This window comes from Camellia sinensis, chromosome 8 (genome assembly GCF_055761805.1).
Source record: "Camellia sinensis isolate YWXY chromosome 8, ASM5576180v1, whole genome shotgun sequence".
NCBI classification, from domain to species: Eukaryota; Viridiplantae; Streptophyta; class Magnoliopsida; order Ericales; family Theaceae; genus Camellia; species Camellia sinensis.
This window is the reverse complement of record NC_138968.1, coordinates 158,819,569-158,891,657: the sequence shown is the minus strand read 5'-3', so window position 1 is coordinate 158,891,657 and position 72,089 is coordinate 158,819,569. Positions and strand designations below refer to the sequence as shown.

Below are 72,089 nucleotides of genomic sequence, written 5' to 3'. Positions count from 1 at the left end.
GTAAAAATTCTCAAAAACTATTTTTGCAAACGACCACTGCTCAACGAGCACGGAACCTACTCTTGAGATGCGCAACCTCGGATCCATGGCAATGAAAAATTGCCCCTTGTCTGAAGGACACTGCATGGCAACGGAAAGTTGCCCCTTGTTTGGATAGCACCGCAGCGCATTGTAGTCAGTCCTTAGAGCGACGAACACAACCAGACTCTCAGATACAGAGAAGACAAAGATAACCAGAACCATCGCATGGACACAGTCGATTTGGAAGTGTTTATGGCTGGACTTCAGAATGAAGTTGCCTACGTATCCCAAACATGGGAATCAAGCCTTACGTAGTTCGGGGTTAAGGTACACTCGGGTATTAACCTCTCCTTTTTAGGCTCTAACTTTTGCCAAGGCGCCCGTTGCGGGTTTTCGACCTTGCGAGCTTTGTTCTTCTTTCTTTCTCTTTTCAATTCTTTTTTTCTTCTCTTTTTTTGATATTCTTTTCTTTTCTTTTCTTTTCTTTTCTTTTTTTTTTTTTTTGCATTTTTTCTTTCTTTTTATTTCTTTTCTTTTATTTTTCTTCTTTTTTGTTCTTTTTCTTGCTCTAACTTTTGCCTGGGTCGCCCTTCCGGGTTTTCGGCCCAGCGAGCCTCTCAAGGGTAAAAGTGTAGCTTGGTCCATGCCAAATGGTTATAGGGTTTCGAAGCCATCCGTATCCAGGAGAGTGGCTGTTGATTTGCAAGAGGACTCATCTTCAGTTCTTCGAGCATGTCTGATATCTTTGCCCCTAGTTCGAGGGGTACTTCTGTTCTAGCTTTGCAAGCTTCTTCTGATCTTCTGATCTTTTTGATCTGACTTTCCTGGCCTCTTGTTCGAGGGCTGCTTCAAATCCGGCCACACAGGCCTCACATCGTAGTTGACCGTTGAACCTTCTGAATCCAAGGTCAAGGTTTGGAAGCAAAGGGGTTGAGTCTCGAGGCTGAGAGCGATCCTAGGCTGCACAATCTCAAGAGCGATTCCACACAGGTCTTCGCAGGACCGCGCAAAACATTTTGTTTTTGAAAGTTTTTAAGAAAATGACAAATCGCTCGCACTAAAGATAGTGTGAAACCAGTCTGGATCAAGCCAAGGTCCTTCTCAGTACTCATGCTAACAAGCATGATTTCATTCATTAAGGGCTTAGCACGCCTCTCTTTCTCTTAAATGATCAAAGTTTTGCAAATCCTAAGGAATTCCTTCCTCTTCGTTTTCACTGCAGTGCTCAAAAAAGTTTTGAAAAACTTAGGTCGATACAATGATTTCAAGGCACAGAAAAGACAGAGTTCTTTAGTCAAATACTGCCGTCTCATTCAGAACTTCCGGCATAACTGGCACAAGGCAGAAGCAAATGCGAGAGCGTGAAGATCACCGCTGTTTTATTCAAAAAAACTGTTAGCACAACTGGCTCCCTGGTAGAAACAGACTCAAAACAAAACGAAAAGACAAACATAAAACAAAATGGTGACGCCCGAGGTAACACCCCCCAGAATCACCCGAATCCTATACAACAGGACTGACTCGATACAACAAGACAGATCCAAAACAAAAGAGACTGACTCAAAACAAAAAGACAGACTCAAAACAAAACAACAAAACTGACCCAATACCCAAGTCAGAAAGCACAAAAACTGGTATTTACACATTGCTCAGAACAGTGCGTGCCATTCCCACGTCTGGAGTTAATCGAGTGCCGCCCGCAGGTGGTTCATCCCCCGATCACATGGTCATATTATCCCCCAAGTTCACCGATCCAGTGCCGATAGACTTTGCAGATCTTGGCACGACAATGACCCCGTTGTCAATCAGATCTTGCACTTCGTGGTGAAGACGAGAGCAATTGTCAGTACCATGACCGGTTTGTTGATGGAAGGCACAGTATTGGGCAGCATCATGCGTAGCCGGAAGAGGATTCGGGAGAGGCCGAGGCTCAAGGGGTTTGAGATGGCCTTGTCTTATAAGGATTTGGAAAGCTTTGGACAAAGGCATGTGGAGGGCATGGAAGACCCTTTGACCTCGGGGTTGGTACTTCAAAGTTTGTGGATTTTTGCTGGACGCACCAGCAAAGTGCTTGGCAGGTGCTGGCCTGGTTTTCCGATCTCATCCGGGTGGAGGATTAGAGATAACAGGATCGTCTCTGGTATGACAGCCCTTCTCCCGATGTTCCCTTTGATTCGGACTGCCCCCAACCTGAGTAGCGAAAGTGTCATCCACAGCTTTTGCAACAACTACGAGGACTTGCTCTTTGTTCAGTCCCTCGGCTTTCAAAGCCTCAACAGCCAACAGAAGATGTTCATTGGGATCCATGTCCGCCCCTATCTTGTTCCTTCCACTCGCCTCCACTTTGCCAAGGGATTGGCCTTCCTCAAATGCAGCCCGTCCCAACATCGGGGAGCCTTTTGACATGAAGTTCCCGGTATATGGTATGGTCGATGATGGAGCCAATGTCCCGGAGGCCAGATCTGTTACAGTCCTTTGAAGATCTTTAATCATTCCCATCAACTCAGAAGTAGTGGGTTCACGGGTTTGAGATGGTTGAGGTTCAGGTGCACCCATCATGCATAAGTCCATGCTTTCTGGGATAAACACCTCAGGCTTGGGTAGATGGGCCGGGGTGATGTATATGCTGGGGTCATAGGTGGATAGCAGTATGTGGATGAGATTAAGGTAGGCAGGAGATGTTTGGTCATTGGGGTCTGAAGGTGGAGCTATCGTCTGATTGTCTATGAGATTTTGGATCTCATGACGAAGGCGGTAGCAACGGTCGGTGCCATGACCGTGCTGCTGATGGTACATACAGTACTTGGAGGGGTTATGTCTGGCTGGGAGTGGGTCAGGAAGAGGTTGAGGATCGAGGGGCTTGAGATGCCCTCTTTCCATCAAGGCTTTTAGTGCGCTAGTCAGGCTCATATAGAGGGGGGTGGAAGTTCTGCCCTGAGCTTGGGCTGGGCTAGCTGTTTGTAGGCTTGGTTTGGCAAAAGGGTCGGCTGTGGCGACTGTATTGATTTTGGTGGGTTTGGAAATAGCGCTACTACCAGCGTTGGTACTCCCTGAAATCACCCTCCTTGTTAGTTCCCTTGTCCTGGGAACGATCCCGCTGTTGAACGCATTCTCGACTTGAACCCCCAGTTCATGCAAACTTTTGAAAGTGAATAGTGGAGCGACTATCAACTTTTGCAACATATCATGCTCGAGGTTTCGCACCATCATCTGCACTTGATCCCTCTCAGAAGGGCGACGATCTGTCATTTGTGCTGCCTTTGCTCTCCACCTTGCAACAAATTCCACAAAAGGCTCTGTTGGGTTCTGGCGAGTTGCTTCAAGCTCTTGGATGGTCATTTCAACTTGGGTATTGTAGGAATACTGATCGACAAAGGCCTCAGCCAGTTCTTCCCAGTTTTGCTTCACTGTATCCTCCAATTTGGCATACCAAGTGGTTGCAACACCTGACAGGGTTTTTCCATACAGAGAGAGTTTCTGTGGCTTAGTCAGACCCATCGACTTCAGGACATCTAAGAAAAGTCGGATATGTACCATTGGATCTCCAGACCCGTCGAAACGGTCGATATATGGCATTTTGAATCTGTCTGGAAGCCGGATGGCAGCCTCGGTGTGCCCATCCTCAATGTCGGGAATGGAGTTAAGGCCCTGTGCCTTTTTGAATTGCTTCTCAAGGTTTGCAATTTTCACTGCAGTCAGATTGAACACATCAACATGAAAGGGTTGAGTTCTCTCATTAGGCTGCACCAGAGGTCTGAGCACCTGAGCTTGAGCCAACCCTTCTCGAGGATTCAGACACTGCAAATCTTCAACTGGCGGAATTGGGTCAAAGTTCGGCTGGGGTCCCAAAGCTGGATGTGAGGCAGATGCCCCAGATGGGCGCTGCCTTTCAATATTGGTCTCAGCCTGCATGGTAGTTCCTTGATTTAGTGCTGCTATTACGGCCGCAAATTCTTCCGAACCTTGTGCCATCACGGTCTGCTGAGTCTGAACAAAGGTGATGTGACTGGCGACTGACGGATTAGATGAACCGATGAGCCTTGACCGGATTTTCTTTACCTTGCCTCAACGAAAGAACACTGGTTACCCTTGAATTGAATTTCTGACCTAACAAAGTCTATCAGCACTAGTCCAATGTACCCGGGGGATATCGAAGCCTTCTGAAGCTATGGTTCCAAGACTACCTAGCAAAAGGGGAAACATGCAGCATCTCAGCCTGATTTCACCTGAACAGATATGAGCCTATTTGAATGAGTGTGCTCTCTACTGAATTCTGCCCCAAAATTTGGCCTGTAAACCGTTACCCTCGGGTAAACTGAATCCCAAAATACTGAACTGGTGCCCGCAGGCCAGATGCCCAAACTTGCAAACTGATACATGCATTCCTGTAGAGACACACTCTGACAGCATATTACAGATAATTGAGAGCCAAAACACCCCTATGTTGGGGTAGGGTTTCCCTATCCTATTTTGTCAGGAGCTAGGGTTTCACTACGCACGCAGCGGTTTCAAACAACCTATATTGGGTAAGGAACCTATCCTAGTTTGGAATGGTCACTATGGATCCGAATATACACTAGGTCGAATGGTCAAAAAGGGTGCCCCGGTAAAACCGGGGTTTGTGTTCCCATACTGGCAGAGCCCACAACCGGTCAGCCTTATGGTCATGCCTTGACAAGACAAGCCTCCGGCAAACCGTTCAGGAATAGCAGATGGCAAACACAGTGTCCTAGGCGCACCAATGCAAATGCAATGCAAAGAAACACACAAGTGTAGTCAAAACCAGATATCACGAGTTCGAGTCAAGTTCTCTAAATCCCCAGCAGAGTCGCCAGAAACTGTAGACGTCTCCGAACGCCCCGGGAAGGACGAGCTCGCATTCCGTTCATTTGGGGTCACTACAGCTCAGGACTCTCAAATTGTCACGGTTCTAAGTCTGAACTGAAGAGTCCAAATCCAGCAAATCGTTTTGAGAAAAACAGATTTTTGAAAGAAGTGCCAAACATGGACTGCTTTGCCAGATACAGGGTCGCCACCTAAATATTTTATTTTGGGGAAATTTAGGAAACCCTGACTCGTTTGCCTAAGGCCACGTGTCCGTCATCACCAAAGTTTCCTCGGCTCGGGAACTTGGGTACGATTGGGGAAGGTCACTTCGTGAGCACCCCCGCTCGCCCGATCAAAGATCGGCCTCTACTAACCATGATATCAAATTTTGAAAACATTGTGTATTCTTATTCCGGTTATTAGCCTAGATTACTATATGATGCGCACAGCATACAAGTATAGACTGGGTCGCCTGAATTGGAACGAAACATTTCATGTTTGTTTTTGAAAGATGGTTTGCTACTCGCAAGTAGGCTTGAAATGCAGATTTTGCCACCCTCAGGTGGGCTTAGGAAAAGATGGTTTTGCCACTATCTAGTGGGCTTAAAACACACATTTGATGAATTGTTCCAATCCAAATAACCCAACCTTCACCCACAGGCATTCAGGCAGTTATATCACATAAGCACATAGCCTCATGGTAAGCATGCTATTCATGGCAGTCACTCACACGCATGCAAGGATGCTAAAGCATAAAAACTCACCGAGTACTCCAAGCCAAAAAAGAAGCTAATTAGAAATCCATGCATGATCCTAATTATACAGAAGTGCCTAATGCAACACATGCAAAAGTGCAACTATAGCAGGCTCGGCTATTCTAAACATTGCATATGAAATGCTACAGCTAACATGTATTCAATTTGGAATTGAAAATACAATGCAGTTAGTATGATGCGCCGAGCCCGATGCATGCAAAACAGACACTACAACAAGTTGGGTTTTGAATGACGAAATTTTTTTGTCTCGAAAGAGCTAATTTCGTCACTATAGATATTTGTGACGAAATATTTTCGTCACAAGTTTCGTCATTGAATGTCTGTCACTAAAAACCATCGTGACGAAAAATAATTTTGTCACCAATGAAATTAGTTCAGTGACGAAATTTTTTGTCACCAATAAAACAAGATTTTGTCGCCAAAAATTCTCATTTTCGTCACCAAATAATTATTCAGTACCATATTTATAATTTTAGTTGACGAATAAATTTGTCACAAATGTTGATCATTGATGAGGAAATAATTTCGTCACGGTAAGATGTAAAGGTGACGAAATTTTTCGTCTCCAAAAGTTATACATGGGTGACGAAATATATTTCCTCTCAAATATATTTATATACATGACGAAATACATTTCGTCACCAAACAACAAAATCAATGAAAACTTTCATATATGCGCTGCAATAAATTTTGCCACAAAAAATGTTCATTAATGACGAATAATCACTTTGTCATAATAACAAATACAAATGACGAAACAAATTCGTCACTAAACCTGTTCCATATTTTATATTTTAATTTCAATTATTATTTCACAAATATCCCTGCTCATATTCCAATAGCCTTTTAATTGTACTAAGAAATCCATTAGCTATTATACATCACTCCACAAAAAAATTCAGTAAACAATTTAATTATAAATCAAAATATATCCATCAAACAACTTTAATAATATAAACCATTAAGTGTAACAAAAAAACCATCAAAGCAAATCCCAAAATGAACTAACGTGGAATCCACAAAAAAAATCAACACTCAATTTCGATTTGCAACTACAACTAAGTATTTGTTCAGGAAACAAAATTCAACAGTTGATCTTCATTTGCAAGTAAACTTCCGAACGTCATTAAAAACCAATCTGCAAAGAAAATAAACAAAGAAAACATTAATATATTATCAATTACATCTAAACTCATATATAAATAATTTTATTTTATAAACCAATTTAGTAGAAATGCATCTAACAAACCAAAACTTCAAAGAGTTGAGGTGATCCTTGATGATAAAGCTACACAGATAACATAAGATGCCAAAAGATTGCAGAAATACTATATATCACTATCACTAATGGCAGAATATATATATATATATATATATATATATATGTAATAGCTCCAAAATATAACGTAGCATTGAGGTACATTTGATTCACGACAATGGGCCGATGACTTCTTCAATAAGGTAAATTTGATCAGTGGAATTTAACACAAGAACCTTGTAAGACCTTTGGGTTGTACCATTGAAGCCCCTTAATGCCTTCTTGTTTATGAATTTGTACCCAACAAAAGCCTTGATCAAATCGTCTTTGGTAAGGAATCATTGTAATTTTTTATTTTTTATTTATAAACATGCTCATGATTTTTTTGACTCTTTAGTTTTAGAGTGCTATCCTAGCATTATCACATAATAAAGCCAATATATATATATATATATATATTTATGACCGATGTTCGGATTAGTTTACACGCACCTCAAATTAATAGCCAGAAGACAATTGTCATCTCCATTTAAAAATTGATAATTATTCCAAGACATGAACATGTAGAAAACAAATTGCTCCATTTCTTAAACCACATAAAACAATTTGTCCCTGTAACAAGAGATGAGTTTGTTACATTGAAATCATATAGTGATAGTCAATTTACCACAGACAAAGGTCATGTAATGATAATAGATAAACAATTATCAAATAAAAAATGTAATGATAATATATAAAAGTACAGTAATGCCATTTATAAATCTTGAGATGAGGTCAATATCTACCAAGGAAAAAGTTTTTTGACTTGATTATGCAAAGCCTGTTAACTGTTGATGTGCAAATTCTGAATTACATATTAGTGCCACATGGAACCTAATGGAATTAAGATTTTAGTCAAGTAAGTTTTATGTCAAGTTTTCTTTAAGTTAATGTGTTGCAAAGTTTGCTGACAGCCGACAGGGTTGTCATTCGTTAAGTTCATCAGGACCTGCCACAAGGAGGATAGTATAAGTGTTGACAATCATCACATGAATCACAACCACGTCAAACAGATTCTCAATAAAACACATTTTTAGCCACTCCATTGCAGATGCTCTCATCTTTTCTCCAACTTCTATATTTCAATATTCTATTTGACACAAGTAAAACCAATAATATAAAAAATATTAGGAACTGATGGGCAACTTAGCTGAGTCGGTCATTACAAATATAGTTATATTTCCACTGGCTGCCATTTTAAAATTTTACTCCTTTGGGCAATATATTAGAATCTTTTAATATCACCCCAAATCCAGATGGAAATTCCTCAAAGCAAACTTCTTGAATCATTCATGAGAAGCCAAATTACAGAGTAATTATCAACATAGTGGTTTGCAAGGGGGATAACACTTACTTCCAGATCAACTGATGTTCTGCTTTATCTGCTGATGCATACACAACCTCAGCATCACTAGGTCGCCGCCCAGCAAACATCAGGGGAATTATCTGGAACAAACACGAAAAGAAAATTATGGCTCTTGTCCACACAAACGAGAATATGTCAATGTTTAATAACAAAAATGCTAGTTTTCCTTTTTTTCAATGTCCATTTATGATGCCTAGAGTAACCTTTTGTTTATCTTGTTTTCCTTTCTCTTCCTGATGAAGACCCAATACTGGGTGGTACATTGACCTTGGACTCGGGGTGACCTTTGGGAGGAATCACTTGATGTACATTTAAAATGGCATTCACACATCATATACGATTCTGTTGTTATCCACTGAATTCGAAAATGTAACAGAGGAATAAATGGTCTATGAACCAAAGCCTTGTTTGGTTTAGATTTCACCAGACTTCACATCTGCTCTTAAAAGTCTGGGATATGAAAATAATAGCCCCAGAATCTAAGACTTTGCAAAGTTTAATTCAAGGAACTATTGAGAGGAACTCCAATTCAATCTCCCTTACTTCAATGAAGCCGCGCCTCGTCTTGCTTCTTGCGCCTAACACTGCTCTCATTAGATAGAGGTACACTGTGGAACAAGCAAAAGAGGGCAATGGCGTAAGATCATTTTTACTTCGAAAAAAAATTCTATTATTTTTACTAATAATAACACAACTGAACACATAAAAATACACAAATAACAAATAACAAATACAATTTCTATATTAAAAAATAAGTGCATCTAGAGTTGTTAGAAGCTAAGCTATTCGCTGACAATTACATAAACATAGAGAAAGGTATATGCCGGGCCTTCTTCTAGGTGCTCACAACAAAACATACGAATAATAAACATTTATTACATACATGCACAAACACAAGAACAATATATATATATAGGTAATATACATGAAAAAGAACAAACTAAAAAAGTAAATACATAAAAATCAACTGAATACATAAAAAATTCTAACACAAATAACAAATTACATAAGCATAAAAAATTCTAACACAACTGAATACATAAAAATACATAAAAAATTCTCACACAAATAACAAATTACATAAGCATACAAAATTCTAACACAACTGAATACATAAAAATACATAAAAAATTCTAACACAACTGAATACATAAAAATACACAAATAACAAATACAATTTCTATATTAAAAAATAAGTGCATCTAGAGTTGTTAGAAGCTAAGCTATTCGCTGACAATTACATAAGCATAGAGAAAAGTATATGCCCGGCCTTCTTCTAGGTGCTCACAACAAAACATACGAATAATAAACATTTGTTACATACATGCACAAATACAAGAACAATATATATATATAGGAAATATACATGAAAAAGAACAAACTAAAAAAGTAAATACATAAAAATCAATAAATGTAACTAAATTCATCACGATGCACGCTCATAAATTTTATTTTATTTTTTTTAAAAAAAACCCAAATAGTACACATTAATGTGTGTTTGGGAGGAAAAAGATTGGGTAAACGCCTAATCTTTGGCATAGTGCACAAAGTGGTTGTCCCGAGACTTGAACTCATAACCTAAAAGTTATTAAGTCAAGATTTTACCATTGAACCAAATTGTATAAAACTTTTCCACATAATCCTACTTCAATTCCTAAAAATTTGGCTCAACAAAATATACCCAACAGAAAAAAAAAGAAAAAAAAAAGTCCCAATTAGTACACGTTAATTTGTGTTTGGGAGGGAAAAGATTGGGTACACACCTAACTTTTGACATAATGCACAAAGTTGTTGCCCCGTGAACAAACTGTATAAAACTTTGCCCAATTACCGGATATGCAACTCTCATCCACCCCAAACTTTTGTAACTTATGATAACCTAAAAAAGCTACTTATAACAAAAATAACTAAATTAAGGCTTGCCAAAAAGAGTTCAACTACAAGCTAACAAATCATTCCTGTAAAACTTCACTATCTATCACTGTTTCAAGAGGAAATATGTGCAGATTCAGTGATACCGAGTACCAATTGTATATGCAAATAGCGAATTCAAAGAATTAAAAAGCAATTCATAAATGTAATTTCTACACAAACATATAATTGCACATATGAAAAGCTGGTTAAGCCATTGAATGAAGTATAGAGAGAATCAAAGGTCTTACCTTGATTAGAGACACCATTGCCCTCTTTTGCTTGTTCCACAGTGTACCTCTATCTAATGAGAGCAGTGTTAGGCGCAAGAAGCAAGACGAGGCGCGGCTTCATTGAAGTAAGGTGCGAAATAATAGAATTTAACAAAAAAAAAATGATCATTTTACTTAAGAAGTTGCAGTAAGATCATTTTTACTTAGAAAAAAAAAAAAAAAGAGGCTTTAGAGTGGTAGGTTTCAAGATCATCAGCCCTTTTTATTTCCTAATTGAATATGTTCAAGCCTTTACATTAAGCTAATATCTAATTCTAGCATCAAATGCTAAACAAATTGACAAACAGCCTCAATAATGCCGAAGCAGAGGACCATCAACCCAGCAACCTTTAATTCAAACCCTCATTCATATCAATTAATAAAGGTGAACCATCAATACCTCTGCCAGCTAACTATTATCGTGTATAACCAATAAGCGGATTGCTCTAGCACTAGTGATCATCACATTCAATTTAAGAGATTGAAAGTAAACCAAACAAATTAAGAGAACCCCAAATGTGAAAGTACCTCAGAAATCTAGAGAATGAAGCAGAAGGTGTTCGCGAAGAGGAGCGCCGGTTCAGAAACATGGGATCCAATGGATTTAGGACGGAGGGAGAGAGAGAGAGGGAAAGAGAAGGTCAGAGGCTAATTCATCAAACCTCGTCGCAGGCACCCAGATTTCACAGCTGCCTCCTCTCGTCGTCGCAGACCCCGTCAGTCCGCTGTCAACCTCCGTTCGCCATTGCCCTCTGATTTTGCTCAACCTTCACCGCTCTTTGTTTGACGGGTTAGGGTTCAAGACAATGAGAGAGTGGAAAAGAGGGGTAAACAGCGTTGATTGGTATTTCCTTTGTATGTATCGGAGAAATAATAAATAAATAAAATTAAACATAATATGTATCAGAGAAATTTTAATTTATTTAATATGTATCAGAGAAATAATAAATAAATTAAATTAAACATAAAATAAAATTAGGTGGTAAATATTCCCCTCATAATTTTTTGATCACAGTTATTTAGAAGTTGTGATTAAAAAAATTACATATAATCACACTTATTTAGAAGGTGAGATTAAAAAATATATATATATATATATAATCGCACTTAATTAAAAAGTATCATAAAAAATAAATATTATCACACTTAATCAAATTAAGTGTGATTAAAATATCAATCTAATTTTTTTTATCACACTTCTAATAAAAGTGAGATATTTTCATTTTCTTAAAGTGTAATCTTTAACTGTTTTTGTCGTAGTGATTCCTCATTAATAATTTTTTAATTGTCGAAAAAAAAAATTCTCACCAAAACTTTCAAAATTTTTGGTGAGGAAACTTATTTTTTTTCTCACCTAAAAGTAAGTATTTATTGACGGAAATAAATTTCGTCACCTATTGTTTTTCTTTTTTTATTATACGTGACAGTATTTATAATTCCTCATGGATTATTCTTATTCAGTGACGAAATTTGTTTTCTTCACTAATTTTCGTCACCATACCAAAACAGAGAATAAGAGAAAGTGACACCAGAAAAAGAGCAAAGAGAAACCATGTACCAAATCATCGAGCGAAGAAGATGTGACGGTTACCGGCAAGGCTACTACTGGCGGTGGTGATCGGCAAGACTAATAGAGGCAACGATGGCAATCGGCGTAGTGGAGGAGCAAGAGGTAAGAAAAATTAATACCCTATTTTGAGAGAGAGAGAGAGAGAGAGAGAGAGATGATAAACAGAAAAAGGGTAAAAAAAATTAATACCCTTTTTTTTTATTGCTACTCAATATATCAAAAAAATTTCACCAAAATTGGTAACAATATTATTTCCTCACCAAAAGATATCAGAAATATTAAAATGTTTTGGTGACGAAAATATATTCATCACAAATAATTTTATAATTAGTGACAAATTTTTTTGTCACCAAAAGTCTCAAAATTTTGGCGCCACCCAAAAAAAATAGCGGGAAAATTTTTGGTGACGAAACTAAATTTTTCCTCACTTAAAATGAAGTATTTATTGACGAAAATAAATTTTGTCACCTATCATTTTTATTTTTTTATTATATGTGACAAAAATTATAAATTCCTCACGAATTATTTTCATTTAGTGACGAATTTTATTTTCTTCACTAGTTTTCGTCACCATAGGTTACTTTTGTTGTAGTGAGATGAATGAATGCAAACATGCTATCATACTGTATGCTAATTGAAATATGCCCTAATCTAACCATCATAAGCAGGTAAATAAAAGGGAGAAAGACGTGGGGTTGGAAGACATACATCACACTCATCCACACTTATTACAGTTATGCCCTCGCGCAGAGGGTCCGAATGAATAGTATAGTCCAGAATAATTACAGTCCAAATAATACAGAAATCCTAATTAATTTACAAATTAACTGAGAAAGCTATAAACTGGCATGCAAGCCAGGGACTGGCTTAATTCTGATGAATGATGTATGTTTGGGCTGCCTTGCGCGGAAATTCATTGGGATGCCCCAATTAGCCTCTGTTTTGCATTTATTCTTGGGAAGCGCGCCAAACTCCAGAAGGTTGCTAATTCTTAATTTGCTGCAACAGAGAGCAGGAAAGGGGCATAGCAATGTATTTTCACAGATGTATGCATGCCTCGATCCTCGTGCCACCAATCACGCATCTCGATGCATGATGGCCGAGGGGTCGAATTGTGCAACTCAATATAGAATGAATGCATATGAAAACCCAACAAGACCTAACTCCATCGTGGATAATCCAGAGTGTCGGTGACTGGGAATTGAGATACGTTCCGTCACTCGGAGTACGAAACGTCCCTCGTTTCTCGTGCTCGGGCTAACCCCTATCCCAAGCACAATGCAATATGCATGATATGCATGAAATGCAACTAAGATACAACCTAGCATACACAATGCTATGAAATAAAATGGCATACACAATGCTCTAACATGTAACCTAGCATACGCAATGCTATGAAATGAAATGACATACACAATGCACAATAGACTTACACCAACACAAGTGGACCTCATCCACACTCACATAGGAGGCCATTAGATGAAAATGAGACACTCGAGATGCGTGCACACGTGCACGCAAACCGAGGACCGACCCTAAGGCACCAAATGCCACTCTAACAAGACATGGCAAGGCACGGAATATGGCATATTAGCATGCAAATTTCAGAGGCAATAAGTGATGCAAAACAGCCCTGAATGATGAACACATGGCACCCGATGCAAGGAATGGTCCCGAAATGCAAGATTAAGTGCATGAAATGACTTGTAGCTACATCAAGCATGCATTATTTGATCATGACATGTGAATACAGATTCAAGGAAGCCCCAAAACAAGCATGTTTGCAGTTTTAAGCAAGGCCAAACAGTAAACATAAATAGGGCAAAACTAGCATGCAAAAATGGCCCTAAATGTGAGATAAAGAAGCAACTCACAGCTGATGACCCCAAACAGATTAGGGCCCTTTAACAATGTTGAAGAGGGGCCCAAAATAAGACCTTTTACAGTTGGTGGCCAGACCCAAAACAGCATATATACAAGCCAAAAATACTATGCAAAATATGGCCAAAAAGAGGGATATAACACAAAGTATAAAAAGGATGCCTCAAAAAGTAAAAGACCCTCAATGAAACATGAAGAGGGGGTCAAAATAAGACTGTTTTCAGTTCTGAAAAGAGCCTAAAAACAGAAGCACAATAGGCTAACAAATCATGCAAAAATATGGCCAAAAGAGAGTTATAAAGGCAAGTAGAAGATAGAGGCCTCAAACAGCAATGAGCCCTTCAACAATGTTGAAGAATGGCTCAAAATAAGCCTCTTCTCAGTTCATGACAGAGCTCAAAACAGTTTTTACATAGGCCAAAAATACTACGCAAGATAATGGCATACAAGGGGGATAATGAAGCAAGTGCATCAAGAAGGCCTCAAACAGTGAGAGACCCTTAAAAAAAAGTGAAAATTAGCTCAAAATAAGCCTAGTCCCAGTTAAGGTCGGAGCCCAAAACAGCGAGCAAATATGGCTAAGAAATGATACAAAAACGAGCTAAAAAGAGAGAAAATGGTGCTCACCCTTGAAGACTATGCCTTGGCACCCTTTTGGCTTGAGTTGCAGCACTCCTAGGCCTTGAAGAAGAACCTCCAGCTGCTGGAATGGAGGATGGAAGGGTAGGGCTATGGGTTGATGAAGAAAGGGATGTAGGACTTGAGGGTTTTTTGCTTGGAAATAGAGAAGGAGAGGGATATAATGCAAAGGCTCTTAGGTGATTTTTCCAACCTCCAAACCAGCAGCTGGAGCTGCTGTTATAAAGGCAAAAGGGGGGGGGGGAAGGGGGGAAAAAATGGAGGGAAAACCAACCAAGTTTCCCTCCAAAATGGCAACCCCCTCCCGGATACTAAATCCGGGGAAAATGAATACATATTTGTAATGTACCAACCCTGAGGATCATGGCCGGCCAGTTATCCAAGCTGCAGGTGGCCGGACGGCTACCTCCCATGGCCGGCCGACCAAGGGTCAAAAAGGTCAATGAGAATTAGTGGCCGACCATATGATATTGGTGGCCTCCCATGTGTGCACAACACAACCATGTGGTCAAAAACTGGAGAAAGTGAACCAGGAGAGAGAAAAGCCCACTTTTTGGAGGGGTTCAAAAGGGTCAATCAACATTAGTGGCCGACCATATGATATTGGTGGCCTCCCATGTGTGCACAACACAACCATGTGGTTTAGAGCTGGAAAAAGTGGCCTTAGGGTGGTCAACATTGGCTTTCAAGTGAGAAAAATCGGGCGACGGAGGGCGATGAAGGGATAAAGTTGGCTGACAGAACAATTGCTGGCCTCCCACCCTTTTACGACCTTCCTAATAATGAAACAGAGGTCCCTGCCAAAAATGAGCCCAAACCGATGCAAAATGAAGGTTCGGGGGGCCGAAACGCGCAGTCCGGGGCCCCGAAAATTGATTGTTAAGCACCGGGAGTGGTGTTCGACCACGAAGTTGGTCTCTCGGACCACAGTGTCCCTCAAAGGGGAGCAAATAAGATGTATGCCAAAAACCGGGGCAAACGGAGGTGGTTAAGCGGTCCCGAACCGAGGCACACGGCCAACGGCTCCGAAAAACTGGAAACCGGGCTCCAAACGGGAAAAATGGCCTACGACCGCAAAACGTAGCCTACGGCCACTGAGAGATGATCTACGAGACCTCTCACTCCCTTCGCGAAGAGAAAACAGAGAAAACCGAGCCTGGTTCGCAAACCGAGGCAAAGCATGAAAGAGTTCGGAAGTCCGGAGGCAAGGCTCGCAGCCGAGACTCTGAAACTTCTGAGCAAGCACAATATGCAATATCACCGAGTGCTTAACTGGTGACGTCTGAGTCTCAAGGTCGGTCAAAAATGGGGTGTCTACACCGTCTCACGGGTCGAGTGCTTGAGGAAACCCGGCGTCTGTCTCCCAGGATACGACGGTCAAAGCCAGCTACGGCAGAAGCACTATCTGTCTAGCTTGGCGAACAAAACAATGGCAGCACTCTCTCACAATAGGAACTATCAAGCAAACTGACTTGTAAAATGGAAGCAAAAATTTCTATATTGAAACTTGACAGAAGGGTCTCAATTTATACATGTATAGGGGAGAGAGGAAAAGCCTCCAGCCTTTAAGGCTAGTCATTAAAACACCAAGCATCCATAGCCCCTTTTCACAAAATGAAAAGTATGGATGCCCAAAGGACTCACACCCTTTAGCTAAGAAAAAAGATTTAAATACTCTTTAAAATCCTATTCATGAATCTAACATCATGAAGCAATTTCTTGGCAATTTCTTATTCAAAACCCAATGGTTTTTGGCTCACTTGGACCCAACACAAAAAATGGTTAGGACCCACTTTAATATTTAATTAAAGTCACCACACTTTAATATTAAATTAAAGTCTCCAAAAATCATTTTTTCCAACATATATAACAAATAGCTCCTCATTTCTCAATACACAATTTATTTCTACTCATCAAGCATAATATAAACTCATATCAACTCACTTGCTGATTAGAAAGGACTTTAATAAGTCGAATCATCTTACAATAATTATATATATATATATTTTATTTTTATAGTATTATGTTTTACTAAAATAAAAACAGACTAGTTTCACATGGTATGACTCATATTCATGTTGTTATAATATCATGGATGTTACCTTCTCATATTTCTCTTATTAGATGTTGAAAGACCAATAAATAAGTAAATAAATCTCCATTTAAAATGAAATACTTCACTCCTAAATCACAAGGTGGCACATCTCATGTTTACTCAAATTTATATCAAATTTAAATTTAAATAAAAATACTCAAAAAAATTGCTTCACCCATTAACTTAAATTTATACTAGACTAAGTTTTACTCAAGTTAAATGAGATTCAAATATTTATTAAAAAAATTTAAAATTATTTCGTGAGTCTCAATTCTACCACTGTGGTTAATGAATTTTCACTCAAACTTAAATAAAATTTTGTTTGAGGATTGAAGGTGGACTTAACAGACGAGTCAATATGCTAAATCCAGAGCATCTGGTGACATCCATATAAAATTGGGCCTTCCATTTTTGGAGTCCAATTAAATTCCAAAAAACATCCAAACCCAAAGTACAGACACACAACAGCACAAACACTACTACTGACAACTCTCTTCACTTCCCATCCACAGACCCAAAACTACGAATTATCCAATCCCTCCCTCTCTCTCCTCCTTCTCCACCATCTATTCCTCAATCCTCCCTCATTAGCCCAAATCCTCCCCTCTTAATACCCTCTCAAGGAAAGGAAAAATCAAGAAAACACCATGATTATAAACCTCTCATTCTCCCCCCTATCTTCTTTCTCTCTTATCAGATTGATCAATTCCAAATCACCCATCTCAGATTTTTCCCTAAATTCCAAGACCCACTTCTCCAAATCTCATCCTTCTTCAATATTTGACTCAGTTTCTCCTTCACACCTCAAATTTCTTGGCAAGAATCAATTTTTGTATGGTAAACAATCACTTGGGAGAAGGCAAAATTTCAGGACTAGTGCTCTTTCTGGATTTGATTTTGGTGGATTTGAGAGTGCTCAGTCAGTTCTACAGGCAGTTTCAGTGTTGACAGCTATCATTGTTGTTCATGAGAGTGGTCATTTTTTGGCAGCTTATCTTCAAGGCATTCATGTGAGTAAATTTGCTATTGGGTTTGGTCCAGTTTTAGCTAAATTCAATTCAAACAATGTAGAGTACTCAATTAGAGCTTTTCCTCTTGGTGGTTTTGTGGGATTTCCTGACAATGATCCTGATAGTGATATTCCTGTAGATGATGAAAATTTACTTAAGAATAGACCAATCATTGATAGGGTTCTTGTTGTTTCAGCTGGTGTCATTGCCAATATAGTATTTGCTTATGTGATAATCTTTGCACATGTATTGCTTGTTGGATTGCCTGTGCAAGAGGCCTTTCCTGGGGTGCTTGTGCCCGAGGTTCGACCCTTTTCGGCTGCTTCCCGAGATGGGTTGCTCCCTGGGGATGTAATTCTAGCTGCTGATAAAATTCAATTATCAGAAACGGGGCCTAATTCGGTTTCTGAGGTTGTTGATGTCATTAAGAAAAATCCCAAAAGAAATGTGTTGCTCAAAATTGCTAGAGGGGATCAGGATTTTGAAGTTGGAGTTACTCCAGATGAGAATTCAGATGGTACAGGTCGAATTGGTGTTCAATTATCACCAAATGTTAAGTTTTCGAAAGTTAGGCCAAAGAATCTGACAGAAACACTGAATTACTCTGGGCGCGAATTTTGGGGTCTGTCATCTAATGTTTTGGACAGCTTGAAACAAACATTTCTTAATTTTTCACAATCAGCCAGCAAAGTTTCAGGTCCTGTTGCCATTATAGCTGTTGGTGCTGAAGTTGCAAAGTCTAACATTGATGGGCTTTACCAATTTGCAGCTGTGCTCAATCTGAACCTTGCAGTGATAAACCTCCTTCCTTTGCCTGCTTTGGATGGGGGTACTTTAGCTTTGATCCTTGTAGAGGCTGCCAGAGGAGGGAGAAAGCTTCCTTTAGAAATAGAACAGCGAATCATGTCATCGGGGATCATGCTTGTTATATTTCTTGGGTCATTCCTTATTATCCGGGATACTCTTAACCTTGATTTCATTAAGAATATGTTGTGAATACTTGGCAAGTCTGTGAAGTTCTTATACAGCCAAACACATTTCCACATATCGGTTACCAAATTAGGCACTGTTGCTGGTGATGTTCCTTCAAAGTGACCACAATTGAGTTCACCATGTCTTGCTTGATATGATCTCCTTCTGTTCTATGATGTTGTGCAGTGCTAGTGTTTGGCTCACCCTTGGTCTGAACCTGTTTCATTTAACTTGGATCTTCCTCATTTTATTCTCTTGTTTTTTCTTTGTTTTTTTTTCTTGGTAGTTAGTGCTAAGTTCTGAAACTTTGGTACTCATTGTTTCAATTTAAACAATTTGGTCTCAACAATCCAATTTTAATTTGGTGATTCTATTCCAATTTCCATAAATACTGACAAGTGTCCTTAAATTGCTAATTTAGACATTCAATTTGAACGGAATGACCAAATTAGTACTAAATTTGAAGTGTAAAAACCAAATTATATAATTTGAAACAATAGAGATCAAAATAAAATTTTGATCAAACTATGTAAATTAGAAGTGTAAATTAGCCTACAGTAAAAGTAAATTGCATTGGAATTTTGTTTCTTTTTTAAATATTTTCAAGATCTCTCATTAAAACCTCTGTTGTGTTTTCCTGTTTTAAAGGATATTGCGGTAAGTTTTTTCATGCTCTGGAGCAAACAAGTTGGAGACATAAAATTGTCATAACGTGTTTGCTATATGACAGTGCTTTGCCATACTGTATTTTTTAAATTGAAATCAAGATATGCTAATGTGGTTGTTTCACATGGCATGAAATAGATAATTTCATTTCATTCATGTAACGAATAGGATCCAAAACAGAAAGCTCTATAATAAAAGAAACATAATAGGAATGAAACATTAAATGAAAAAGAAAATAAATGAAATTTTCAATGACAGGGCTGGGGAAACATTTGCATTGTGTTCTTGTAACTTTTTCATCTCGGCTGGTAGAGAAAATTGCTGTAGCTTATTTTGAAACTCCAATGGGCTCCCTGAATCCACAGAGGAATAAAACATGGTCACATTGTGTAACCCTGAGTAAATACTTGATCAACTCCAGTTCATTGGGTCCTCTTTTTATCTCCATTTTGAATTCTTACAGTTTGTCTGGAAGATCGAGTTTGAGTTGCTTCCATTCCCAGCGTGCTTTATCAAGGTGCAAGGTGCTTAATGGGCAACGATAACGATAGTTAATAAAATGAAACGAAAGAAAAAAGTACTAGCTATTGTATTAGATTATAACATCATTAAATTTAAAAAATAATTTATTTGTTAGATATAAATAGCACTACTCAAAAAATTATATTTCTATAATATTTAGTTTGTCTATTGCGTCTTAGGCCCTAAGGAGTGGAGGCCTATTAGATACGGTTCACCCAAGCCTTCCAGAAGGTTGGTCCTCAAAACGTTACCATGTTGCTACACCCCTTGAGTTTGTCTATTGTGTCTCGCTCATTCATAATCATTGAATTGGGAATTGTTGGTAAAAGCTTGCCATTGGGTTTGGTGCAGTTTTAGCTAAATTCAATTCAAACAATGTAGCGTACTCAATTAGAGCTTTTCCTCTTGGTGGTTTTGTGGGATTTCATGACAATGATCCTGATGGTGATATTCCAGCAGATGATGAAAATTTCCTTAAGAGTAGGCCAAACATTGATAGGGTTCTTGTTGTTTCAGCTGGTGTCATTGCCAATATAGTATTTGCTTATGTGATAATCTTTGCACATGTATTGTTTGTTGGATTGCCAGTGCAAGAGGCCTTTCCTGGTGTCATGGCCTTAGCCTTCGCAAGCCAATCGTGCGGTCTTAGATGCTTTTCAACCCTCTTGGTTGCACCTAAGTCAGCATTACCCACTCAACCACACTAACACACACAAAGTTTAGGTGGAAGAATGCCTTCACTATACAAGTTAACTTTACAAGTATAGTCGTGTACAAAGCTTTACAAGGCTCCCACACTCACACTCACAAGTGCTTCACTCTTAGAACTCTCTTGGATCTCCAGGTCTCTAGGTGCCTAGCAAATGAGACCCCTCACCCTTATATAGCCATCCCCACCTCAATGGACGGCTAGGATCATTTTGATCCAAGGGCTACAAACTCTCATCTAGAACACTCCATAGAACTATCTAGGATAACTACCCTTCCTACTACATTCTAGAGCTCTCTACACTAGTGTAGTACATGGTAGGCATCTCTAGGATATTCTAGGATGTTTTAGACCCATCCAGACTCCTCTGGACACTCTAAGGTTCTTCCACATTCCAGAATCTTCCAGGCCACCCCAGACCCTTCCACCACGTTCTAGAGTCTTCCAGCATACTCTAGCCCGTTCTCGCTCCTTCCGGAACCTTCCAGTGCATTTGGCCACTTCAAATGCTGCTCCTCGTGTCACAGAAATTCTCGGGGTGTGACACTCTCCCCCACTCGATTCCATGACGCCCTCGTCACGCAGAAGCATATCGAGCCACCACGTCTCGATATGATCTGTGTCCGCTGCTGCTGGTGCTTGCCTCCTCTTTGCCCTTGCCGTGTGGCCCACTCTACTGCATCCCTGCAAGTACTTTCTCGTTGTCCTTGCCATGCAGCCCACTCTGCTGCATCCATGCAAGTGCCTTCCTCTTCGGGCAGTCCCTCACCATGTGCGGTCCGTTGCACATGAAACACTCGAGCCGCCCTTTTCTCTTCAAGCCCAGCCTCGTCAGTGCACTCAAATCTTAGAGTGGCACCTCTCTTCTCCTACGCATGTGAAGTTTTTCCCTTAGCTTTCACCTCCGCACACCGCTCATCCTTCTTTTGGATGTTCCTTGACTCTGGTATCTCCCCACTCTTCTGGGATATCGACCCAAGAAGTTGGATGCTCCCCAATTGTGCCTCCTTCTCTGAAGGTTCTTCACTCTCGGAGTCCCTCGCCTCCTTCTTTCCCTTCTTCTCCATGGCACTCAGTTGTTTCTTCTTCTTCGGGCAGTTTCTCACCATGTGCGGTCCGTTGCACAAGAAACACTCAAGCTGCCCTCTCTTCCTCGAAGATCCGGTGCATTGCCCCTTCCCTCGGCATTCCCGTCTCTTCTGGGCCTCGCCATCACTATGCTCATCCTCGGTGGCCTGAGGAAACTGCCTCCCACCTTTGGCATGGCTCTCTCGGGCACCCCTCGCACCATCATAGCTCTTAGGTTCTGGCGCACGAACCTTCCTCCTGGCTGGAGCCAAATTCCCTCCATTGCCAGCGATGATGGCCTTCTTGCACAACTCCAACTCTAACTCCAAGCTAGCTACTCTTGCTTCCAGGGCTTTCTGCTGGGTTGGACTGTCTCTAGCTACCTTGAAGCGAGACGAATTCACCCTTTCCTCGAAGGAGTCCACCTTCTCATCCAGCTTTTCCACCTTAGCAACCAAACTAGCAAAATAGGAGAAAAAGTCACTGATATGAGATGTGGGCCTACCAGGGCCAACTAGCACTTCCTCAAGTCTAGTGAACCGCTTTTCTACACTCTCCATCATCCCCTTGAGTTGTGCCTCCAATGCCGTCATCGAGTCCTTCGTTGAGAGCTTCCTCACCCTGGGGACGTTCCTTTCGTCGCCAGACATAGCCATATACACCTTCCTTGGTTACTTTCTCACGTAACCTTGCTCTGATACCAACTGTCACGGCCTTAGACTTCGCAAGCCAACCGTGCGGCCTTAGATGCTTTTCAACCCTCTTGGTTGCACCTAAGTCAACCTTACCCACTCAACCACACTAACACACACAAAGTTTAGGTGGAAAAATGCCTTCATTATACAAGTTAACTTTACAAGTATAGTCGTGTACAAAGCTTTACAAGGCTCCCACACTCACACTCACAAGTGCTTCACTCTTAGAGCTCTCTTGGATCTCCAGGTCTCTAGGAGCCTAGCAAATGATACCCCTCACCCTTATATAGCCATCCCCACCTCAATGGACGGCTAGGATCATTTTGATCCAAGGGCTACAAACTCTCATCTAGAACACTCCATAGAACTATCTAGGACAACTACCCTTCCTACTACATTCTAGAGCTCTCTACACTAGTGTAGTACATGGTAGGCTTCTCCAGGATATTCTAGGATGTTCCAGACCCATCCAGACTCCTCTGGACACTTCAAGGTTCTTCCACATTCCGCAATTTTCTAGGCCACTCCAGACCCTTCCACCACGTTCTAGAGTCTTCCAGCATACTCTAGCCCGTTCTCGCTCCTTCCGGAACCTTCCAGCGCATTTGGCCACTTCAAATGCTGCTCCTCGTGTCACAGAAATTCTCGGGGCGTGACACTGGGGTGTTTGTGCCCGAGGTTCAATCCTTTTCGGCTGCTTCCCGAGATGGGTTGCTCCCTGGAGATATAATTCTAGTTGTTGATAAGAGGTTGTTGATGTCATTAAGAAAAATCCCAAAAGAAATGTGTTGCTCAAAATTGCTAGAGGAGATCAGGATTTTGAAGTTGGAGTTACTCCTGATGAAAATTCAAGAATTCCAAGAGTTCCATCTGCGCATGAGCTGTCACGTACGGTTTTCTCAACCGCTTTATCCACACGTCCTTTTCTCATTGATTCGTACCTGACACGTGCCATTAGGTCGGGTCACTTCTGCGCACGCTGCCTGATAGGCACGTCGTCCAAGGCATATCATTTATGCTTTGCCACCTTTTCGTGTTTTAGCAAAACATCTCCCTCTCTCTCCGTCTCTTCACTTTACATTCTTGTTTTCCCTCTACGTTCAAGTTTTTCTTTCTCTAACAAATCCCTAACCTCCATTGCTATTTCTTTGAGCTTTCTGTAACCGCTTCAATCGCCTCCTCTGGCGAGCTTTTGACTGCCCTATTTCGTTTAAGTTCTTTGACTCCACATTCCCGCTCTCGGCCTCATCTGGTAAATTTCTAATCCCTTCTCTCTTTTAGTTCAACTTTTCACTATTTGTATGCGTAATACTTTTATGAATCTGTTTGTTCGCATCTTGCTGCTTAAATTCCTCATTTCGATTGCCATATTTAATCATTTGTAAATCAGTTCTTATGTTTTAAGCTGCTTTACTTTTGTGCCATCTTTATATTGCACATGCTACCACTGCATAGTTGCACTCTTTTTTTCTGTGTTGTTCTCACATTTTTGAATATCATGAGTCAGTTTCTTGTTCTTTAATGAAGCTCTGTCACTGTGTTTCTTGAATGTTTTTTTCACTGTTCTTGCTGAACTTCTATTTGGTCTGAGTCTTGATTGTTGTTTTTGTCTTTGAATCCTTTTTGGTTCTAAATCATGTTCGTCTTTTTGTTTTTCTTGCTTATTTCTAGATTCTTGTCATTGATTCGTGTTTCCATATAGATTTAGGCTTGGGTTTTGATAGAAAAATCACATACTTAGGAAAATTGAAACAAACTCCCCTAGATCTTGAAAAACCCTTGCCCCAGCTCCTGTTTAGGGTTTAGCCGAGGTCCTTCAAACCCATATTAACCACTCTCCTTTGAAATCTTGTACCTTCTTCCTTTAGCCGACATCATGGGTATATTCAGGTGAAGGGTAGATACCCTAGAAAAAATTGGATACTTCCATTGAGAGTTCTCCATCCCAGTCGATGTCCACCTCAGGTTGGCTGGGGAGGAGGACTCCATTATGCCTGATGGGGATTCCATTCTTTTCCCAGTAGTAGCCTTTATAGATGTGGACTTCGGTTTCCCTTAGACACTCTCTTTAGGGAGGTCCTCCACTACTATAAGCTCAACCCTATAGCCATCAACTCATATAGGGTCATTAATGGTATAATTGCTCTAGCTAGCCAAAAAAATGCTAGGATAACACTAGTCGATATCCAATATTGTTATACCATGTGTGGCCTAAAATCTGAAAAAGGTTATATCTATTACCTGAAGCCGAGATCCACAACCTACAAACTCATAGCCGACCTCCCAGACTCCAACAAATGTGCTGGAGATGATTACTTCATCGTTTCTGGCAACTGGGAATTTGCACCTAACGACGACCTTCATCTCTATCCTCTGCGCTGATCGGTATTTAAAGAGGATGAGAGTAAAAACTAAGTGTCAACTTTTCTACTTAAGACTCATCATTTTATTCCCTTTATCTATGTTAATGTCTGAATTTTATACTTGCAGCTCTCCCCCAGCCATCAAAAGATTTCCGCAAAACCTTATTCCCTAGTAAAGACCTTAAGAGGCTGCTGGGCTTGCCAGTTGACCAGCGCAAAGCCTCCCTGCTGCTCAATTGTATTTCGACTTACAAGTCTGCACTGCCCGACGTCCCCAAGAAGAGCAAGACCCGTTCTTCTACTACAACTCCACAAGCTGAATCATCATCAAGGCCAGATCAAGGATCTACCTCTGGTCTTGTGGAGCAGCCATCCACCTCTGCTCCTCAATTGATTTCTCCATATCAGCGCCAACGCCGACGTCGAGCTCTGCCAAACATACTAGCAGGTAGAACTCGTAGCCGTAAATGTCAAGGTTCTGAGGCGTCAGCTTACGATCCTGCAAGTCCACCTACCACACTTCTAGCAATCCATTTCCGTACAAAAGTAACGGTCGCTTCCACTGCCGACGAAATGGGCCGCAAACCGGCTATTGTTGAAGACTTTTTAGCCAACATTCCAGGGGTGGTGACGGTGCAATCCTCGCTATCTCCATCCTAATCAAAACCAAATCCGAAAAGGCTAACGAAGGCTAAGGCCAAGGCCACAGTGACTCAGATTGATTCTAAGGACACTGTGCCAATTTCGAAATTGGCTGAGGTTGAGAAGAGTCAATCGGCCGCCGAGAAAAAGCCAGCCGAGGTCGAAGCATCTGAACCCCAACCACCCAAAAGGTGAGATTTGAGCAGCCTGAGGGTAGCCGTAGTTTCCCTAGCAACATGACTTGGGCTCCCGAGGTCATGGTGGATAACAGGCCCCTGACAGTCGGCGACAGTGCAATGAACCTTGAAATCAGCGCAGCCCTGTCGGCGACTGTTCTTCTGTCAGAAGACATGAACCGCATGGCTGAGTTGTATGAATACGAAAACTTCGCCCTTATGATGTGGCACTCAGTCTTGGTAAGTCTCTTTCTTACTCTTTTGTAATCTTCCTATACTTAGTCAAGTTTCACTAATCTATTTTTCTTCTTGCAGGCCATCCAGCATGCTCATTCATATGCGGTCAAGACCGAGATGACAAGGAAGAAGTTGGCACAGAAGACTAAGGAAGTTGTCAAACTCCTTTTCTCACTCAACCGTGTCGAAGCCAACAACCGAGCTCTGCTGGATTAGGCCAAGGCTTCCAAAGCTGCTAAGGACTTGGCCGAGGAAAAAACTAAAGTGGTCGATGCTGAAGCCGAGGCTGCCAGAGCCTATCTTGAGGCTGCTAAGGCCAAGGTTGCTGATTTAGAGGCTAAGCTTCAAGAGGCCCTAGACTCAAAGGAGGCCGAGGTGAAGGTAGCCGATGAGAAGGCCTATGAAGAAGGGATGGTCGCCGTCCATGACTAGTACAAACAACAAGTCAACCTGGCTTGCAATCGAGGTTATTACCTTGGTTGGATGGCGACGCTCAACAAATTACTTGTTTCAACGGACTCCGACCTTCGAGACATCAATCAGCTTTAAGTGCCTTTCCTTCAAGAGCCCAAGGACTCTGGCGATGAAGCCGACGAAGACGATGCCAAGGATGACGAAGCTGATGAAGTGGAGCAAGAAGCTGCCACTGATCCCAAGTCTCTGACCCTCAACGAGCAAATAGACTTTACTCAAGATGAGAAGGATGACTTGGTTTCCAAGGGCGTCTCTCCCAAACCAATCACCTCTGAGGCCGAGGTCCAGTGCGCCAAAAGGAGTCTGGATCAGACATTACTCGAAATAGATGCCGAAATAGCAGCAGAGAAAAATGCAATACTGCCAATCGAGGCCAACAATACTCCATCAGCCGAAGTTGAGCAATCCCAAACCACTTCTAACACTTAGGATATTTCTTATTTGTCTTTGTTCTTTTCCTTCTTTTTGTTTGAACAATGTTAGCCTGAATTTTAGCCGATGTGTCCCATTTTGTAATTTGAACAAGTAATTTTTCTGTAGGCCGACGTGCCTTTTTGCCCATGGACAAGTTTCCCTTTTGAATACAAGGCTGATTTTTTCTTTCAAGTGTTGTATGCTTGAATGTTTTACTGCTTTCTTTCATGCCTTTCATGCTTCCATACTTAGAATATTTTTGCACTTCATCAAAGTACACCTTGACTGTATAATAACTTCGGGATGTGATACCTCGGATATAACTTTGAATGTTTTTCTCGACCGACCATTTGTATACCTTGGGTAACACTTTAAAAATGCAAAAATATTTTTACAAGTGTTATCCAGTATTGTTTCTTTACTTTCACATGCTCTCTTCTTTCAAGACTTCACCATTTCCAAGCTTGACAACCTGGTTGGCCATCTCGACCAATATGTATCTCGGATATTTCTTTTGATATTACCTCAGCTAATCTTCAGGGTGTAAATTTTCCTGAAATTTCAACAAGTGTTAAGCCAATTCTAGCTTGTAAATTTTTATATAAAATTTCAATAAGTCCCCAGCACTTTAAACCTTTACTCATCATTCTCCAGCTCTTTGTCTCCTAATGTGAACCTAAGTTTCACTTATTTTCACATTAAGCATGTATAATCTTTTGCCGAAGTTAGATTCAAACAAAGACTAGCCGAGGCCCTCAACCCTGGTTTCTCTGTTAATCTAATTGAAATGCACTTAGTTCCATTCTAAGTTTAAAGCCTAGTTTCAATTTAACTTAGTTCAACTCTATTATATGCAAGTATAATTCAACTCTGCTATATAATAAGTCTAAGTTGTTCGTCATGTTTCAATCAGAAATATCGTCAACTTAGTTCAACTCTATTATATGCAAGTATAATTCAAGTCTGCCATATAATAAGTCTAAGTTATTCATCATGTTTCAATCAGAAACATTGCCAACTTAGTTCAACTCTATTATATGCAAATATAATTCAACTTTGCCATATAATAAGTTTAAGTTATTCGTCATGTTTCAATCAGAAACATCGTCAAAGGACTGGTCAGTCTTATCACACAAATTTCAGATATAAAGATCGAACTAAAATTTTATTATTATTTCGGTTGATGACATAAATTTCAAAAACTAAAAATCTAATGATAAAAAAACTTCAAGTTGCAAGTGTTTCGAGGTCTTGCAACTTTTTGCCATCACTGCCCTCAAGCCAATATGCTCCATTGCTGGAGACTGACATAATTCTACAAGGCCCCTCCCAATTTGGGCCAAGTTTCTCTTCTCTGGGATCCTTTTTGTTGCCGACGACCTTTCTTAGGACGAGGTCCCCAACTTGAAACTCTCTTGGGTTGACCTTCTTATTGTAAGCTCTAGTAAGCTGTTGTTGGTATGCCCCTAGTCGAATTGTTGTTCTCTCACTTCTTTCTTCTAGTAGGTCCAGATCTCGGACCAGGAATGCCTCGTTAGTCCCATTCTTTACTCCCTAGGTTCTGATCCCTGGGGTGCCGACTTCTAGTAGGATAACTATTTCTGTGCCATAAGCCATGGCAAATGGGGATTCCCTAATTGATCTTCTTGGCGTAGTCCAATATGCCCAAAGTACATTGGGTAATTCTTCTACCCATTTTCCTTTTGCTGCCTCTAGCCTCTTTTTGATTCCATCCAAGATAGTCTTATTGGATGCTTCTGCCTGGCTATTGCTTTTAGGGAAACTCAGAGTAAAGTAGTAGTTCTTGATTTTGTACTTTGCACAGAAGTTCTTGATTAGCTTACTGTCAAACTGTGTACTATTGTCTGCTGTTATTGCCCTTGGGTTCCCAAACCTGGTGATGATGTTTTTCCATATGAAGTTCTTTACATCAACATCCCGAATCTTCGCAAGGGGTTTAGTATCTACCCACTTTGTGAAATAATCAGTTGCTACTAGCAGAAACTTCTTTTGCCCAATTGCTTGGGGTAGTTGTCCAACAAGATCCATGCCCCATTGAACAAATGGCCAAAGGCTAGATACTGAGTTCAAATATGCTGCTGGTTGATGTATCAAAGGTGCTAACCTTTGACACTTCTCACACTTCTTGACTTAGGCTTCAACATCTTTCTGTATGTAGGGCCACCAATATCCCTGAGTAATGGCCCTATGAGCAAGTGATTTGCCCCCAGCATGGCTGCCACATACTCCTTCATGTATTTCTTACAAGAAGTCTTCAACTTGGGAGGGATGCACACATCTCAAAAGGGGACTGATAAAAGACCTTCTGTACAGATTCTGCTGTTAGGCTAAACCTAGCCGACTTTAGTCTGGTCTTGTGTGCTTCTTTGCGATTATCTGGAAGTTTCTTATCTCTAAGGAACATTACTATTGCATCCATTTAACTTGGCCCCATCTCCACACACATTACTTCGTATTCTGTGATTAGTGGTTCCACACTTGGGCCTGATAAATAATCAACCATTATTGTCTTTGCCTCCCCTGATTTCATTGCACTAGCCAGGTTAGCCAAGGCGTCGGCATGTCTATTGTCATCTCGGCTAACCTGTTGTAGTCGACAATCTTGAAACAAGGCTAACAGTCTGAAAACTTCTTTTACATAAGCTATCATTCTTTTATCTAGGGCTGCATACTCACCTGTTGCCTGATTCACAATAAGCTGGGAGTCACAGAAGACTACCACCTCGTCAGCTTCCATTGCTGTTATCAACTTCAATACTGCGATTAGTGCTTCATATTCTGCTTCATTGTTTGAAGCCTTAAACCACAATCGAATAGATTGTTCCAACATCCGCCCATTTGGCGATACTAGCACTACTCTTGCCTCCGTTCCTTGACGGTTTGAACTCCCATCAACAAACAGGCGGAAAGAGTCGCCGATGTAAATGTCGTAGGGCTTGAGTTTTTCTTCTTTCTTTTGCACTGTTGTTGGGTTTTTCATTCCCACCTGGGTCTCTTCTTGTTTCCCTGGACACCCTAAATTGAGGCTCATCGGAGCCCAACGTGGGATGGCTCCGGGTGTGAACTCGGCCACAAATTTGGCCAAAACTTGGCTCTTAATTACTATTTTAGGCCTAAATTCCAAGTCATACTAGCCCAGTACTACTGCCCATCTAGTTACCCTGTCTGTCAAATCCCTTTGTTGTAGTAGGGACTTCAAGGGGTACTCAGTTAATACTACAATTTTGTGGACTTGGAAATAATAGTTTAACTTCTTGGAGGCCATCATTAAGGCCAATGTCAATTTCTCTAAGGGTAAATACCTGGTCTCTGCGCCTGCAAGGGTTTTACTCATATAGTATACTGCCATTTGTTCTCCATTCTCTTCTCTAATTACCACTGCGCTCACTGCATGCTCTAAAATCGCTAAGTATAAGAACAGTTCCTCTCTAGGTATTGAATTCAAAAGAACTGGAGCTGTGGTCAGGTATTTTTTCAAGTTGGCCAAGGCGACTTCACATTCTTCTGTCCACAAGAAATCCATAGCGTTTTTCAACAGATTGAAAAATGGTTTACACTTATCTGAACTTCTGCTTATAAACCTATTCAGGGCTACGACCATTCCTGTCAGCATCTGTACTTGTTTTGCCGATGTAGGGCTCTTCAAGTCAATGATGGCCTTGATTTGATCTGGGCTTACCTCAATGCCCCTTCTAGTAACCAAGTATCCCAAGAACTTACCAAACCCAACTCCAAATGCGCATTTCGAAGCATTGAGTCGGAGCTGATATGTTATAAGAATATCGAACACTGCTTTCAAGTCGACCAGGTGATTCTCAGGTTTTTTGGTCTTCACGACCATGTCATCAATGTATACTTCCACTGTTTTGCCAATCAAATGTCTAAACATCTTGGTCACTAATCTCTGGTATGTTGCTCCTGCATTTTTCAACTTGAAAGACATCACTCTGTAGCACTACAGCCCTTTTGGGGTAATAAATGCAGTCTTCTCTTCATCAGGGGGTACATTGCTATCTAATGGTACCCCCTGTAAGCGTCCAGGAAGCTTATCATTCCATGCCCTAAAGTGGCATCCACTAATTGATCGATCTTGGGGTGTGGGAAACTGTCTTCGGGACAAGTCTTATTCAGGCTAATAAAGTCCACGCAGACCCTTCAATTCCCATTTTTCTTTTTTACAACCACAGTGTTGGACAGCCAAGCAGGGTAGTTTACCTCTCGGATGGCTCTGGCCTCTAACAATTTATCCACTTCCTCCTCTACTGCCTCCACATGAACCAACTTTGGCCTCCTCGCTCTCTGAATGATGGGTTTAACCGACCTGTCTACGTTCAGTCTGTGGCATGTAACCTTGGGGTCAATGCCAGGCATCTCTTATGGCGTCCAGGAAAACACCTCTATGTTTGCTTGCAAGAATGCTTCTAACTCCATTTTCTCTTTCTCGGCCAAGCCTGAGTCGAGGAGGAAGAAACGCTCTTTATCCCCTTGTTGGACTAGAATTTTTTTTAAGGCTTCCTCGTTTTTGTCGGCCGACTCTTTGCCGACGTCATCCAAGAACTCTATGTCCTCGTCCTCAATCTTTACTGTTGCTGCTTCTCGTACATTATAGGTGGATTTCATTGCTGCTATGGAGCAATTCTTTGCCTGCACTTGATCCCTTTTGACCTCTTCAATTCCATGCTCTATTGGGAATCGCAACTGTTGGTGTAGTATAGGGGGAACAACCCTCATTGCGTACAACCATGGCCTCCCCAAGATAACATTGTAAGGGGAGGAGGTGTCAATTATTATGAACTCTGTTCTTACATTCTCGGTGCCTGCTTGCACCTCCAAACTTATTGCTCCCAGGGTCCATGTCGGTGTTCCATTGAACTTGACCATTGGACCGTTGGACTACTCCAGGTCATCTTGGTGAAGGCTGAGCTCCTTGTAACATCTGACATATATGATGTCACAAGAGCTGCCTTGATCAATCAGAATGCGCTTACCTGGCATTCTCCAATCTTAAGGGATATCACCAGAGCATCGTTGTGTGGATGCTGCACCATGTCTAGGTCAGCTTCAGTAAACGACAACATTGGTCCCTGGTACTCGTCTGCCTTAGGCCTCTTTTACTGGACCTGATACACATGCTGTAAGTGTTTTACCCTCTTAGTCTCCCCACGTACCTCATTCTCATTGACCTTTGAGTGAATCACATTGATAACTCGAGGTTCATTCGTTTGCGGTTGCGGTGCTGGTGGAGGTGGAGGTGGAGGTGGTGCTGCCGGTGCCGGGGGCAGCTTTGCTTGCTCTTTCCTTGTTCTGGCCTTATCTACTATGTCCCTTAAGTGACCTTGTCTTACCAGATCTTCCAAATGTGTTTTTAGTGATCTACAACCCTGTGTCAGGTGTTCATCTTCATTGTAGTAAGCACAGTGCTTTCCCAGGCTTCTTCTCATGAATTCGCCAGGAACCTTTTATGGCGCTCTATAATATGGTTGGTTCTTGATTCTTTCCAGAACTTTATAAATCGGAATCCGGAATATGGTAGTGACTGCCTGTGCAGCTCTCAGTCCTATCTCTTGCCTGTTAATCTAGTATTAGCTCGGCCTCGCTTCAGCGAGCCATTTGTCTTCTCTTGTTTTGACACATTTGTCCCTACCGTGTCTTCTTTAGCTCTTGCATATTTCTCGATCTTGGCCATGAGTTCCTTCATACTTTTTGGTAGCATCCCTCCATACTTCTTTGTAGCGTATTTGCCAGTGACTTTAGAAGCAAGCAGTCATCGTTCAGGCCGTTCTTAAAAAATACGACTGCCAACTCTTGGTTACATCTTGGTATTCGGTTAAAAACCTCATAATACCTTTTGGCATAAGCCCTGAGACTTTCATCCTCACCGATTCTCAAAGCCATCAGGGAGTCTACCCTCAATGGCTGTAGTTTCTTTGCAACAAACCTGGCCACAAACATCTCGGCCAGGCCTTCCCAACTTTTTATAGTTCATTTCGGCAACTTATGAAACCAATCTGATACGCTTTCCCCAAAGGATGAGAAGAACACCTTGTAGAGCAATGGTTCGTTCCCGGTATACAGTGCCATTGAGTTCAAATATGAGCCGACGTGAAAGTTAAGATTGGACTTACCGTCGTATATCTGAAATCTTGGCATGTGGAACCTTTTTGGGGCCTCAAACTTGTCCAATTCAACTGAGAACGGCGTTCTCGGCTTGACCGGAGACGTGACCTCGGCATCTTGTCGCTTCCTTTGGAGGTAGTCCCTCAAATCCTCCTTAGTCCGTCCAGGAGCTTAGCTGTCAACGAATTTTAGCCTTTTTGGTACGCTGCTCCCGGTGTCGTTGTGAGTCCTCTTGGACCTCCATTTATTCATCGTGCCAAAACAAAGCTCATTTCCTTGAACATGCTGATATTCCTTAACATAAGTTTCCTTGGCACGATGTGTTTTCTGAGACACTCTTCTCATCGATTCTCCTTACCCGACCTCCCACGAAGGCCGATGCGAATGTTCCTTTGTCCTGTCATGCTGAGGGATTGCAGGGATTGCTTTCTGTCCCCTTTTCTGGGCATCGTTCTTGGTCGCTGGAATGAACGTGTCCTCCAATGAAAACGGTGGCTGCATGACGTTGTTCTGCATCATGAAGTTGACAACCGATTGTAGGTCTGCCAACTTGTTTGCCATTTCTTTCAACTCGCTGTCCCTTCTCAGGCATCTATCTTTCCATCCTAGAGGTCACCTTTATTTTAATACCCGCATTGACATGCTTTCTTCAGTACGTCTCCATCTTGGTCGACGTCCTTTTCTCTAGGATTCTTATCCCGAGGTTCTTCATTACAGTTGCCCTTCTCAACATTAGGATCGGTGTTTTTACCACTCCCACTAGAGATGTCGCCCCCAATCTTTTCTTTCTACCCGTCGTTGGCCATCTATTCTCCTTACGTTTCCCACAGACGGTGCCAAATTATGAGTGTTGATTTCCGACCACACTGCCAAACAGGAACTCAGCAGAAGAGCACAGGCAGAATATATCACGCCCGAACAGCCTGTCACAGAAAGATAAGACTTCGGCGGTGGTTCGTCCACCCGAGGGCACTCTGACGATCAAGTTAGTACTCAGTTATCTCTCAAAGATAGCAAATAGTGCTTCACTCCACTAGCCAGAATATAAAAAATGTACCTTAGACCCATGAAGGTGCCTTATTTTTATAGCCAGCACTAACCTGATCCCCGTAGAAGCCTAACTTCAATGGACTCTGGCTCAATACTCATCTTAGACTCCCAGCCAGATAGAGATAAACTCCTTAAGAGTTTTTATCTTTATTCAGATTGAGGTCCTCCCCCATTCTAGGACTTTTGTCCCCTATCCGCTCATCTCGGATTTCGGTATCTTCGTAGATAACCTCGACTTAGCCAAGATGGCCTCGGCAATATGATCAAGACACGTGGCACCTCGGCTGACACTCCGGTGCTACCTTGGCCACATGTTGTCACTCACAAAATATGTCCTCATAAGTTGATCCCTGGGGATGTAATTCTAGCTGTTGATAAGATTCAATTATCAGAAGCCAGGCCTAATTAGGTTTCTGCGGTTGTTAATGTCATCAAGAAAAATCCCAAAAGAAATGTGTTGCTAGAAATTGCTAGAGGAGATCAGGATTTTGAAGTTGGAGCTACTCCTAATGATAATTCCATATGGTACAGGTCGAATTGGTGTTCAATTATCACCAAATGTTAAAGCCTATCAGTCTATTTAAAAGTCTCACTTCCTCAACAAAACCTTTTTGTTGCATTGCATACAAAAGATGTCTAAGTTACTTTAACGTGAAATTGGAGGATGATTGTTAGTTGATTCAAAAGAAAAATTAAGGCTATGTGTGGATAGATTTTCAAACTATAATTTCACTCTCATATTCTAATATTATGTTTGGATACATCTTTCAAATTATATTTCCATAACAAAGGGAAACTCTGTCGAAAACTCTGTGTTAGGCGGGATTTTATTTATTTATTTATTTATTTGAAATTTGGTGTAACCGGTCGTTTGGCCTGTCAACCGGAACATAGAAATTTTTTTTGATATATTTTTTATTTATATTTTTAATAAAACAATATTTTCAAAAAATTTTAAATTTTTTTATGAACTTTTAATAGATTTTTGAGCTGTGTGTTTGTTTATGAGTTGTAAGTTTGCATCATATATCATATATCACATAAAAAATTACTCACTCAATTCAAAACTTTTTTCAAAACTCATTCAGCAAACAAATTTTCCATATTCAAATCATAATTTCAAAACTCTCAAATTCAAAATATATCTATATTTTCAAATCATATTTAGAAAATTCTATCAAAATGCTACCTAAAACTTTATGTAGTGGCTTTGGAGATGAGCTGGGTAGCTTCTTCTTCTTCTTCTTCTTCTTATTATTATTATTATTATTATTTAAGTTGGGTTCAAAACCACCTCATTTAATACATGCATAAAGAAATAGTTTGTTTGGTTGGGAGATTTAAAGAGGAATTTGGAAAGGGAAAGGAAAAATGTGTGTGAAATTAAATAAAATGTAGGTATATGTTATTCGTATTTTACCTGTTTTTTTCATTTCCCTTTTCAAATTCCTTATTAAATCCCCCAATCAAAAGGTTTTGAAATAATATAATCACCCTTACAAGTTTAATAAATTTATATGGGTTAGGCTTGCCTTCCATTCATGACCTAGATTTGAGAATATTGTTTGGACTCGTAAAATCTATTACTGAGTTTTACTTTGATAATTTAAATTGTTAATTTTGTAAGATTCTTAATATATATCACATTATCTAAAAAAAACTTAGTTGATCTGATAATTAGAACATCTTGTTTTATGACATTTGTCTAAAATATAATGAATGATTTATTTTTAAAAACACATTTATTGTTTATTTCAAACCAGAACCATTTCAAATTAGATTTTAACTTCTTAATCATTTTGAGGAGAGTGAATGGACTACTTTGTTCCTTGATTTTGGTTTAATTTCTAAGGACCGTTGTCATTCGACTAAATTGACACAATAAAAAAAAACTACAGTAACTACAATTGTAACTTGCCCAAAAATATTTATCACAGAAGAGACTATCAATTTTTGAAAAAGAAACTTATAAATATGCTTTATTATTTTAATAATAATGTAAATAGCAGTTTAAATAAACCATCTGCATAAAACCAGACATCAATGCAGACCACCAAATCCAGAAGAAGCTCATAAGATTGAATTAGCTTCAATTTATGGCCTAACTTGTATGATAACTTTTCCAACATTAGAGCTTGAGAACATGGAATTAAAACTCTCCAAGAAGCTCTCAATGCCATTGTAAATTCTGTGTTTGGAAATGATCTTTCCTTCTTTTATGTAGCCCTCCATCTCCTTCATGAAGTCTCCAAAGCGATTCATATATGAACCCACCATAAACCCTTCCATCCTCACTTCTTTGCCCACCATGTTCAGTAGGTTCCTAACCCCTTCTCTCTCCGTCCATCTCTGTGTCATACCACAAAATTACACTAAAAAAAACAAGTCCCACATCCAAATTCTAATAACAAAAACATGAATGAAAATTTGTAATCGTGTAAATAAGGATTTTGATGATGACAATGGTGTTTGGACGATAATTACCTGATTGTATTGAGAGATCATACCGCAAAGTGGAATACGAGCACCCTTGTTGACATTGTTAAGAACTGCCTCTAGCATCTTACCACCCACATTCTCAAAGTAAATGTCAATACCATCAGGGAAACGCCTGTGTAACATTTAACAACAAAAATTAAGAAGTGTAATGCTAATTTTTATAACCTCAGTAGTTGTTGTTTCGGATTATACAAAGAATTTTTTCAAAAATAGTGCAAACGATAAAAATGTTCTGCGAAAGTTACAACTTAATTTCGTAGCTTCTACTCAATTTCTCTGAAATATTTCTCAAAGTTTTTTTAAAATAACTTCACATTCCTTAAATTTTTTGAAGCTAAACAATCAATTAGCCCAGGAGCCATATTCTTTGAGAGGCTGAAAATTGTCGATCTACCCACATTTTACTATGAATGCTTATGACTTTCTATTTTCATAACCATTAACTCCTATGAAGTATGCATACTTTGAAAAATATGTTATATCTATACCGAGTACTTATCGGCATATGATATCTCATATGATACTTCTACATACATATCGGGTATACGAAACACATACCTAAATTTTTTCTTCTTAATTTTTGGCATATCCAGGTGTGTCTAGTATATACTCAAGTCGTATCACTAGACTTCTTTTTTATTTTTAATTTTATTCTTAGCATGATTTTAGAATTAAACTATGATTTGTATGTTATTTAATATATTAACATTTAAATTTTGATTTATATCTTTATTTTTGACATTAAATATTAATTATAGGTTGGATTCTTACAAATTAAATCATTTTATTAATTTTTGCATTACTCTAAATTAAAAATAAATATTTTTTTACAAGCATTCTAAGTCCAAGTCGTATCCATACCCTACTTTTTTTGAATTTTACCGTATCGACGTACCAGTATCGTGCCAGTATCAATATTTGTATCCGTACCCGTACCTGTGCCCGTGCTTCATAGGTTAACTCAAATGTAAGCAAAAACTATATTTCGACTAAAAAATAAAAATAAAAAAAGGCAAGAAACAAATTACTTGCTTAAGGCTGCATCAATATCTGTCTCTGTGTGGTAATTGAATGCATCGTCATATCCAAATTCATCCTTCAACAGCTTCACCTAGATACGATAAAGGAAATACCAATGCAATATGGAGAGAAGAATAAAGAATAATCAAAATGATCTATTGATCAAGTGGTGTCGGGAATGGACTCGAAATGGAATTTTCAAAAAAATAAAATAAAATAAAACCATATTAATACCAAAATACCATGAGTATGTCCAAAATACATTAAAACTCAAATTCTCAAGTCTGACTAATGCAAAACCACCAACAAAAGGAAGCCAATAAACACACCCCTGTGTGCAATTCTGGTAATAGATTACGCTATTTTCATTTCTAGAGTTTATAATTTTAATTTTGTTAGAAATTTCAGTTGCAAAGTTTGAATCATCTCTATTTCTCTCATATGAGATGTTTTAGTTCCTTATGTTCCAAGTTTCAATTTGAAGAGCTAAAAAGTGATTAGTGATGCTATAAAATCAGCTTGTGGATTGGTTAATCATATATTTTGTTACTTTAAATCACTATTTCCCATGATAACATTACCAACTTAGCATCAACCAAAGAAACCGAAAACCTAATTAAAAGACAATTTTCTTCTAAAATAGTTGACTTTTAAATGGTCTTGTTAAAAGGTATTCTATTTGAAAATAATTCTAACAAGCCTAATAATTATGTAATCAACGAAGCGAGTAATTATTTGGTAATTTTAGATTATTATTTTATCTTATTTATCACTTAACGCTTGTCAAATTCTCTTTCAAAATCCTCACAAAAAGTATTAATTCTTGCAATTTGAACTAACAAATTATCAAGTTGGGACATCATATAGATTTGTCCCAAGACCACCCGTAATTTTTCCATGAAGCAACTGTGGGGACATAATTTTTGAATGATAACAAGTGGCCGAGGTGTCACTGAAGCGCCAGCCGAGGTGCCACGTGTCCTGGTCATGATGCCGAGATCATTTCAGCTACGCCGAAGTTATCTGCGAAGATACCGAAATCCGGGATAAGTAGATAAGGGACAAGAGTTCTAAAATGGGAGAAGACTTCAGTTTAGGTAAAGATAAGACTCTGAGAGAGTTTATCCTAATTCTACTGAGAGTCTAAGATTAGCAGTAATCCTATGTCTATTAGAGCTAGGCTTCTATTGGGACTAGGATTGTGTTGGCTATAAAAGTGAGGCACCCCCATGGGTCTAAGGTATTTCTTTTATACTTTGTCTAGTGAGTTAAGCACTATTGATTATCTTTGAGAGATATTTTACTGACTTGATCGTCGGAGTGCCCCTAGGTGAACAAACCACCGCCGGAATCTCTTCTTTCTATTGCAGGTCGTTCGAGCTTAATCTATTCTACTAGTGTTCTCCAGCTGAGTGCTTGATTGGCAATGTGGTCAGAAATTGACACACACAATTTGGCACCGTCTGTGGGAAAGAAAGAAGAATAGATGGCCAATGACGGACAGAAAGAGAAGGTTGGGGATGACACTCCTAATGGGAGTGGGAAACCTGTAGACCTTAACATCGAAGAAGACAACTACAACAAAGAGACTCACGATAAGAATCACGAAGGAAATGACGTCGGTCAGGAGAGCGACGTACCAAAAAAAACGGACCGGAGTGGGTATTACAACGAGGACGACCTCCTGGTATGGAAAGAAAAATGTCTACGGAAGGACGATGAGGTAAAGGCCATGGTGAACAAATTGGCGGACCTACAAACAGTGGTCAATTTCATGATGCAGAATAACGTCATGCAACCACCATTCCCACAATAAGATACGCCGATTCCAGCGGCAAAGGAGGATGCCTGAGAAGAGGGGCAGAAAACAGTCCCTACAGTTTCCCAGCACACCAAGACTGAAAAACACTATCACCGGCCTTCAAGGGAGATCGGGCGAGGAGAATCAAGAAGGGTAGAATCGAGGAGGACGCATCGCACCAAGGAAGCCGACCCCAAAGAACACCGGCCTGTTCAACGGCAGGACTTGTGCTTCGACGCAACCAATGGAGGGAAGTCCAAAAAGGCCCATAATGAAACTGGGAGTAGTGCACTGAAAAAGCTGCAGTCAGGAGATAGCCGAGTTCCTGGACGGACCAAAGAGGATTTGGGGGATCACCTACAGAGGAAGCAACAAGATGTCGAGGTAACATCCCCGGTCAAGCCGAGAACGCCGTTCTCGGTAGAATTGGACAAATTCAAAGCCCCGAAGAGGTTTAGCATGCCAAGATTCTAGATCTACGATGGTAAGTCAGACCCCAACTTTCACGTCGGCTTGTACCTGAACTTGATGGCGTTGTACACAGGGAACGAGCCGTTGCTCTGCAAGGTGTTCCCCTCATTCTTCAAAGAAATTACATCAGATTGGTTTCACAAGTTGCTGAAAAGAATTGTGAAAACCTGGAAAGGCCTGGTCGAGATGTTTGTGGCCAGGTTTGTGATAAACAAGCTACAGCTATTGAGGGTGGACGCCCTAATGGCCCTGAAGATCGGCGAGGATGAAAGCCTTAGGGCCTATGCCAAAAGGTATTATGAGGAATTCAACCGAATACCAGGATGCAACCAAGAGGTGGCGGTCGTGTCGTTTAAAAACGGCTTGAAGGATGACTACCTGCTTCGAAAATCACCGGCAAAGACATTGCCGAAAAGCATGGAGGAGCTGATGGCCAGGATAGAAAAGTATGCCAGAGTCGATGAGGACACGCCGGGGACAAAGGCGCCCAAACAAGAGAAGAGAAATGGTTCGCCGAAGCGAAGCCAAGATAACACTGGATACGAGAAGACAAGAGCTCAGCCCAAGTGAGCAGATCCCGGATTCCAGATCTCGAATCTCAGATTCTAGAAGACAAGATCTCGGCCTTGATGATTAAGTCCAAGAAGAGAAGAGTTTGGCCTAAGTTAAAGAATTTTTATATAAGGTCCACAAAGGAGTATGTGGAAGCCATGCAGGGGGCAGATCCCTTGCCCATAGAGTAATATCGTAGGGATTCTTTTGGCCTTACATGCAAAAAGAAGCTGAAGCCTATGTAAAAAAGCATGAAAATGCTTTGAAATCTACCTACAACGTGTGATAGAACAGTAATTCGGCTGGGGGCATACCAGCAACAACTTGCTAGGGCTTACAACAAGAAGGTCAGCCCAAGAGAGTTCAAAGTTAGGGACCTCAGCCTAAGAAAGGTTGCCGGCAATGGGGCATAACGACTGAAGCAATAATAAAGTTCTAGTTTGATTTTTGAAATTTGTGCGATAGAACCGACCAGTCCTATGACGATGTTTCTGATTGAAACATGACGAATAACTTAGACTTATTATATGGCAGAGTACAAACTTTACTTGCATATAATAAAGTTGAACTAAGTTGGGTTAACCTGGACTTATCATATCGGCAAAATCAGACATAGATTGGAGCTGAGTACCTTAGGAAAGAGACCAAGGTTGATAATCTCTGCCAGTCTTTGTTCGAATCTTACATCGGCAATGAGGTCAAAGCCACGTGTCTAATGAGAACCCAAGTAAAACTTGAGTTCACATTATGGGGCAAAGGGCTGAAGAATGATGCTTGGGAATTGGAATTTCACAAGCTAAGATTGGTTTAACACTTGTTAAAATTGAAATTTACAAGTTGAAGTTAAACCGAGGCCATATTTAACGCTTGTTGAAATTGAAATTTACAAATTGAAGTTAAACAGAGGATATGTTTAACACTTGAAATTGAAATTTACAAGTTGAAATTAAACCGATAATGTGTTTAACACTTGTTGAAATTGAAATTTACAAGTTGAAGTTAAACCGATGATGTGTTTAACACTTGTTGAAATTGAAATTTACAAGTTGAAGTTAAACCGAGGATATGTTTAACACTTGTTGAAATTGAAATTTACAAGTCGAAGTTAAACCGATGATATGTTTAATACTTGTTGAAATTGAAATTTACAAGTTGAAGTTAAACCGATGATATGTTTAAAACTTGTTGAAATTGAAATTTACAAGTTGAAGTTAAACTGATGATGTGTTTAACACTTATTGAAATTGAAATTTACAAGTTGAAGTTAAACTAGGGATGTGTTTAACACTTGTTGAAATTAAAATTTACAAGTTGAAGTTAAACTGATGATGTGTTTAACACTTGTTGAAATTGAAATTTACAAGTTGAAGTTAAACCGGGGATGTGTTTAACACTTGTTGAAATTGAAATTTACAAGTTGAAGTTAAACCGGGGATGTGTTTAACACTTGTTGAAATTGAAATTTATAAGTTGAAGTTAAACCGAGGATATGTTTAACACTTGTTGAAATTTAAGTTTACAAGTTGAAATTAAACCGATGATGTGTTTAACACTTGTTGAAATTGAAATTTACAAGTTGAAGTTAAACCGATGATGTGTTTAACACTTGTTGAAATTGAAATTTACAAGTTGAAGTTAAACCGAGGATGTGTTTAACACTTGTTGAAATTTAAGTTTACAAGTTGAAGTTAAACCGATGATGTGTTTAACACTTGTTGAAATTTAAATTTACAAGTTGAAGTTAAACCGAGGTCATATTTAACGCTTGTTGAAATTTAAGCTTACAAGTTGAAGTTAAGCTGAGGTCATCTTGAAGGAAGATTGGTTTAACACTTGTTGAAATTTGTGAAAAATTTACAAGTTGAAGTTAGACCGAGATCATGTCTAACATTTGTTGAAATTTGTAAAAAATTTACAAGTTGAAGTTAGACTGAGATCATGTTTAACACTTGTTGAAATTTGTGAAAAATTTATAAGTTGAAGTTAAACTAAGTTTAGGTCTAACACTTGTTGAAATTTGTGAAAAATTTACAAGTTGAAGTTAGACCGAGATCATGTTTAACACTTGTTAAAATTTATGAAAAATTTACAAGTTGAAGTTCAACTAAGGTTATGTCTAACACTTGTTAAAATTTGAGAAAAATTTACAAGTTGAGTTAGACCGAGATCATGTTTAACACTTGTTGAAATTTGTAAAAAATTTACAAGTTGAAGTTAAACTAAGGTTATGTCTAACACTTGTTGAAATTTGAGAAAAATTTACAAGTTGAGTTAGACCGAGATCATATTTAACACTTGTTGAAATTTGTGAAAAATTTACAAGTTGAAGTTAAACTAAGGTTATGTCTAACACTTGTTGAAATTTGAGAAAAATTTACAAGTTGAGTTAAATCGAGATCATATTTAACACTTGTTGAAGTTTGTGAAAAATTTACAAGTGAAAGTTAAACTAAGGTTATGTCTAACACTTGTTGAAATTTGTGAAAAATTTACAAGTTAAGGCTAAGGTTGTATTAAAATGAGTACTTATGTACTTGCTGATATAAACCGTTGGTGAGTATAGCCGAGGTATTTTATCCCGAGAAAATTACACAGTTAAAGTGTGCATTGAAGATATGCGAAATATTCTAAGTATGAAATTATACAACCACATTGAAAGAAGAAATTAGAAAATGCATTCAGAAAAGAAAAGAAGACACTTCGGCCTAACATTGAAGAGTGATTGTTTAGATTACAAAAAAGTCGGTGTGAAGTACGCCGGTGTCAGACGGTGGTAGTAAGCAAAGAAGTGCAATGAAAGCCTCGCCGGAGAGAGAGAGTGAAACTGGTTACAGAAAGCTTCGCAAAAGCAGCAATGGAGGATTTGAGAGAAAAAGTTTGAACAAGAACGAAAATGCAGAAGTGAAAAGACGGAGAGAGAGTTGATGGCGGCAAAATGGCAATTATAGTGCCTTGGATGACGTGCTTATCAGACGGTGCATGCAAAAATGATGCGACTTGATGGCGCGTATCAGGTACGGTCCAGTAGGGGAAAGACGCGTGGTAAAAACGGTTGAAATACTGTGCGTGCCAGCTCATACGCGTGCTGGAACTCTTGGAGTTCTTAATTCAATGAAGCAAATACCTCGACTAGGAGGACGGTTTCGGCTGAGAAACTTGAACGAACTTGGTCGTTGGTTCTAAGGCATTGATGAAAGCAAACTATAGGTCTCGATCATATTGAGCGGACGAGTTCTAACTTCGGCAATAGATGATGAAGTGAGCTTAGCCAACGTGCTAAATGGAAGAAATGATAGAGGTTCCATCACCTCAGGATGCCGAGATAATAGAACCTATGGGACAGTTGTGGGGACATAATTTTTGAATGACAACACGTGGTTAAGGTGTCACTGAAGTGCCAGCCGAGGTGCTATGTGTCCTGGCCATGACGTCGAGATCATCTCGGCTAGGCCGAGGTTATCTGCGAAGATACTGGAATCCGGGATAAGCAGATAAGGGACAAGAGTCTTAGAATGGGAGAAGACTTTAGTTTAGGTAAAGATAAGACTCTGAGAGAGTTTATGCTAATCCAACTGGGAGTCCAAGATTATCAGTAATCCTATGTCCATTAGAGCTAGGCTTCTATTGGGACTAGAATTGTGTTGGCTATAAAGTGAGGCACCCCTATGGGTCTAAGGTATGTGTTTTATGCTTTGTCTAGTGAGTTAAGTACTATTGATTATCTTTGAGAGATATTTTACTAACTTGATCGTCGGAGTGCCCCGGGTAGACGAACCACTACCGGAATCTCTTCTTTCTGTTGCAGGTCGTTCGGGCTTAATCTATTCTGCCAGTGTTCTCCAGCTGAGTGCCTAATTAACAGTGTGGTCGGAAATTGACACACACAACAACTATACAATTATTGTGGTCAGATTGATAAATTGAGGGGGGAAAAAAAAGCACTAAGGGCCTACATTCTTGCCCACCTTTCAGTACTGTATTTGTTTCTCTTTTGCCATCAAAGTTTGGGAGGATTCTATTTACACCCAAAAAATTGATTACCGCACTCAATTTCTTAATTTTTTATTAAATTATATAAATATATAATTTATTTTTGTTTTTTTTCACAAATTACCTTTAAATAATATAATATTTTAATTTTATAATACATCCAAATAATAACTTTACTATAAAATCAATTCAAAAAATTCTCTCTCTTCTCTTCTCAACCATGGCATCTTCTTCTCTGCCATTGTTGATTATTAATTGTATTGCTTTGGGGTACTTGCACATTATTCATTATTATTTTGCAAGTAATCAGGTACAAGGAACTTATTTTTCCTAATTGTTAGATATCGGCAGAAGGGTAGTCTAGGTGATTGAAGTATCAAAACATTACATACAAAAATCAACTACATTGTAACTGTAACCAAAAGAACATAGCTACCTCATCTTCAGACCAGCTCTCTGAATCGGAGAGATCATCTAGAAAGTTTTCATAATAATCTGAAGAGCTGTGATCAAAATCAACAATAGGTTCCTATTTTATTGCTTTAAAAAATCTGTTTGATTATTATTCTCATTTATTGTTTAATTTTGTTCAAATTTTTTTTTTTTTTTTCATTTATAAGTAACAACACATTAAGAAATAATAACGTTGATGATAATAGTGAGTTTTGATGGAGTGGGTTGAAATTTTGAAATGAAAAAGAAGATAAAAATATTTGAATATGTATAACTGATTAGAATGTACTTTAATGTGTATTGTTTTTATTAATAAATTTATATTAAGATATAATAAGGATTAAAATTTTAAACTTTTAATTAAATATACTGAGTGATTATTAGGGTGCAAATAGAATAGCCAAAGTTTATTTACCAAAAGCACACCCAAAAAAATGGGTTTGTTTTTATTTTTTTATAACCTGACCCAAAGAAAACGTAAAAAAAAAGAAGAACAAATCATAACTCATTTTCAAGTCAACTATTGGCGCTTTTGTGGTCCTGGGAATACTTAAGAAGATCATTAATTATAATTTATATATATCAAATAAGTAATCACAATCTTTTTCAAGTCAAACTACAACGGCATGTGGGGTCCGGAGAATAATTACGAGGATATTTATAGTATACAAAACAATATGTATACAAAAATGCTTAGCCACTTTAAAAATTTTATTAAATATCTCATATGAGTATGTAGTTACATAGACTTATATTATGTGGGTCTCACATTCATGTGAGACACATGTGATTACATACCTATGTGAGACATTACTTATATGTATATTCTCCTAGTGTATTTATTGTAGGAATAATTTCACATAAATGCATTTTTGAAAAATTATTTTTAAACTAACGATAAATTTTATAAATATTAAAAAATAAAATTATAAATTTTATTTTTAATTAATTTTTAAAAATACAAATAAGAGGTCATTTCTCTTTTATTGTAGGGAAAATTAGCGTAAGATCTCTTTCCTATTTTTAATTATGGAAAAAATTCATAATATTATTTTATGATGTCTAAGGTCCCTCAACCCTACGTCCATATATCACAGAGAAATTTGAGAAGAAACCAAAGGGCTTCAAAAACTACCTCCAAGAGATCTGAGCTTTGGTCTCTCTTTTCTCTCTCTCTACTACATTAATGGCGTCTGCGTTGGTATCCAACGGCGATTTCTCCGTCGCAAAGTCTCTAGCGCCATCAACCAACCATGTTGCTTCTGTCTACAGCGAGGTTCAGAACAGCTATCTTGACCATTCTTTTCCTCTCCCTTTTGTTCTCAAAAGTTCTTTTAAGGTCGTCCATAACGCCACTAGCTCCGCCGCCAGCAATCCAAGTTTTCACTTGTATCTCTAGATTTGATTAAAACATTGTTCGATCTCTGATTTCTTCTCTCTCTCTCTAGATTTGGTCTCTCTCTGCTACATCAATGGCGTCTGAGCTTTCATATTATCTGAGCTTTGTTTGATCTTTGATTTCTTCTTTTTTTTTTTTTTTGGTAATCTGATTCGTAAATCGAAAATCCAAGTTTGAAACTTGAATCATTCATGTTCTGTGCGTTTTACAATGATTTTGATTTAGTTTACTTGAGAAGATTTGATAAAGCATTTTCCGATTTCTGTTTTCCTTATGTTTTTGGTAATTTACGAAATTTTAATTTTTCTCTGAATTTCTCTGATTTGGAGAGAATTTCGCTTGAACCAGAATTTCTCTGGTTTGGACCTCTTCTTCGTCTCCGTAAAACGCCATTGTTGTAAAGCTCTCTCTCTCTCTCTCTCTAGGCCACTGTAATTGTGAATCAGGTATTCTAGATGGAGAACGGTGAATTGCTTTGTATTTGCAAAGTCTAGTTTCAGAAATTAACAATTTTGTTCAATGAAATTTCAATTTTTTCTGGTTTAAACCCAGAGTAATTCTCTACACGTAATGAGACAAATTTTTCTAGGAATTTCTTTGGTTTGGAGAGAATCTCTCTAGAACCAAAATTTTTCTGGTTTGAACAGAATTTTTGGATCGAATTTTCTCTAAATCAATTTGAAAAATTTTAGACATTATGAAAATATTGAATGTCCTTTATATTATAAAATCTTAATACCAGAGAGCCTAAAAAAAAATCCCCTTTATTGTATTGTACATAAAACTAATAATAATAAATCTTATTAATAACAGTCCTTTTACAATAAACCCATCCAGGTATGATATTTTTTCAACTTTAATTCACCAGCTAATTGCAACGAATGAAATCTTTAAATACATAGAATTTGGTAAATAAACAAAAGAAAAATTTTAAGTACGTAGAATTTGATAAATAAATAGATAAAAAATTAGATAAAATCCTCTAAAATAATCAAATTGTACATTTAAAACAACTATTTGTAGTTTTTTTTTTTTTTTTATAAAGTTTTTGTAAAATAAAATAAAAAAAAGTTTTTGTAAAATATCTACCTACCAACGTCAAAAGACTTTTTATTGGGTTTTAATCACGAGACTTTTCCTTACTTTTTCCTTGGACCACATATATAGCCCTCTTTGGAAAGTAGGTTAAACGTTATTTTTTAGCTTTTAATCCTTTTGAATCATATCATTTTTCATATTATTTATTTATTTATTTTAAAAAAAATCAAAAAATTATTTTTTAACTATTTTTTAAAAACACTTTATAATAAGACTTGTGTTCCATACGCCTAATGCATGTAATTTTATATATATATATATATATATATAAAAACATATATATATAATAAGGCAAGAGGGATTTTGAAAATGTCTTAAAATGTATGGGAGATACATTTGGTTTTAAGGGCCAAGATGAATCTTGAGCTTAGATCAACGGCCAAGATGAATCAGAGATACATTTCCCACCCGTTTGAGTTCATCTCTCCCTCTCTCCCACGTTCTCTTCAGCTCCCTCTCTCCCACGTTGTCTGTCATAGTGTCTCTCATCACCACAGCCATTGAAGACCCTTCGAACCCATCGATACCCACCCTCCTTCTTCGATACCCAACCCTTCGATACCCACCATCCCTCTTCGATACCCACCCTCCCTCTTCGCTACGCTACTCCTCATTCCCTTACAACCCTTCTCTTCGACCTGACCAAGGCTGTCACCGACCGAGCCTCCCTCCATCCGACGATCGAGTCGAGTCTCTCTCTCCGACGATCGAGTCTCTCGCCTGACTCGCTTCTCGCCTCTCAATCCCGCCGGACTCTCTTCTGTCGACGGATCTGTCTTCTCTCGGCTCTCTCTCTCCGACCAGCCCGATTCTGTCCACCGACTCCAACCTACAGGTATATAACTACAAATTGAAATCTGCTGTTGTTGTAGAATTAGTTTTTTGAAAAGGATTTTTTTAAGGGGGCAAAAAAAAGAAAAGTTAAATCTGTTGTTGTTGTTGTAGAATTTGGGATTTTTTTTTTAGGGTTTTTTTGTAAGGGAAAAAAAAAAGAAAATTGAAATGTGTTGTTGTAGAGTTTTGTTCAAATTTTTTTTTTGTGACTTATTGCTCCTCTGTGGTGTGGATGTTCTTTGTTCTTTGTTCGAAGATGCCTCACCTCAAGTCTGCCCCAAGATCCTCTACTTTGTTTTTGATATTCCAGAGATGTAGGTTGAATTGAATGTATTGAATTTTTGTATGCAGTGTGCCAGTGATGGTACTAGGGCAGAAAGAAAGGCAAAATTGGAAGGCTATTCCTTTCCTTTGTGTGTAAAGATAGTTGAAACTTTGCAAAAGAGCAGGAGAAAATTTCACCTTCAAACCCTCCATGTTCTTGGGCACAACACCAGATGGGATTCTAAAGGAAATGCATGCCCGATTTTCCATGGTTTTCTGGTTAGTTCCATATTTATGAATTCCTTTTCCAATTAGTTGTTAGAAGGAAATGCAACATTTCAGGAGTCTACTCATCAATATATCCATTTCATACTCAAGCTCTTACAGTTTGAGTTCATTGTTCAATGCTGAACACAATGATAAAATAGGACTACATAGATTTTAGACAGTTAATGTATACATATTGTGCATGCTCCTGATCACCATCAGGAACATGGACCATCACTACTTACTACTCTTGGGTTTGATTGGTGTGATTTGGGTTTGATATTTTTTCCCCTTCTCTCTCTGTTCTTCTCCTTCATTTCATGAATACATACATTTTTAGGATTGTTTATAACATTCTTGGGTTTGATATTTTTTTACATTCATGAATACATTGATATATTTTTAGTTTCATCGTCTGGGTTTAAAATTGGGTTCATTGAGGCTTACAATCTGTGTAATTTGGGGCTTACAATCTGTTTTTATATTTGTAAGTTGGGGCTTACAATCTGTAATTTGGGGCTTACAATACATTGATATATTTTTAGCTCCAATGTTTAATATTTGTAGTTATATTTGTTTCCCGTGTATCTTTTGTGATTAATTTTATGATTAGTTTTATTGTTGTTGAAACTATGATATGGGTAAAGGTAGAAATTTCAAATATTCATGGATTTGGGTCATTTCTAGGTGAAGCTATGTGGAATAGCTTAGTATGGTAATCTCATAGGTGTTACAATTGGATACACAATAACGGCATTTATTAGTATGGTGTGAGTATAATTTTAATGGACTTGCTTTTCGATTTGAATCTCCTTATTAGTCTTTTATTGTCTTATTTATAGTAGGGGGAGAATTCTTCCCAATCCACTATGTGAGTTGGAGGCTTTGTGGGGATGTATGTAGATATACCATAAAATTATTTAATTTGTTTATTTGTTATTTGTAAATTATTATAATTATGTGATTTTATATATATAAAAAAAATTGTGGATTATTTTTAAAATTATACTTATCGTCTATTTTTTTAAGACAAATATATATGATGAAATAATGTAGTTATAATTATCTTATCAATCTAATTTTTCTCATAACTAATTTATACATAGGATTTGAAAAAATGAACAATTCAAATTATCATAATAGCAGACTAAAATAATATTAAGATTTGAATTGTTCATTTTTTTAATCAACATTTGAGTCTTAGATTACAGTTTTTGAGTCTTTCTCATTACTCAAATTTTAAAATCACTAAATGATTCACCTAATGATCATTGTTCGAGTTTAGAAAAAATAAATATAAAAATGAAAACAAAAGCAACAATTGTCACATTTTTTTCAAATACTCCCCCACAAAAATGCATAGTCAGTCTATACATGCGTACTCACCTTAAACTGGGGGTATGACTCATGAGAGCAGGGGCATTATTCATTCTTCATAGCAGCCGGTTTTAATTAAACGATATTCAAAATATTTTTACAAACATAGTGTACATGAATTTACAGACATAGTGTACATGAATTTACAGAGAATCACCGAACTTCGCATCACAATCAGAAACAATTAACTAAATTTTCAGCAATTAAAGCAACAATAGGATGAACAAACAATCTCAATGCAAATAACCATAGAGAATTCACATCAATTGGGATTCTTTGTACTATATAGCATAAATCTGCTGATCAACATTTGATATGTTAAAAAATAAAATCTAATGATTTCAGTTTCCGCTTGAAATTTCAGATTTTGGCTTGAAAGGCTTGCGAAGAAAGCAGAAAGTTTTCAGGTTCTCTCTCTTTCTCTCTGTGCTTCATATTTAAATTGTTGATTCATGGTTTCTGGTTTATCATCATTTCCGTTTATGGTTCATGGCTTATCATTTGGTGAAACAGAGCTACTTCAGAGCCACACCAAACCTGAGGCTTCTATCTGTGCAAGGTAATATTTTTGTCTCTATTCCTCTTCTCTCTCTGTTCCCCTTTGTTTTCTTCTCTTGCCATTTTCTCTCTATCTGGTTCTGTTTTTTATTAAATACTCTCACATGCAAATACTTCAATTGTTGATAATTTGAGTTGTAATTTTATTTTAGAATTTGGGTTTATATATCTGGGTTTATATATTTTAGTTAGAATTTGGGTTTATATATCTGGGTTTATATATTTGAGTTAAAATTGGAAAATTATTGGTGAAATTGATATTGATGATATTTACACTTACTAGCAGAGTATGTACACCCACCTTCCATTGTTGTTTGGGATGTCCCAAAATAGTTATCCATCTTGAAAAGCCAAGAAACTAATACTGTTATCATCATTTTGTTAAGTTTGAATGCATTTAATAGATGGACAATTTTGAAAATTCTTACTATACTGTTAAAGTATATAAACATATTAACTCATAAATTTAATTTTTTTTCTTTCCTTTTAAACAAACCCAAAGTAATTGTTTGTGTTTGTTATTTTTTTTTTTAATGGAATATGATAAGTACTAAATTAACAAAAATAAATAAAACATGATATGCTTTTCAGTTGTCTTTGTAAAATAGATAGATGGAGAGACATTATACTATAGTTTGATTCTTCATCAAACAGAATAATTAAGCTGATATTACCCCAATATCCATTGAACGCCACGCCACACCTCACCTCACCTCACTCACTAATGATTTTGAAAGAGTTATTTGTTATGATTGGCAGCACTTATTAACTGTCCTATTGGTTCAAAGGGGTTTTATTATTTGTTTGGATTTGTTTTCTGGGGGTGTAAATTGATACATGGACCAATTGTTAACCAAACAATTCTAACATTTTTTTATTTCTTTTTGTTGCTCACTCACTAATGATTTTGAAAGAGTTATTTGTTATGATTGGCGGCACTAATTAATTGTCCTATTGGTTCAAAGGGGTTTTATTATTTATTTGGATTTGTTTTATGAGGGTGTAAATTGATACATGGACCAATTGTTAACCAAACATTTCTAACATTTATTTATTTTATTTTTGTTGCTCACTCACTAATGATTTTGAAAGAGTTATTTGGTATGATTGGCAGCACTAATTAATTGTCCTATTGGTTCAAAGGGGTTTTATTATTTGTTTGGATTTGTTTTCTGGGGGTGTAAATTGATACATGGACCAATTGTTAACCAAACATTTCTAACATTTTTTTATTTCTTTTTGTGGCTCACTCACTAATGATTTTGAAAGAGTTATTTGTTATGATTGGCAGCACTAATTAATTGTCCTATTGGTTTAAAGGGGTTTTATTATTTGTTTGGATTTGTTTTCTGGGGGTGTAAATTGATACATGGACCAATTGTTAACCAAACATTTCTAACATTTTTTTATTTTCAATAAATCTGCTGATACATATCAAACAAAGAATCTGCTAATCATTTATTTTATTTGATATGTATCAACATCTGATCAAATTTTATCTACTGATACATATCAAACAATAAATCTACTGATGCATATCAAAGTTTACATTCAAAGTTCATTCAAAGTATAAATAAATTTCATTCAAAGTTCTATCAATTTATCTGCTGAAATTTTTTCTGCTGATATGTATCAATAAATTTCATTCAAAGTTCTATCAACTGGTTTGTATCTCTATCTGATTGATTGGGGTAAATGATTTCTTTTCATTTTATATTGTTGGGTTTGAATTTTCCAGAATTCTCTCTAAAATTATCAAATTTACATTTGTCTTTCACACACACGTATGAGCGAGTCTTGCATTCACAATAGCGAGTCTTGCATTAACACCCTTTCTAACACTATCAGTCTATCATCATAAGCATTACTTGAACACACCATCTCTATTACGATCCTAGAACAATATTACATATTGGAGACCTAACAATGAAATACAATATTACATGTGTGTGTGTGTATTGGAGAATAAAACTAAAGGCACGGTGTAAATTCATCCACTTTTCATCCACTAATCATTGGTTACAATCCTAATTCTCAGAGTAAATTTTGTTCAAGGTCATATAGTTGTGGATACAGTGGGATAATCTTTTCTTTCTCTCTCTGCTTCGAACCCCGATTGGAGCTCTCCGGTACCTCTCTCCCTCTCTCCCTCTCTCTCTATGCTTCATGTTTAAATTGTTGATTCATGGTCTGGTTTATCATAATTTTTGTTTCTGGTTCATTTCTGTTTATCATCATTTCTGGTTTATCATTTCTGTTTCTGTTTTTGGTTTATGCTTCATAATTTCTGTTTAAATTGTTTAAGTTCATTTTTGTTGGCTATTTTAAAAAAGAGAGGAAAAAAAATAAAGGGGTTCTTACCATATACTCCCTAGATTTTGGTTTATAAAGCTTGGTTCTTTTGTTTTGTTTATTTATTCATTTGCCAAATTATTTAATTATGATTTCATTTCGCTTGCAAGATTTGATTATTGTTGGCATTGGAAGGAATATATTTGTTCAGGCCCAAGTGAGTAATGCCTTTTATTGTCTTCTTATTCTTTGTGATTCTTCTAATTCTCAGACTAAATTTTGTTCAAAGTCATATAGTTGTGGATACAGTGGGATAATTAACCGTTCATTTTGTCAGTGCCACATTGCACTGTGATGGTTATATGTCCATAAAAAAATAGTATTGATTCAATTTCTAAAAAGAAAAAAACTCAGGAAAAATTTGTTATGCTTATGATATTTTAAATTATTTAGTTTGGTTTTATGAGAGAGATTGTTAGAAGCTAATCCCAAATACTGGTTGGCTATGTGGATCATTTTCCATATGGCTTCATTCAAAGTTCTGTCAACTGGTTTCTTTTCATTTTATATTGTTGGGTTTGAGTTTTCCAGAATTCTCTCTAGCGAGCTGTTAACAGGTTATTTCTGCTCTCCAGTCTCGGCTCACAAGGTAAGATGCTCGCTCCCCTTCTCTTTATGTTTCCTTTCTCTCTCTGTATTTCTTCCTACCCATTTTCTGTTCATTCCTCTCCTCTCGCTGCTCAATCTTTTTGAGTTTTCCAGAATTCTTTTAGGGTTGTTTGCCTATGCCATTTTTACAAAACTGACTACATAAAACAATTTTGGAAACACATCAATCTGTTACAAAAGATAAAGTTTTAGGTAGATTACTCTACTTATATTTTCCGACTTTAGTTCTATGTCTTATGATAAGGTTTGGCCTCAGGTAATGTTTAATAAAGTTGAAAATTAAAAATTAAGTATTGAAAATTGAATGTTAAATTTATTGAATTAAAAAGTTGTTTGATCAAAATTTAAGTACTAAACTAAAAATAAATTGTTTGATATGTATAAGATAAAATTTGAAATTTATTATTTACAAATCGTTATGTATTTTAATCGTTGTGTATGGTTCGTCGCCATTAATCTCTCTGTCGGGCTGTTTTGTGTTGCCCTCATCTCGCTAACTTGAGGCGATTGAATGGCAAACTGATACATTTAACTTTGATACCGAGTTCGTAAAAGTAGATCAGGGAACCCTCTTCGATCTCATTCTGGTTTGGTTTTCTCCTCCCTTTTTGATCTCATTGATGATTGAGATTTTATCCTTTTGATTGCCTAATGACTTGGTGATTAGGGTTTATTGATTTTGATTGTATTGTGGTTTCGAAACTTATTTGTTAATTTATGTAAAGCGTGAATTTGTGGTTGAGAAAACAATATTGTTCATTAGTGATTTCTAATAGCGGTTAGGTTCTACAAATTTTTTTCACATAAATGGGATATTGTTTTTTATTTATTATTATTATTTTATTTGGGTAACAAGAATTATGTTAAAATTGGGGAATTATTGATTGCATTGATATTGATGTTATTTAGACTCTTCCCATTGTTATTTTGATGTCCTAAAATGCCTAACAAAGCCAATATAGTTAGGTTTGTGTGAATGCATTTAACAGAGGGACAACGTTGAAACTTCTTAATAAAGTCAAGTTACTTATGTGCTTATGGGATATTTATGTGTTTCTTTGATTTGGAAAACAAGAAGAATTATATTAAAAATGGGAAATCTAGGGAGTATATGGTAATTTATAATCTGCAAGATATCTGAAAAATTATTGAGAGGAGTTAGAATTCCATAGAGAAACTGATGGATTCGCAAAAATTCTAATTTATATCACTTGGGAGAACAAGAAAGTAGGTACTTGCAATTTGTACTTGTTTGAAATGATTTGGCAATTCTAGACATAAAGGGGAATTTTTTATGATATTTGCTACTAATATTTTGTGAGTTGATGAAAAACGCGTGAAAAAATTGCGTCTTACTGTTTGGTGAAGGTGTTGGAATATAAGTGTGAGAATATAGATAACATGTTGGTTGAGAGATTGATTACCTCCTTACGCATTTCCAGTCATCGTAGTTCTCCTTAACTGGAGGAAGTACTAGAGAATATGACAGAGTATTGTAAATCACTACCATTGTATCTGTATACAATCTTTTAATCAGGAATAGACAGCATCAGATCAACTTAGATTATACGGTGTCCGACATGACATGATGCCTTATTGGATGTGTCGGTGTTTTGGTGTTTCTTAGCACATATGCAATACCACCATGTAGAAGTGCATATTACATCCGCTGCCTACTAATCACCTCACCTTAGGGATTATATGGCCTGAACCCATTTTTAACAGTATCTGATGGTGCTTATCTGAAAGTAAGAATGACATGATTTGAGTTGCTAGATAATTTGTTTTTAATTTATGTAGTTTAGAATTTACTAAATGGTTGTTGTAGCCCTAAAGGTTTGGTTTGGTGGCTCAAAAGTTAAAATACACTTTTGTGAGGCTCTATCAGGACAGAAATCATATTCTGGAAAAAAGAATAGACAAATAGTTAAAGAAACAAAATAAAAAGACCAAAAAGAAACCCATGTAGTAGTATGATTGCCACTAACACAGTGAGATTTGAAATTGCAGTTGAAGTGCTGCCTCTTTGTTTTCAATGGCCAACTTTTGTTTTAAGCTTCTGCTATATTAGATAAGGATTTTGAAGTTGTCTTCTTTGATTGAAATTTTTATTTTACAATTTTTAAGCTAGGGATATATTACAATTTTTAAGCTTCTGCTATATTACAATTTTTTTTTTTTAACTTGCTCTTATATTTTGATTAGCAATATTGGTAAACATTATAAATCTGATATGTTTGTTTCTTAATTTGCATTAAGATTAGAGGAGTTGTTATTTTATTTGAGTTTCTTAATGGCCAATATTGTTATTTTATTTGAGTTTTGATTCAAGTTCTTTAAGAAGAAAAATATTTTTATATATTTTTATAACTGCATTTTAATCTTAATATTATTTACACCGTGCCTTTAGGCACGGGCATATGGTAGGTCTTTAGGCAGAGCACTGGCTGGTGTGCATTATTTGATATTTAATTTTTTTTTATATTTGATTTGTTTGGAATTGTAGAGTATAGTCTGTTAAATATATTTTTATAACTGCATTTTAATCTTAATATTATTTACACCGTGCATTTGTACATGAACTGCTACTTTTTAAGCCTGTTTTTGTTTAGAAATTTAAGTAAACATGGATAGGAATGAAGTCTCTGTACAAATGTGTTTTTGAAGTATAACTGATACGGACAGGTCTTTTCATCTAAGTCAAAATTTCATATGTTGTCGGGGATGATGTTTTGTATTATGAAACACCAAAGCACCACAATTGTCTTTAGTTGCTTTCCCACCTTTTGTCTCTTCCCAGTCCGACACATTTGTCCATAAATCTATTTCTCTTACATAAATTAAAAGCCACGGCTATCCCTCTTTCAATTTCGCTTCCCTTAACTTTGGGGTGCTTAACTATTCTTGGTAAAAAGTCTCCATTTTGGGGCATTTAGGACAGCTACACGTTCTTGGTAAAAAGTCACCCTTTTCACTTCCCTTCTAATTTTGAAGCTTGATTTGCAGATAGTATAAGAACAGTTGAAGGGTACTCGGATATAATTGTGATGAGGCACTTTGAAAGTGGTGCTGCTCAAAGAACAGCAGCCACTGCCAGTATTCCTGTTATTAATGCAGGGGATGGTCCAGGACAGCATCCAACTCAAGTAAGCATGATTTTTGTTTTAAATGCAATCCTCTGGTAGATAATTGAAGTTGTTTGCTTGAATTTGTTCATGAAAACCCTTCAGACTATCTTTAGTTGGATTCTTCTACATATTGAAGTTGAATATTGACGTGATATTGAAGTTGTTTGCTTGATGTAGGAGTTTTGGGCTTAAAAAATTGATGTCTGTTTTGCGTGCATTTCTGTATGTTCACTATCTGTTTGTACAAATGTAAATCCAAACCTTGAGTTAACTTTCAATTGATCTAAGCACTGTTCAATATTTGTGTTTCATCGTCAATCATCCATAACAAATTTTCTTGAAACACCTGTCACAAATCATGATCGATCATGATTTATCGTCTTACTGTTTGTTAAGGGATGCATATAGTACATTAAGTTCTTTTCTGTTTTGAGGTGTACCTATTCTCTCTTTTACAGACTGGCTTGATTGTGTATGGAATCAACACTTTAGTAGTTTTCTGTGTGGGCAGCAGGCAGGAAGGGATTCCAAGTCTGCTATGTAAATTCTTGCACTATAATTTTACGACCTAGCAAAAGGGATAAACAGTAACTAATGACCCCATTATAATATTTTTTTGATAAGCACATTGTAGTTCTTTTGATCAGACTGCATTTCAGTTTTTGTAGTCAGATTTTCCTTTCATTCATTATCATATAGCTCCATTTCCTGAATTTCTGAATTGGTGCTATGTATATTCAGATGCGTTTGAATCGCAACTGTAGTATTTTTTTTTTTTTTTTGGATTCTGCTAATGTAGTTAAAATAGTGTAGATGTTTCATTTTGTGTGTGAAGTCCTAACGAATTTTGATTTTGGTTTTAATTTGAATTGGATACTTTGATGATGGCTATACTAGAAATGTATCAATGTGCTCAATCTTCGTTTATTTATTTTTCTTAATTAATGATTGAAGACTGGATAGTCATCTTTTAAACATAAACTTGACATGTAGATCTGGCCATAGAGCAAATGAAGATGTTCACTTGATAGTGAGGAAATCTACAGCAGGTCTGCCATTTGAATATGATAAATATGGGATTTGTTGTGCCTACACAAATGGAAATTATAGTATTTTTGGTGCATGTATGGTGGTGAAAATCCTTTGGAAAAGGAGATTGTAAACTTACAGACTAGGGAAAGCTTCGAGTACCTCTCTTATAATGTAATGCTTATTTATTTATTTATTTTAAACTTATCATAGCTAATTTTCTTCTTATAAATGTTTTGTTTCTCATACTTTTTAGGTGGATATAGACTTGCACCGAACAGTAATATCAAGAAAGAAATGATTTTTTTTTCTTATTTATGTATATAAAGTTTTTGTATATAGATTCAATTTCTTCAAAAAAAGAAATGTTAATGTTGTTGTTCGCGATAAGCATGACCTTAATATTATTTGCATTCGTGAGTCTGCTTTTAATACAAAAGGGTTGGGATTACAATTATATTAAAATTGACAATTTACAATTACATTAAATAGTGTTGGGATTATAATTATATTCTAATCCTAACGTTATTAACACCATGCCTTCAGGACTATTTCCATTTCTCTCTTCTTTCTCACCATACCTCTTCTATCTTCTATTGACTCTTTCTCTTCTTTCCCTACACCTACAACACTGTTGTTCACCCCTAAGCCATCACCGACTCTGTTCGCCTCACATGTGCCTCCTCCGCATCCCCTTCATTCCTTGCTAATGATGTCGCCACCAGTGGCAATGGATGCCTCCCAAACCTTTTTTTTTTTTTTTTAATCTTTTTCCCATTTGTTTTCTTTACACCATGCTTTTAGGTACAGGCATACACTAAATTTTCTTTACACCGTGCCTCCCAAACAATGTATGATGCTAAATTTTTTTTAGGGAATTGACCCACAATGCCTAAAATATTGTTCTGTTGCTATACATGGTGTAATTGGTATTGTTTATGCATTTGTATTTGTTGTATAGGTACTTTAACTCATTGCAGAGTGAATGCATTTGTATTTGGTGTAATTGTTGTATTTGTTGTATGGTCATTTCAGCAACAACGAGAAGTGGAAAAACAAATATTTTTTGAGCTTTGCATTTTGAGACTGCTCTCAAGGTTCATCTCTACAGAGGGAAGATTTATTCACTTAAAGCGAATGCTTAAAACAGTAGGCTTTCTACAATTTTGTATATGAAAATTTTTTAGATGTTTATTTAAACACTGAAAAGTGCAGAAGATTATTGATTTCACACCTACAGATGTTCTTTATTTCATTAACTTTGTATTGTTGGTTGGTTTTGGGAATAAACTCCTCATGTTGTGGAAGGAATTTTGTTATTATTTGATTTATATACAGATATATAATATATTTTTAGGGTCTATTATACCTTATTGTCTGACTGATGAGGTCTATTATAATTGTTAAATCCATAATTGCTTCAACAGTTGAAATTTTTTCCTGTATGCGTTCACATTTATCAGTGATTAGAAAAGGGATGTACCTTACAAAACATTTACAGTAGTATTTAGTCCTTACATAGGTGTTTCCATGATTTTATATATCTGTTGTGTTACATAAGGTTTGAACAAAATATATATGGTCTCTCTGCACCATTAGTAAGTTGTTGTACTTGATTTTTTCTTATTTCCATGTGGTGTAGATTGTGCTGAGAATACATTTTTTAAAATCTCATGTGACCATGTAGGCAAGTTAATTTTTTTTTTTCCCCTATATTTTTTCTCATGTATTATAATTTGCAAAGAACTATTACAATGTTGAGTTGTGGCAATAGCACTAGCAAGTGTGCATTGCTTGGTGTTTAAAATTAATTTTTTTTAAATTACAAAGTATTGGTTGGTGTGCATTTCAATTTTAATTTTTTTATAGATTATAGAGCACTGGCTGGCATGCATTGTTTGGTATTCAATTTTAATTTGATTTTTTTTTTTTGTAATTGTCAAGCATTGGTTGTGCATTGTTTGGTGTAATTTTTTTTGGATTATTGTGTTAATAAATGTACAATATCTTTGGTTTGTGCGTTTTATTTTGTATCTATAAATTTTATTTTATTTTTTGACTTGCTTGGTAAGGATGTTTTTATTTTTAATTTTTGTGTTGATATGAAGTTTATGCTTTAGAGTCATAAAGTTTGTTAATAAAATCAAAATGTTTATGATTGAGTTACTTGCCGTACTTTAAATAGTTGATTAGGAAATGTTTATTTTCAAGTTTAAAAAAAAAAAAAGAACTTTTCAAAATTAACCAGACCTTGATTTATATTTTGACTTCAATTTTTTAGCAACAAATGGAATAAATTATATTTTAACCTAACAATTTTATATTCAATTACATTTTGATTTTATCATTATTTGCACCGTGCCTTTAGGCACGGGCATACACTAGTAAATAAATATGTAAAATATGTTACTCAAGTAATAAAGGCTTTCTTCGCTGTACTTGTGATCTTGGTTTCGAGTATATAGTGTCAACACTATATAGTATAATATATTTTAACAATGAATATTGTTATTCAGATCTAAAAATTAAATGGAGATGGAGTAGTTGTACAGGAGACACAACAGTCACTGTTGTGCGGCAATATGATTCTATTTTGATAATCTACATTATTCATATTTTAGAGTATATCGAGTAAAACTTACCTATAAAAAATCAAGTTAATCGGATATCGTTAACCCTTTCATCCATTCACATTTATATTCATTTTTATATTTTAAATCACAAATATCATTTATTTTTGTAGATACAAATGCAATTCGATGAAATGGTTATCAATGTCCGATTAATTTTATTTTTTACAGGTATGTTTTACTTGATGTACTTTAAAATTTGAACGGTTTAGATCATCAAAAAGAGCCTCGAAATGAGCCCATATGCCTGCACAGCAACTAGCCATTTTCAAATTAGACTCACTTTTTAAACCCAATGACGTAAGAAACACTCTTTTTCATATTTTTCTTAATCATCAACCGATCATATAACTTATACATCATTAAATCTAAAAAATAAATTTTTAAAGTGAATTTATATATCATTTTCTTTAACATTTTTTTTATATGGGCATTTTTCTTTAACAATAAGTTACAAATTTGGGTTTGTGGCATGTTACAAGTCTAGTTTGGATTAAATTGATCTAATTACATAATTTTTTAAACGGTATATTTTTAAATTTATACTTGTAAGGTTGTAATATATTTCTTAAAGACAAATATACTCAAATCATGCTATTACACTTATTAAAAAAAAATAATCTATATATAAATATTTAAAAAATGAATAATTTATTAAATTAATATTATTTTTTTAAAAATAATCTATATATAAATATTAAAAAATAAACAATTTACATGATCAAAAGGAAATTGATGATAAGAATAATGCTTGGGACCCCCTTTTGGGGGTCACCCCCTCACCCCCTTGCCACGTGGCGGGTGGTGATTGGAGGAGCAGGAAAAAAAAGAAAAAGAAAAAGAAAATGTAACCAATGAGAGAGAGAGAGGGTCAAAGGGGGTGAAAAGAAAAGAGGGATGAATCATTGTTGTTAATGATAAACCTACAGAGAAACAAAAAACTGGACTGTCTGAAGATTGAAGACAGACAAGTCCACTTCTTAATCCAATCATCAACCATCAGTTCATTAGCAATTTGGTTTCTTTTATTTATTTATTGCTTTTTTGGAGTACTAGGAATGATTAACCTTGTCGCAATCCCATATAAAAATAGCGACAGTGACATGCAAAAAAGTGGTGACTTGTACCTTTTCATCTGATCCCGTGCTTCCGACAACTCGACAGCCTTTAAGTTTCGCTAACTTTCCGGCCACCATTCCAACTCCTCCGGCCGCCGCCGATATAAAAACATTCGATCCTGGCTTAGGGTTTCCAAGCACTTCTATCCCCACCCATGCAGTAAACCCAGAGAGTCCTATACATTTGCATTAAAATTGATGTTGTTACAAAATTTATTACTTAAACGATTTTTAATCAAAATTATGTGACAGTAATATTTTTAAAATAAAAAGTCATATAAAATCTAGAGACAGGTTTATTTTGAGAATTGGAAGAAAAAAAAAACTAATTTTTGATTTCTTTAAGAAAAAAATATAATAAAAAAAATGAGAGGTAATGTGATAATTTGGGAACATGATTAAAAGTTAAATTTTTTAATCTATTTTAAGTCATATCATATCTTTACGTTTTTTTATATTTATTTAAAAAAATACAAAAAAATAGTCAAAATATTAAGAAAATTGATTGAGGGCCTGAAATCAACGACTCGAATTTGTGGCTCGAAATCCAAAACAACGTCGTTTTGGGTTTCATTTTTTTTTTCTTTTTCTTCCTTTTCTTTGTTTTTTTTCTTCTTCTTCCTTTTGAACACAGAGGCGAGAATGAGAGAGAGAGAGAGAGAAAGAGGGAACACAAAACAGAGAGAGAGAGAGGGGGGCTTGGCTGTTGATCATCACCGCTATCGTCGCTACCACCTCCGATCTCCCCACAGCCAGTTCGGTCGAACCGTCCCCTCTCTTTCTTCTCTCCCTTCTCTATTGGTGATGATGCACACAGAGAGAGAGAGGGGCTCGGCTGTCGATTTTTGGTTTGATTTCTGGTTTGATTTGTGGGATTTTTGTGGATTTGTTTTGATTTTTGGAATTTTTGGGGTTTGTTTTGATTTTTGTTTCTTCCATTGGGTTTGATTTTTGATGTTTGATTTTTTTTATTTTTATTTTTCCTCTCTCTTTTATTGATTCTGTGGAAGAAGAAAAGAAAATATAGATATATATATATATATATATATATGCAGTTCATCAGAGGTTGAATATATATGGCAACTACATAAAATGGCAACTGCAGTTCATCAGAGGTTGATTTCCTCTCTCTTTTTTTTTTTTTTGTCTTTTTGTGTTCTCTCCTCTCTTTTCATCTTATGCAGTTCAAAATTGGGACTATGTATAAATTGATGAGGAAGAACAGATACAGACAGAGGAGGAAGAAAGGGAAAAAAGAAAGAAGAAAAAAAAAAAAAGGTGCCAAAACGACATCATTTTGGCACCTCGAGCCACGGAAGATTCGGGTTACCTAACGGGACTGAAATATTAATTTTCAACCAACATTTCAAAGCAAACCTAAATAAGCCAATAAATTGACTTTTTTTTTTTTTTCTTCTCTAATTATCAAAATAGGACAGAGACTTTAGGGCCTAAATTTAGCGTGTGGTAATAATTAAAAGTGTGAATTGTGAGATTCGTGTATAAAATAAATCTAAAACACATATTAATGTTTAGTAAAATTTCTGAAATTATAGTAATACTAATATTGACAAATATTTTGATTTAAAATGATAAATCATAACTTCACATATTATTTCTAGAGTAATGTTATGGATCATGAAATGCTTTATGAAAATTCTCCAATCTTAGATTACACCTATAACAAAACACTACAAACTAATTAAAGAATGAAAAATTTTCATAAAACATTTCTATGATATTTTTTTTCATGATCCGTAACATTTCTCTTATTTCTATTAATTTTTTTTTATCAAAATTTTCCATCATGTAATAATTTCCCACAAGAGAACAACAAGAATACCCAGTGAATTGAGGTAATCAGGCAATGGAATCCCAGCAGATGTATCAATCTTTCTGAGGAAAGCAGCAGATGCCACACAGTATTCAGCAATGGGAGATAAAGGGTTTACAACAACATCACCCTCCGCAAAATTATTGTCCTTTGTTCCAACTACCCTTCCTATCCCAAACGCTGTAATTGCCTGCATTTTTTTGTAAATAAATAAAAAGTTCAAAAGAATGTGAAATCGTCTGTAACTACAGGACTGTATACAAAGCGTGGGGTTTGTGATGTGTGAACCTGATTCAGTTGAAACTGGGGTAAGGACAGGCCGTCGTCTTGGCCGGACATTATGGACCGTAGATATGGATCAACGGAGATCCAGAGGATCTCAAGAGCCACGTGTTGGTCAGGGATTGAATCAGCAGCCAATGACAAGTTCACCGATCGGAGTTTCAGATGATCGGACGTTGGTAAACCGTCTAATACATAAGCAGATAAGTACCACTCTTTGCTTTCTACCACCGCCATGTTTCCTCTCTCTCTCTCTCTCTCTCTCTCTCTCTCGCAGATTGCCTTTTGTGAGATGATGATGGTGATGACAAGAAACAAGGACCTATATTTGTACTCACGTCACTATCTATCAACACGAGTACCTTAAAAATGGGATTCTTATTTTTTTTTTGCCGAACTTAAAAATGGGAGTTAGACATCAATTTTATGACTCATGAATCGTATGAAGGTTGTTCGCCAACCACACATTGCATAATTTTTCGTTACAACTGCAGTTACATACCATTATTAGCTTATTACAATGTGCCTAACTTAATTGAAAAATGTTATGAACTCATCTTTAAGGATCCATAATTTATTTTGAATACGGTAACGATACATCCTACTAAAAGTGGTGTTCCAAAGCACCACTAATGAGTTGGCAAATATTTTAAATAAATAAAAAAAAAAACAAGACACAAGTAGTGGCCCTGTCCACTGTCACATCACTAGTGATGCTTTTAGAGCACTACTTTTAGTGGTCTCAAGCATTATTGAATTTGAAATTTTCAAAGTAATTATTTTTATTTTAATTTTATTTGATTTATAATGACAACATGTGAAAACCCACATTTTATTATTTTTAAAAAAAGATAAATAAATAAATTAATTAATTTTATCCAGAATCTATTTGAAATATGTATTTGTATAAAAGTTAGTTTTAAATTAATCCAATTCAATCACTAATAAGGATAAAAAATAATAATAATAATAAATAAATAAATAAATAAATAATAATAATTTGTGGGTGTTTAATATTTGTTATTTATAAATTATTTTATTAAGGATTTATTTTAGAATTAGAAATTGAACGTCCAAATAGCCTAATGAGGTGAAATTGATAAGTTAAATCAGTTTAATTTCAAGTATTGGACCCTATGAAAGTGTAATTAAATATTCGATTCAGTTTAATAAAACTAAGATTTGATCAATTGGGTCCGAATTGGAGTTAATTGAGTTGTGAGGTTTGATAATTTAGATTATTATGAACTAAATTTATTTATGAGGTGCTCAATTGAATATGTAATTTATAGATGAAGATTTTGAGTTTGATCTGAAATTAAAGGCCTTAAAGGTTTGAGAAACCAAAATTGATGAGCTCAATAAGTTTAATTTGATATTTGGAGCCTTTTGGGAGTTTGATTTGAAATCTGATTCAGAATGATAAAATTAAACAAAATTAATTGGGAAGTCAAATTAGACCAATTAAATTATGTGGGATTTGTGATTATGCTTGATTAATTTAATTATGTGTTAATCAAGATTTATTAAAATTAAGTGTTGCTGAATTAAATTAAGCAAAAATATAAATTGAATTATGTAAGAGTGTAGAAGTGAGAGTGTTTATGGATGTGGGTGTATTGAGAAATCTGCTGTGGGTGTGTGTGCGTGTGAGTGATGTGCTGGAGCCTCTGAAATGTGTTAGTGTCCATGTGCACACGTGGTGTGTAATGGAAGAATGGGGTGTATGTATTGTGTATTGTGCTGAGAGCATTTAAAAAAAAAAAAAAAAAAAGGGTTTAAGAGTTGAGACATGGTTGAGAGAGAGATTTCAAAGCTTAGAATTCATGGGCTGGAAATGGTAAAGAAAGGCTAAGGAAATAGCTTGGGAAAGTGAAGAATTGAAGAGGAGTTAAAGATTTCGTTAAGAATTCATTAATTGAAGATTTTAGTAAGGAAACCCTCTCAACCCTCTCATTTCTTTTTATTAGTGAAACTTTCAGATTACTTCCTTGTGATTAAAATGACTACTCATAAATAAAATTTTTATATATATGTGTAGGAATTTTGTGATGAAAATAGTTTGTTTTGAATCTGTCAAAATGTTGCCCGAATTTTTAGACAATTTTATACTCAAAATTTCAAGATGATTTCTTCTACAAAGTTGTTGATAATGATGTCTAGTTCATTCAGGAATTTTGGTAACAATTTTTGAGCTTTTTACGAATTTATACAAATTTTTAACTAAATCTGAAACTGTGATGAAAATAGTCTGTTTTGAATCTGCCAGAATGTTGCTCGAATATTTAGACAATTTTATACTCAAAATTTCGAGATGATTTATTCTACAAAGTTGTTGATAATGTTGTCTAGTTCATCCAGGAATTTTGGTAATAATTTTTGAGCTTTCTACGAATTTATACAAATTTTTAACTAAATTTGAAACTGTGATGAAAATAGTCCGTTTTGAATCTGCCAGAATGTTGCTCGAATTTTTAGACAATTTTATACTCAAAATTTCAAGATGATTTATTCTACAAAGTTGTTGATAATGATGTCTAGTTCATCCAGAAATTTTGGTAATAAGTTTTGAGCTTTCTATGAATTTATACAAATTTTTAACTAAATCTGAAACTATGAGACAGATTTTACCATGTATTTGAAAATTTATTTAAAATTTTATACTAAGCCAAATCTGATAATTTCTAACTAAAAGATGAAATTTGAGAAGTCTAGTTTCATGATAAATTTTTATATTATGGGTTTGATCTATAAATTTAAGCATGAAATTAAAATAAGGAAATGTGATAAATCTGTGTCATAAAATTTCTGGGAATTTTACAGAATTATTTGTAACTTATTTTTGGGAATTTATTTCTAAAAAATGACCCAAACATATTTATTGAATATTAGAACTGTATAAATAATTTATTTATAATTTTTATTACCTAAGGTATAACCTGAAAATTTCTAGACAGGTTTAAGATCATCACTTCAATTATTTATTTGGATAAAAACCAGTTATTGTGTTGGTCCAATCCATCAAATATAGTAAATTAGTAATCCATGTATGGATGTATTGTGGTTTATTTAATATTGTGGTAGTCTAATCTTGTAAATTAAAAATCCATGCACGTGTGTGACTTTGGTTTATTTTCTTTGTATCCAAATTATTATTTCATACCATGATTTAAATGAATTATTTATTTAAATGCTGTACATTTATTTATTATTGTGTGACATGTGTAATATTTTATGTTGAGATTTTTAATGAGTTGGTATAACATTATTTGTAATTAAAAATTAGAATTATTTGTGATTAATATCAAAATTAATTGAAAGGATTAAAGGCACATACAAAGTTAACAATTGACGGTTAATACCAGTTTTCAGAGTGAGTCTTGGTTTTAAAGAGTGTATGAAATCAAGGGATTGACGGTTAATACTGGTTGTTCAGGGTGAGCCATAGTTTTGAGAATTCTCACGTAAATTGTGTTGCGAAACTCTAAGATGGCACGGGACTTATTTGATCCCTTTTCGGTATTCGGTTTTGGAATAAGGATGGATGTGCAGGTGGCACACAAGAAGGTTACTTACCCCTGGCAGACCATTTCCTTGGGGTAGACCACGGATGCCACTACTTGGGTATATAACTCCGGACGTGGGCATCCCTAGTAGTTACGGTTAGTAACACTTAAATATTTGACCAAGGGAGAGTTTCAAATTAACTGTTGCCATGCTTAGTGGTTGGTAAGTTAAATCTCTTTGGTGAGATTTCGAGTGTCACCTAATTTATTAAAATTACTGAAATTATTCTAATGGTTGTAATTTCTGTGTATAATTATATTGTTATCTCATATTTAGAATATTATTATTTTTCTCTTAAAAAGAATGGTAGGTTAGTTACGTTTTCTTACTGTGTTGCAAAACTCATAGCACATATTTTGTTGCCCTGGCGTTTCATGCCAGATTATGTCGAAGAAGGGACTGAGGCTGAAATTGGAGCTGCTGCCAATATCGAACCTTGGTTGACTTAGAGTCAAGATTTTATCAAAATAAAATCCTGTTATCCCTTGTATTAGGATTTAACTATGTTGTGACGTTGTGTGTGAACTTGTAGTTTTATTTTGTTGTTGGACTTTGACTATGTAAGAACTTAAAAGTTCCTAATTAGTAGTTAAAACTTTATCTAGCGAGTTATCGTTATTTAAATCCTACGACGTTTCAAAAAAAAAAATTTGGGCGTCACACAACAATAATTTAGAAGATTATATTACTATTATTATTATTTTTTTTAAGAAAATAGAAAATATTTATATTAAAAATAATAACCTGTCAGTCACAACCTATTACTCGGCCGTCGGCTTCTACTACGTGAGAATCAAAAATGCCTTAGATCACTAATTAGTGGTGTGAGTCCCACTCACTGCCACATGTGTTTTGTGCTTTATTTTTTTTTTTTTTCCTTTTTTTTTGAATTGCCACCTCACTAGTGGTGGTATTAGTGATGATAAATTAATGGTCTATAGCATTGCTCCGTGAGAATATAGAGAGAAAAGTATAGAAAAAAAACAAAAAAAAAAAAATTATTTAAAATAATGATTTGTACTTTTTACTAATATATTTTATTAACCATATTCTTAAAATAAAAACAAATCTGGACTTAATGTTATATACACTCCATAAAGCAGATTTACCACCAGTTTTTCTTAAGAAGGTATAATTTTTTTTTGGTTCAAGGAATTATAATTTTTTTCGTCAAAATGATTCATGACATTTTTTCACTACAAAATGATCTTAATATTTAAACCACATCATTTATAATATAACACAATGTTTATAACATAATCAATATTCATAACTTTCACAAGTGTACACGATAAATTCTTCATTCGTGATTTCAATGTGTCTGTACACTTAAAAAAAAAATTTAAAACTTATATTCATTAAATATATGTGCATCATATTTAAAAATTGAATAATATTAGTACACACAATTGATATAAAAAAAAAAAAAAAAAACAATAACACTTAATCATAATTTAAAATCATGAAAAATGTATTTTCTATAATACAGGAGTTGAATTTAAATTTTGATTTTTTTTTTTAATCAGCAAATGTTTGTTGTTAAATTAGCATCTATGGAAGAAAATCTCCTACCTCTGACAAAACACCTAAACACTTGCACTTTCTTAATTCAACTCTCCTAATGGGAATTGAAACCATGATCTCCCTAGATATTAAGTCCTAAAGAAGGCATGATAACTAATTAGGTTAAGCTTAGTTGGTTATTTTATTTTTGCTTTCTACTACTGCCATCTCTTCCTTAGCACCACTGCCACCGCCATCTGTAACAACTCAGATTTTTAATTGTTCTATAGGATTTATACTAATATTATTTAATCATAATTAAGAAAATATATGATTTATTATATATTATTATGTGTAATTTTGTAAAATAATATAATTATTAAGAGTTTAGGGGTCAAAATATAAATAATAATAATAATAATGAAAATAATAATAATAATAATAATAATAATAATAATAGGTGTGGTAGTAAAATAAATAATTAATTTTTTGTTAATATACGATAAAGTGTAATTTAATTAAAAATTAATTAATTTATATAATTATATTAAAATATTGAGTCAAAATATAATTATTTTAAATACCTATTAAAGATAAGATTGAATCTTTATAATTATTATTGAATCTGCCACGTATGATCTCTCTCCCCCCTATAAAAGGGAGGATGCGTTCACTGGAAAGAAAAGGAAAAAAAAGGAAGGGAAAGAAAGAAGGAAGAAAGAAAGAAAGAAAAGAAAGGAAGAGAGAAAAAATAATGGAATTTGAAAAGATCTTCGGTGGTAAAAAAAAAGAGTGAGGTATTAAAATTAAGGTGAATTATATTATATCTTGAGTTATCATAATATATTTTACGTATATTTTGACTTACCAAAATCTATTTTATACAAGTTATGTTTTATTAGTATATTAATAAAAGTTATGTTTTATAAAGGTTTCAGTTACGTAGATTATTTTCTAAATTCTATTTGTAAAAAAGAAACCCATAGATATGTTTGTTTATATTTTAAAGAATATTTGACTATAACTTTATAAACAATTATGTTTTGTAAGTACCACCACAGGAGTCCCACGCCTTGAAAGACTTAAATAATCATTGGCCTCTATTTGACCACTTTGTGGCCTCTGTTTGTCATAAATCCATTAACCTCTGTTCTGTGCGGAGTAAAGTGTTGTGCAAAACTAAGCGCTACACTATTGTGGGAGCCACCTCTAGAATCCGTACGCGCCACCTCTTGAATCCGTACATCTGTTCTGTGCGGAGCTAAGTGCTACACTATTGTAGGAGCCACCTTTAGAATCCGTACAAGCCACCTCTTGAATCTGTACCTCTGTTCTGACTATCACTTCTGTGACCTCCATTCTGTTCTGTTCTGTACCATAATTATGGTTATTTATTTACATAATCTCAGTTTTACTACTTAAAGGATTATTTGTTCCAACCAAGTTATCTAAAATGTTTTGGCCTAATTAACTATCCATAGTTATTTCGTGTCCCTTATACTCTTGGTATAATATTTCTCACTCTGCCATGTACTTATAGTTGTTTACCAATTTTCAGGAAACAACTCACTTCAGAAATAATTTTTGGAAAGTTTTAGATGCAAGGCTGCGGAATAGACACGCACAACATTTTTATGTTATTTTTATATATGTAAATATCGACCTTTTTGGGTCAATAAATTTTGTAATAAAAATAGAAACTCCAATGATTATTTTGATACCCTCATTTAAATATTACTTCCGCTCGCATTTATTGATTTGTTTAAGAATTGGCCGTAGGTAATCTCCGTTACTGGCCATCACAATGCTTAACCCTTTGGTACGAGGAGCGGGTCGTGACAAATGGTATCAGAGCAATGGTTTTTTTTAGAAAAAAATAAATCATCATTGGAGCATAGGACACACGCATATTTAAGAAGTGAGATAACTGGTAATTAGTACCTAAATATTATATTTTGTTAGTCGATTTAATTATATTATAATTTTATATGATTATATATATATTAAATTTTTTTTTTGTGCATAATTGGTAAAGGATATTAGATATAATTTATATTTGTTATAGTAAAAGAAGGACAAGAAAAGAAGGATGTCGGGCTCAAACACTCACCAAAATTTTAATATAATTAAATACACATAAATTCAGTTCAGTATTCAAAAAAAAAATTTATTTTGATGCTTTTTAAAAGTGGGTTCAAATTTTAGAAATACTAATTTTGAAACTATTCACGGATAAAAGAAATGGTTTTCAACTCTTGCATATGATTCTGTCATTGTGTTCTCATTTTATTTTATTTTTATTTATTTTTATCGTAAGCAAAACGAGTAAAAAGTTTTTAAAGTCACCGATTGTTTCTCATTTCGGCCCAAACTAATTTTTGACAACTAGACAGTGAGCTGTTTTTGGTAAAGTTTTTTTTTTTTTTTTTGGGAGGTAATATTTTCTATCAGATTAATCATCTACTATATGTATTTATCAAAGTGCACAGCGGATAGTTTACACATATAACAAATTTCGATGACGGAATTTTAAAAGGAGGAAAGATTGTAACAACTCAGATTTTTAATTATTCTATGGGATTTATACTAATATTATTTAATCATAATTAAGAAAATATATGATTTATTATATATTATTATGTGTAATTTTGTAAAATAATATAATTGTTAAGAGTTTAAGGGTCAAAATAATAATAATAATAATAATAGGTGTGGTAGTAAAATAAATAATTAATTTCCTGTTAACATACGATAAAGTATAATTTAATTAAAAATTAATTAATTTATATAATTATATTAAAATATTAAGTCAAAGTATAATTATCTTAAATATCTATTAAGCATAAGGATGAATCTTTATACTCCCTCCGTCCCAAAATATTAGTCCCTTATTCCATTTTTCATTGTCCCAAAATATTAGTCCCTCTTTATAAATCAAGTACAAAAATAATGTAAATTTCCTATTTTGCCATTCTTTTAAATTAATAAACAATTTAAAAAGTACAATTATGACATTGATATTCCCAAAAAAATGTACTATCAAAAGGGTAATTTTGGAAAACCAAATTTTTTCAAATGCAATAAGTGTACTACCAAAAAAAGTTAGATTCCCCAAAAGGGACCAATATTTTGGGACGGAGGGAGTAATTATTATCCCACGAATGCTCTCTCCCCCTATAAAAGGGAGGAGGCGTTCACTGAAAAGAAAAGGCAAAAGGAGGAAGGAAAAGAAAGAAGAATGAAAGAAAAGAAAGAAAGGAAGAGAGAAAGAAAGAAAAAATAATAGAAGTTGAAAATATCTTTGGTGGTAGAAAAAAAGAGTGAGGTATTAAAGTTAAGATGAGTTATATTATATCTTGAGTTATCATAATATAATACGTATATTTTAACTTACCATAATTTATTTTATATAAATTATGTTTTATAAATTATTATAAACTATATTAATATTTCAATTATGTGGATTATTTTTTGAATCATATTTTTTAAAAAGAAATCCATGAATATGTTTGTTTATATTTTAAAGAATATTTGACTATAACCTTATAAACAATTATGTTTTGTAAGTACCATCACGGGAGTCCCACGCCTTGGGGAACTTAAATAACCATTGGCTTTTGTTTGACCACTTTGTGGCCTCTGCTTGTCATGGATCCATTGACC

The 72,089-nt window shown here is 36.1% G+C and overlaps 3 protein-coding genes and 2 long non-coding RNA genes across 6 annotated transcripts; 3 read left to right on the top strand and 2 right to left on the bottom strand.

The window, feature by feature from the left end:
• Nucleotides 1-17,080: 17,080 nt before the first annotated feature.
• Nucleotides 17,081-19,026, top strand: ARASP (chloroplastic membrane metalloprotease). Its single transcript, XM_028217225.2, has one exon. It carries the CDS (start codon nucleotides 17,303-17,305, stop codon nucleotides 18,659-18,661), a length of 1,359 nt encoding a protein of 452 aa, XP_028073026.2. The 5' UTR covers nucleotides 17,081-17,302; the 3' UTR covers nucleotides 18,662-19,026.
• An 11,972-nt stretch (nucleotides 19,027-30,998) lies between these two features.
• Nucleotides 30,999-32,065, bottom strand: LOC145798220 (uncharacterized). Its single transcript, XM_082885716.1, has 3 exons — nucleotides 31,793-32,065; nucleotides 31,613-31,663; nucleotides 30,999-31,517 (listed from the first exon to the last, which is right to left on the bottom strand). The coding sequence occupies exons 1-3, from the start codon at nucleotides 32,063-32,065 to the stop codon at nucleotides 30,999-31,001; spliced, it is 843 nt and encodes a 280-aa protein (XP_082741842.1).
• Nucleotides 32,066-35,666: 3,601 nt separating this feature from the next.
• LOC114275247 (2-alkenal reductase (NADP(+)-dependent)) lies at nucleotides 35,667-63,650 on the bottom strand. Its single transcript, XM_028217256.2, has 6 exons — nucleotides 63,363-63,650; nucleotides 63,084-63,264; nucleotides 61,250-61,416; nucleotides 37,319-37,401; nucleotides 36,276-36,402; nucleotides 35,667-36,140 (listed from the first exon to the last, which is right to left on the bottom strand). Exons 1-6 carry the CDS (start codon nucleotides 63,591-63,593, stop codon nucleotides 35,886-35,888), a joined length of 1,044 nt encoding a protein of 347 aa, XP_028073057.1. The 5' UTR covers nucleotides 63,594-63,650; the 3' UTR covers nucleotides 35,667-35,885.
• Nucleotides 48,242-50,510, top strand: LOC145797248 (uncharacterized). Its single transcript, XR_014338553.1, has 3 exons — nucleotides 48,242-48,451; nucleotides 50,181-50,223; nucleotides 50,330-50,510. It is a non-coding gene; the product is annotated as an uncharacterized LOC145797248 (long non-coding RNA).
• LOC145797247 (uncharacterized) lies at nucleotides 53,741-58,858 on the top strand. 2 transcript variants are annotated; one of them, XR_014338551.1, is made up of 3 exons: nucleotides 53,741-56,481; nucleotides 57,457-57,666; nucleotides 58,528-58,858. It is a non-coding gene; the product is annotated as an uncharacterized LOC145797247 (long non-coding RNA). The 2 variants fall into 2 exon arrangements; XR_014338552.1 differs by lacking the exon at nucleotides 58,528-58,858 and adding an exon at nucleotides 57,749-57,894.
• Nucleotides 63,651-72,089: the final 8,439 nt, after the last annotated feature.

Excerpts from the sequence above, each read along its gene's own strand:
- LOC145798220 (XM_082885716.1), bottom strand. The coding sequence starts at position 32,065 with ATGAGAAGAAGCCTGGGAAAGCACTGTGCTTACTACAATGAAGATGAA. Across the intron at positions 31,664-31,792 it reads CAAAGGTCAATGAGAATGAG|CATCCACACAACGATGCTCT; the intron begins GTACGTGGGGAG and ends GACATGGTGCAG. Across the intron at positions 31,518-31,612 it reads TTAAGATTGGAGAATGCCAG|TCCAACGGTCCAATGGTCAA; the intron begins GTAAGCGCATTC and ends GACCTGGAGTAG.
- LOC114275247 (XM_028217256.2), bottom strand. The coding sequence starts at position 63,593 with ATGGCGGTGGTAGAAAGCAAAGAGTGGTACTTATCTGCTTATGTATTA. Across the intron at positions 61,417-63,083 it reads TGATTACCTCAATTCACTGG|GACTCTCTGGGTTTACTGCA; the intron begins GTATTCTTGTTG and ends GCAAATGTATAG. Across the intron at positions 36,141-36,275 it reads TGATCTCTCAATACAATCAG|AGATGGACGGAGAGAGAAGG; the intron begins GTAATTATCGTC and ends GGTATGACACAG.
- ARASP (XM_028217225.2), top strand. The coding sequence starts at position 17,303 with ATGATTATAAACCTCTCATTCTCCCCCCTATCTTCTTTCTCTCTTATC.